The sequence below is a fragment of the Hemicordylus capensis genome, chromosome 3, assembly GCF_027244095.1.
Source record: "Hemicordylus capensis ecotype Gifberg chromosome 3, rHemCap1.1.pri, whole genome shotgun sequence".
Taxonomy (NCBI): domain Eukaryota; kingdom Metazoa; phylum Chordata; class Lepidosauria; order Squamata; family Cordylidae; genus Hemicordylus; species Hemicordylus capensis.
Window position 1 is genome coordinate 40,385,802 of NC_069659.1, and position 71,287 is coordinate 40,457,088.

At 42.9% G+C, this 71,287-nt stretch overlaps 2 protein-coding genes and 2 non-coding genes across 10 annotated transcripts; 2 read left to right on the forward strand and 2 right to left on the reverse strand.

The window, feature by feature from the left end:
• The first annotated feature begins 1,149 nt into the window (after positions 1 to 1,149).
• USPL1 (ubiquitin specific peptidase like 1) lies at positions 1,150 to 29,126 on the forward strand. Of its 7 annotated transcripts, XM_053309627.1 has the most exons (11): positions 1,150 to 1,872; positions 4,025 to 4,155; positions 10,805 to 10,982; positions 11,662 to 11,820; positions 12,312 to 12,440; positions 15,439 to 16,054; positions 17,903 to 18,016; positions 21,171 to 21,300; positions 23,921 to 24,046; positions 24,673 to 24,833; positions 27,044 to 29,126. In XM_053309627.1, the coding sequence occupies exons 4-11, from the start codon at positions 11,734 to 11,736 to the stop codon at positions 28,960 to 28,962; spliced, it is 3,282 nt and encodes a 1,093-aa protein (XP_053165602.1). In that variant the 5' UTR covers positions 1,150 to 1,872; positions 4,025 to 4,155; positions 10,805 to 10,982; positions 11,662 to 11,733; the 3' UTR covers positions 28,963 to 29,126. The 7 variants fall into 7 exon arrangements, with proteins under 7 accessions (XP_053165602.1, XP_053165601.1, XP_053165606.1 ...); XM_053309626.1 differs by lacking the exon at positions 4,025 to 4,155; XM_053309631.1 differs by lacking the exon at positions 4,025 to 4,155 and having other exon boundaries at positions 11,662 to 11,802.
• Positions 29,127 to 34,814: 5,688 nt separating this feature from the next.
• On the reverse strand, positions 34,815 to 34,887 carry TRNAV-AAC (transfer RNA valine (anticodon AAC)). The gene has a single exon. It is a non-coding gene; the product is annotated as a tRNA-Val (tRNA).
• A 491-nt stretch (positions 34,888 to 35,378) lies between these two features.
• TRNAN-GUU (transfer RNA asparagine (anticodon GUU)) lies at positions 35,379 to 35,452 on the reverse strand. Its single transcript has one exon. It is a non-coding gene; the product is annotated as a tRNA-Asn (tRNA).
• Positions 35,453 to 45,760: 10,308 nt separating this feature from the next.
• On the forward strand, positions 45,761 to 69,639 carry ALOX5AP (arachidonate 5-lipoxygenase activating protein). Its single transcript, XM_053309784.1, has 5 exons — positions 45,761 to 45,934; positions 57,359 to 57,458; positions 61,770 to 61,840; positions 65,329 to 65,410; positions 68,870 to 69,639. Exons 1-5 carry the CDS (start codon positions 45,865 to 45,867, stop codon positions 69,030 to 69,032), a joined length of 486 nt encoding a protein of 161 aa, XP_053165759.1. The 5' UTR covers positions 45,761 to 45,864; the 3' UTR covers positions 69,033 to 69,639.
• Positions 69,640 to 71,287: the final 1,648 nt, after the last annotated feature.

Sequence of the window (71,287 nt, forward strand, 5' to 3'; positions counted from 1 at the left end):
TTACATTTTCTTAAGCAAGACTTTAAAATTGTATCATTTTGGAGTACGTCAGAGTTTTCATTCTTTCAAATAAGGAAAATACCTAGTAATTCTCACACAGGCGCTCTTACCTCTAGACTTTGGGGCTGAAGTCCAGGGCCTCCACAGCACCTGGGGACCCCCAAATCCTCTTTAGTCTGCCCAGGGTGGTATGATCACCTGGGCGAGCATGATTATGCTTAATTTGCAGCGGAGGGGGGCCTCCACAGGCCTTTAGGTCCAGGCTCCAAAGTTACCCATGTGTACCTCTGATTCTGTATTCTCAAGAAACTATCCCTAGAATGCAAAATTCCCTTGTTCTAAAGAGAAGCAAACTTCTGTCTTTGCAAATCTCATCTTGCCACAGAAATGCCAGGGCTCAAGACAAGCCTAAAAGTAATTCTCAAATAGATCTTTCAGAAGCAACTGGCATGAAGCACATTCCTGTGAATATTTGCTTAGAAACCCCACTGTGTTCAATGGGATTTACTTTCATGTAAGTGTACACAGGATTCATTCCCTGACTAGATAGCCTGAGAGTGCAATCCTATGAATCTCTACTCAAAGGTAAGTTCCACCATGTTCTATAGGGCTTACTCCGCAGGTAACTGTATAGGATTGCAGCCTAAATTACTTTACAGGCAGCTAGTTTAAACCCTACCTTTTTAGAATCTAATACAGAGAATCGAGGTACACAGCAACAACGTTCAGATTCTGCTCGTTATTTTTAAGACAAAACATTGGAAAATCTAGCGTTATGACGCTCCCCAGCAATGGAACACAAATTAATCAAGCATCAACAGAAGCAGGAAAAAAAGGAGAAAACACAGGATGTGGTTGAACGTTCTTTACTAGCGTTTTCAAGACAGGCTACAAAGGTCTTTTATCACATTGTACACCTCCAATTCCCATTGAAGAATTCATGTTTAACTAGTGTAGTGATCCCCCAGCTAGTTCAATGAGGAGGAAGGATATCCGGGGCGAAGTTTTGAATGGTTTGCGCCTACTTAAAAGACAGTCCAGTTCTAGGAATTTCGTCCTAGAGAACAAAGCCAGGTGGAGTCCTGTGAAGGGAGCGAAGTGGTTTACTTAATGTATATCAAGATATCTACACAGTTGCACGGACAAGACTGTACAACGCTGAGCCTACTTAAAAGGTGTATAAATTAACAATAGAGGGATAAAGTTGCCACCCGCTGTAAAGTTTCAGAACGGAACAGGTCTGAACAAGAACGAAGGACCAACGATTTGAGAGAGAGAGAGGAGAGAGAGAGTTGGAGGAGGGAAGGAGAAATGCCTCGAGAGTTGAGCAAGCGAACTTTGCCCGATTCTTCTCCCCTGCAAATCTACTCAGCGAGTCACACACCTTCACCAAGCAGGGAAGGGAGCATTTGTGCGAAGGGATCGGTGCTATCCCCTAAGAAAATGTTTCGACTTTTTGCGTAGCCGAAAAGCTCCTCCTTTTCTGTTCTCTCCAGCTCAGTGTCTCGGGAGATGCTCGCCCTAGTTCCTCACACCCCTCTTCTTCCACCCTGCCTTGAGGGAAGGGAAAAGGAAAGTTCAGCGGTGCAGAGGGCGAGGGCGAGCTCTCGCTCTCTCAGGCTCAGCTCAGCAGCCATTTTCCCTATCAGAGCACCGCCTCCACCCGAGGGAGGAGCAGCAAGCCAAAACATAGGCCGCTTCTTCAGCCGGGAAGCGGGAACAGCATGACTAGCACACGCCGGAAGCTGCGCAGGACCTCGGCCGGCGGCCTAGACGTGCAGCCAACGCAGCTGGAGATTAGAAGCCGGCGGAGGCTGCGGGCGGCCTAACCTGGCCCCAACTTCGCCCTCCTCCTCCCGCACTGGTCGTCGGGTGAGTAGCGACCCTCACTGTCCTGAGTGCAAGACTCTGTGGGGGGAATGAGGCGGTGGAGGGTGTGATGGCCAGCCGCGTCCTCCTAGCCATGCTGTCCCCGCGCCGGGCCGCTGGTGTGTGCCTGGGGCTACTCCCCCCTACCTCAAGGCCCTTGATTGGACCCACAAATGGCCATGCATTTTGGTCTGTGTTGAGTCTTTCGTGTGTACGTAGTCCTGTGTGTGACACGGTTCCTGCTGCCTTTGTGCTAGTCGCTGCACGTGGGGTAGACTCGCTGCACGTGGGGCTCGCCTCTAGCCGCCTTGGTTTTGCGGGGCTTCTCGCCATGATAATACTCCAGAGTATATATCGATCTGTAAAAGGCCACGTGTCGCTATTTGCTGTGGAGTCCATGCGGGTAATTTTTCCACGCGGAGCATCCCTGAGAGTATAAGAGGTCTGCTGCATCTGCATGTTGGGTGTGCACCGAGGATGTGTGAACTTCTTCACGTCGAAGCTGACGACTGGAATTCTCTCGGCTGCGGGATGGGGATGTTTGCAGCATGTTCGTCACGCAGTTCATCGGTCGTAATTGCGAGATCAGGGGAGCAGTCCTGTGCACCTGGGAATAAGCTCCATTGGCCAGAGTGGGACTTACTGTTGATTAAACTTGCATTCTCATAAGTTCTCAGATTGGTGGTGGTAGGAGCCCCTGAAAGGTCTCTCTTTCCTATTAAGGTTACTATCCTGTGTATGCTTCCTCGGGAATAACCTTATTTATTTTGATTCCACCAAATATTTATTTATTTATTTCAATTTCTATACCGCCCTTCCAAAAATGGCTCATTAGGATTTACTTCTGAGGTATATGTATTATATCTGTCTGCATGAATTATATGGAAGGTAGAATTTCACCGGACATGCTTCTCTTGTCATTGCAGTGTGTTGTGATAAAAGAATCTACACCTGGTGAAATTCTTTCTGTATAACTCTTAAAGGGACAGGTACCATTTCAAGGTCTGGGTGTAACAAACTATTAAATTCTTCTAGGCTTCCTTTTCTAGGGTAAAACCCCTCTTGTATTCTACCAAAGACAACCACAGGGTTCTGTAGACGCAAGGAGTCAACACCAACTCGATGGCACACTTTACCTTTGAGAGGAGAGCTGGTCTTGTGGTAGCAAACATGTCCCCTTTGCTAAGCAGGATCCACCCTAGTTTGTATTTGAATGGGAGACTACATGTGAGCACTGCAAGATATTCCCCTTAGGGGATGAAGCTGCTCTGGGAAGAGCACCTGTATGCTTGCATGCAGAAGTCTCCAAGTTCCCTCCCAAGATAGGGCTGAGAGAGACACCTGCTTACGGCCTTGGAGAAGCTGCTGCTAGTCTGTGGAGATGATACAGAGCTAGCTGGACCGATGGTCTGACTCAGTATATGGTAGCATCCTATGTTTTGATATAGTAGCTTGAACTTGAGACTGGACTGAACAAGTATATGGTGTAGGAATTTATTTTAGATAATTTAACACAGATTAATTATCCACTAATTTCCCTTCATTATGAACCATGTATTTGCAGTCAGGGTTGTTAAATAACAAAAAGCAGTTACGATTACCCATTGAATCCCCTTTACCATTCCATTGTATTTGCAGCCAGGATTATTAAAGAATGAAGATCAGGTGGATTTATACATCTCTGTACAAATTATCATACAAGTGTGAAGTGGGTATTTTATTCCATTAATGTATGAGTAGGGAACCAGGTGATGGTAGTTATGCAGGATTAATGAACAAGTTTAAATGTGTAATAATGCATTTATGTCATTGATCATTACCCTGGTACTGTCATTTTCATATTTTTCTTGTAATATCTGTTAGAGTTATGAATTCATAGAAATGCTAACGTTTACTAAATGCATCATTAATGCTCTCAGAGCTATGTAGAGTACCTGTCTCATGAGTTTAGTAATCCCTAGACACAATGGGTAGCATCCTCTGTTGATCTTGATCTAGAACAGGAAACCAACTGGGCAAGCATTCCTGTTCTTGAGAAAGGACAGTTTTATGAGTGCTACCAATAGTCCTCTCACACCACCTTGTTGGGTCATCTCTTCTGCTACATACACATAAATAACCACTGTTAAAATGGTGGCTGTCTTATATTTTGTAGGGGGATAGCAACAGTCCCTACACAACTTGCAAAGCATCTTTCCAGTGGGTGCTGTTGGTGTTTCCCTGGTGGTGGTGGTGTCAAGACTGTTAGCCCTTTTGGGACAGGAAACCATTTTCTTATTTCTTTTGGTATGTAGACTACTTATAAACTTTGTAGAAAAGCAGTATATAACAATAATGATGATGTGTGCAGACTAACCCTGTGCCAATGCTACAGGGGAGGGGCAAGTTTTGCTTAGCTCCCCTTCCTTCCAGAACGAGACCCTGAAAAGAGACTCAACAGAACCAGTGTGGTATAGAGGGTTGGATTAAGGCTGAGGAGCAGTCCCTCTAACAGGGATCCCCAGATATTGTTGACTATAACTCCCAGCATCCCCAGCTGCAATGGCCTTTGGCTGGGGATTTTAGGAGCTGTAGTCAACAACATCTGGGAATTCTTGTTAGTGGGAACACTGCTGAGGAGACATGAATTCAATCTCCATTCAGCCATGCAATTCATTGAGTGACTCAGGGCCAGTCACTTATCTCTCAACCAAATCTACTTCACAGAGTTGTTGTGAAGATAAACATAACCATGTATACTGCACTGGGCTCTGTGGAGGAAAAACGGGATAGAAAAGGGGGGGAAATCAAATTTTTATATAATTCTTTTCATATTGGCCAGCGATGCATCTGTCTCGAGTAGCAGTCCTAGAGCATGGTCTAAGGCAGGACTGCTCAACTTTGGCCCTCCTGTAGATGTTGGCCTACAATTCCCATTACCCCTGGCTGTTAGCCACTGGGGCTAGGGATTATGGGAGTTGTAGTATAAAAACAGCTGGATGGCCTATGCTGAGCAGGCCTGGTCTAAGGGCACACAATATAGCCCCCTTGCTGAAGCTAAGCAAATCTTGGTGTGGCCAGTGTCTGGAGGAGAGACCCATGTATGCCACCTTTTGGGAAAGGGACTATAGCTCAGTGGTAGAACATCTGCTCTGCATGCAGAAGGTCCCAGTTGCTCCTTTGCCTAGCTTGTTGATCTCACTCTAAGTCTCTTGAGCATGATAATCTTGTGCAGTTTAATAATATTTTCATCCATCAATACAGGGCTAGACAAATCATAGGTGCCAGGGAGCCATGCTGCCTAGAGATTTAACCATGTCACCAGTGTTCCCTCTAAGGCGTGCACTTGTGTGCGTGCTCACACATTTTTTTAATGCCTGCTCAGTTAATTTTAGTTCCCGCTCAGATTTAATCAAGAAGGTCCCACTTTGAACACACGTGTGTACACACTGCCTTAATACTGCTGCCCAGAACAAAACTCATTCTGCACACAGATGAGAAAAATTAGAGAGAACACTGCATGTCACCAGGGCTAGAATATTTGCAGGTAGAATTATTAAATAAAACCTCTATTTGCCCCAGGCAGCCCTATTTCTGTTAAGTATGTTACTTGTAAAAGGGATAATGAGAAGCCCCTTTATCCCCTCTCCACACTATTAATCCCGAAGTCCAGTAATGTCAAGTGTCCATTGGTTGGCTCCTAGATCCAAAGAAAACTTGTTAAGGCTTGTGCCAATATATAACATAATTTTTGCCCAGTTTGTGCCTCTTTTCAGGTTTGTCCTGAAGCAGGTACCTCACTTTTATTACACTATTTGTCATATCTTCTTTGATAAGCAAATTGAAGAACACCAATGCATCACAAACTGTTTCTTATTGTAATTATTTCTATGCCCTAAGTAAGGAATGTCAGTGACACAAAGCACAAAACAATCAAGTTATTTAACAAAAGAAAAGAAACAACCTCCCCAGACCTTTCCCTATCAAAACTTAAAAATACATGTCAAGATACAGTGTAAAAAATAAAAATTAGAATCGCACCAAAGTGGTTGAAGCACCTCAATATTTGTAAACTGAAGAATATTTACTGGCATAGGATTGGTCATATCGGAAACATTAGCATATCCCAGAAAAAGTGACCAAACCATTAAGAAATCGGTTGGGCTGCCTGGCCACTATTCACTTTGAGGGATAAGTTTTTCCAACACAAAAATAAGCCTATTGATTCTTAAAAGCAAGAGCCTCTGTTTATCCAGTGTCTTGCCCCCATTATAACACTGCCTATAATGCTGTGTTCACCAAGAGAGTGAGCCCCATTGCAGTAGTAGCATGAACATTTGACTTGCTTGTGGCAGTCCTGTTGTGCATATTAATTACACCATCCAGGAGTGTTGCAGTGCTGGAAGGTTTTATGTACTTGTTCAGCTTGTAAAATATTACTTATTTGCAGCACCTACTACTACTTCTTGTATATGCCACTTTTCAACAAAAGTGTTCAAAGCAGTTTAGATTGAATGAACGATAAAATGATTCCTGTCTCAAAAAGGCTCACAATCTAAAAATAAATAAGGTCGACACCAGCAACAACCACTGGAGGGATGTTGTGCTAGACTTGAATAGGGGCAGTTGCCCCCTCCCTGCTAAATAGAAGATAATCACCACTTTAAAAGGTGCCTCTTTGCTCAGTTAGTGCACTTTCCATCCTTGTGTTTCATCTGCATCTTTGCCATTTCATTCTATTTTAGCAAGTCTCATATCCAAGAATTAACAAATTTAGACTTAGTTCACTAGCCAGCCAAGATTTATGATCATCATCAGCCCTCTCCCTTCCCTCAAATTCTCCTCTGGCTGGCACATAGGCAGAGGGCTTTGGAGAGAAGCAGATTTGCATTGGAGCCAGCGTGGTATAGTGGTTAGAGTGCTGGACTAGGACTGGGGAGACTCGAGTTCAAATCCCCATTCAGCCATGAAACTAGCTGGGTGACTCTGGGCCAGTCACTTCTCTCTCAGTCTAACCTACTTCACAGGGTTGTTGTGAAAGAGAAACTCAAGTATGTAGTACACCGCTCTGGGCTCCTTGGAGGAAGAGCGGGATATAAATGTAAAAATAATAATAATAATAGGGCTATGGAGATGGTCAGAAACAGGTGGAGCCCTCTCCTACTGCTCAGAAAGGATGCCGGTGGTTTCTTGCCTTCTCAAAAATGGTAGTGGAAATGAGATCTGTGAGGTGCTAGGTGTCCTGCTCGCCTGCTCATATCTTCCCCTGTTGGCCAAGATGTATGAAATGACAACACTCATCTCTTTACTGGTGATGGATGGATATTTCTGCCTGTACCACTTCCAAGGCTTCCCCCCAAACTCCCAAGTGGCTTCTGCCAGCATAGTTGTTCCGATTTCCTAATTTCCTGCATTCTGATGGGCCACATGTTTGTCTGTCTTAGACCTTTCATAAACATCCCATTCTAGATACTCCAGTGGTCTGAACATAATACCAGGAATAAAGTGCATAGTTCTTGTGTCCTAGTGCAAAGAAGTCAGGCAGCGCTGTGCTCATTTTTCACAAATGTATTGACTAGTCAGCTTTCTGAATATACAAACATGAGCATAATGAGGGCTAGCCATGATAAAGCAGCCTGTTCCTAGGCACACTGTTTTGTTAGGCTAAGCCAACCTGTCTCCATAGGAAAGCAAGTAGCCTAAGTCACTAAGCCTGCCTCTTCCTTCCTTACCCAGTCCTCCTCCTTGTTGCGTCTATCACTTAGTTCAGGCTCCATGCATAAATTTCCAGGCACCACAGTGAGCTGGCGTCTGAGAATTGCCAGCCTACCTAAAACTATTTTATTCAACCCACCTAAAGATTGATATCAACATTAAAAAAGAAATCTTACTTGCACCTGTTTCCCAGGTACTTCTCTCTCACACTGACTTGAACCCTGCTTGTTCCTCCCTTTTGTTATAAGTTGGAGGGGGTGGGATGGGGGGGGACACTGATAGTAGTACTCCTAAACCACTAACAGGCTCTGGAATAATCCAGAGTTTCTCAAGTCAAGGTCCTGGGCTGCAAGATGTATCGGTTGACTGTGAAAAGGAGCTCCTGGTTTTATACAAACTAAAAGGTTAAGAAATTACCTGAAATGAACAAGTCTGGATTTATAAGGCTGGAAAAGGCAGGATGAAAGTAGAAAAATAATGCTCGTGTGTATACAGTATACAAATAATTTTTTCCATGAAAGAATGGCTGCTTTTATTGCCTTTGGCAATAAGTAATGAAAGTGGTGATTAAAATCCTTCAGAGGAGTTGATCAGCAATTTGAGTCCATAATTGCACTTAAATTTCCCCCTCTAAAAAGTACACGTGCTTATTTGGTACTGCAGGAATAAGTCCTGTGACTGCCCATTCTTCCTTTTTTCTCTTCTACCACACTCTGCTTAGTTAGTTGGTGGTTTTTGGCAAACTCTAGTTTACTATTACATCCCAAGTGATAAACCATGGCTTATACTTGCCCTGCTAACTTGGATTGTAACTATGGTTTGGTCCTGGTTTGCAGGGCAACTATAGCTTGCTGGTTTGGATGTAATGGAAAACTGTGGTTTACCACTAAACCAGGACATAGCTTAACCATGTTTTGCAAATACTTGTTAGTCTTTAAGGTGCCAAAAGCGCCATGTTATTTTTTACACCAAAGATAATTCTGTATTGTCTTGCCATTGAAATTGACATTTGAAAATGCTGCCCCATGCTCCTTTAAGATTTTTAATACTATTTCATCAGTGTTATTCAGCTTGTTCATGGGGTCCTGCTTACAAGGCATTAGTACAGTTTTGCTCAGTGGCATGTAAAGGATGGAATTGTTCTCTCATATTTTAAAAATTACTTCTGTCCTTGAAGTTCAGCCAAGAATCACTTACGTTAGAAATCAGTTTCACAGGAACAGCATCTAAGCTCTAGTGCTAAGTAAAAATGTATGTGTGGTGTTAGACTGTTTTATAACATAGTTGTGCTATTGACTCTCACCTTTGCTAATAGTGATAATGCTTCAGTGAAGTTACTACCATAGATGAGATCATCTTCACAAGTGTTTCAGTACATTTGTTGAAAGCAAGTCTTCTGTCATGATTGTGAGCCTTGCCTCATACTGCCGTAATTTGGGGTGTAAACACCGCAGTAAGGAAACTGCAGAAACGACACATTGGCATAAACGCCACATTTAGAGGGGCACATCATGCATTATTTTTTCGGTTGTATTGAATGCTTAAAATATTACTACAGCTTGATCCTTCATTCTAGCGTAAACGCTGCATCGGCATAAATGCCACAGGTGGCAATAAACAACTTCTAATAATGTACCCGCTGCAGCCTTTCTACCCAAAGTTATGGTAGTATTAAAACTTCTCTATTGACTTTAATAATAGGAGATATTAAAAATAGCCCTATTATATAAAAATGGGGAACCTTTTGCAGTCTCACGCCTTGTCTGTTTGTGAATGTGGTTGTAAGCACACAAGCTGATGGGAGACAAATTCAAAGAGGCTTGATGTGATCTCTGGAGGAGACCAGATGGAAAGTGTGGTTTTGACCTCCCCATATCACTTAAATGTACAGCGTAGGGCTGCTCCCGGAGCTATCATTTAAGTTCCTAGAAAGGAATCTCAGAGTGTGTGTGTGGGGGGGGGGGATTACAGGTCACTTAGTCTAAAGTCTGTCCCAGATAAATTACTGGAAAGCATTATTATATAGAGAATTATTAAGCATATTGAAGAACAAGTCTTGCAGAGAATCAGCATGGCTTCTGCAAAGGGACTCTCCTGCCTTGCTAAACTTCTAGAGGCCTCTAGGAGTGTCAGCAAACATCTGGACAGGAGTGATCCATTAGAAACTATATATGCTGGATTTTCAAAAAGGCTTTTGACAATGTTCCTCTTCAAGAATGTCCAAATAAGCTTAACAGACATGGGATAAAAGGATAGATCCTCTCATAGATTAGTAACTGCTTAATAGAAATCAGTGTGTAGGAGTCAACTGGACAATTCTCACAACGGAAAGAAACAAATAGTGGACCTCCCCGGGAATCTTTGTTGAGATTGGGAACTTATTCATAAATGAACTGGTGTCAGGGGTGAGCAGTGATGTGGTCAAGTTTTCAGATAACACCAGATGGTGCAAATCCAAGCAGACTACGAAGAGCACAAAAGGATTTCTCTAAACTAGGGCAACAAGATGTCAAATGAGATTCCCCACCCCCTCAAAAAGAAGTAAGTGTAAAGTGATATACATTGGGGTTAAAAAAAATCCTGATTTTATTTATACATAGATAGGGTCTGAACTGGCAATGACTAACCAGGAAAAAGATCTTGGTGCCATGCTGGGAAATGTCAGTTCAGTGTGAGGTGGCAGCAAAAAAAAAAGGCAAATCCTGTGCTAGGTATTAAACTGCTGGTGTATCTGAACTGATTCTGAACTGATACAGTGAAGTGCCACTGTATTTAGCTTCTTAAAAGTTTGTTTATGTATTCCCTGGATTGCAAGAAATGTGCTCACCTGCATAAGCATTTCATGTGCCTCCCAGCTACATTTAAATGCACTTACCATGAGTGCCAGCTCATATGTGCACTGTTAGCTATACATCCACACATACTGTTGATGGTTGGTATACTCATAATGTGGGCTGACACACATGGCAAACATGGAGAATCCATGAAATGCACAGGAAAGTCAGCACTTTCCCCAAGGCCTGGGTCACACACATCAATTGGGCTTTTGTGGTGATCAGTTACATGGGAAGGCATAATTAGCTCTGTATTTCCTGGGCCTGTTTCAGACACTTCTAGCACTTGCCTAGAAGCAGGTGCCAGTGAGATCTCCAGGACTAGGTATAGTATTGAATCTAAGTGTAAACTCATTGCACTGTAACTTCAGCCATTTGCTTTATTTAAAAATAGCATTTTTCCTCAGCCTCGTTCCAGCAACAACTTTCCACAGCACAGGTCTATGTAATTCTGGCCAATCTCCTAACCATGGTTGAGAGATGAGTGCGCCCACAGACTCATGCGCTGCTGGCCCTCTTCCTATCAGGTCTCTGCTCTCCTTCCTTCCCTGATTGGTATCAGCTATGTTGCAGCATTTAATTTGCGTAAGTATAACCATAATTAACCATAATTGACTTTTAAACCAAAGATTGGAACCAAGTGTTTCACCAATGCAGACACAATGCTGCACCATGGTTTATAGTAACCATGCTACGAGGGAATGAGTGCACATTCGTGCCCATGGGGGCTTCCGGTCTAACCATAATTAAGAGACCAAGTGTCATTGCATCTGTATTGGGCTCCTGTGTGTGACGTGGTTTGAGTCATGCACCATCAGCAGGGTTCTCTGACTTAACCTGAGTGGTATTAGATCAGGCGATGTGACTGTACCTTAGAATGGAATCTGACCATCATGTTGTGTTATGTATTTCCATGATAGCTAGTGCTACAGTATTTGCCACCCTCTTTTGGTGGCTTCTGCCACTTTGCAAGTAGAGTAGCAGCAATATTTTCAATAAGTGTTTGGGCTATGCATAGATCTGCTATACGACACATTAACTACCAGTGTAGTTAGCTGCTTTACATCATTGAAGTTATTCTGTTATCTGACTGCCTCTTGCATGCATGTGTGCATACACACGCACACTTTTGCTCATCTTGGCTCAAATACATGCCATTCTCTTCCACCCCACAAAAACAAACATATATTTCTTAGTGTGCTTTTTGAGAATTGCTTTTGACAAAATGCTTATTAACTCTTTCTGTTCACTTCTTATTTTTCAGGGTATATGAAAAAAATCCTTAAGACTGTTGAAAGTGTTACAAGTGACATGATAATTTAGCCAGTGCCTCAGAATGATGGATTACCAGAAGATTGGAAATGGTTTACAAGTGGCTGGTATAGGGGCATCTGCACTCCACATGGTGGGGTATTTGGGAAAAGTCAGTTCAGTTTTCTTTCACATTGTGCAAAGTTCATATTTTTTCCTCCTCAATGTTGAGAGATTTAAAAAAAAAAAAAAACCCTTGATCTGATCTTACTATATGACCTTTATAAAATTTTGTAAAAACATTTTTCCACGGAAATCTTATTGAAATGGCGAAAGATTTACAATTTTCAAACAAATTTACTTGTTGACATATTTTTTAAAGCTGTTTTTATCCAATACTGAATATATTTTAAACTATAAAATGACACTAAAGGCTGTTTGGTTCATTGTAAATAAAATGAATGCTTTGTCAGTCTAAAGGCTATGTTGTGTATAATATTCTTTGCTCTAATGCTTTTCTCACATTTTCATTTATATTTTAAGTTCCTGTGGTATCAGATTTAACTCTTGAGGTGCATAAATGACTTATGAAAGTCATTTTGCTGTGTTCATGTTTGGCCTCTCGGGAATAACACATCTAATGTATATCTTACATCATTTTAGGACAGCAATTCTGCTGAAGTGACTCCAGATGGATGCTGCCCAGCCTGCGAAAAGAAGGGTCTGAAACAAGCTTTAAGAACATATTGCATCAGTTTTGAAGAGTGTGTTTTTCTTTGTGAAAATCCACAGGTACTTCAGTAGTTTTCAGTTGCTGAGTTAGGATTGGTCTAATATTGCTCTGTCCTATAATTCTTAATCTAGCCATTTATGGTGGCTTTCCAAATGATTGTCGTCACATTTTACAACGGAGTAGTTTTCTCTTATTATGTATGCCATTCTTCAGGTTTCATTACATACAAAAAATGCATCTGTGTCTGAATGCATAAAAAGTATAAATTATTTTATTTTATTTTTATGTACTTACTTTATTTATTTATTCATTCATTCATGCATGCATGCATGCAGTGGAATTTTATACCACCCCAAACCAAAGTCCCGGGGCGGTTCACAATAATAAAACAGTACAAATAAATAAAACATTAAAATCAATTAAACTCCAAAAAGCTGCCTAAAATGAGAACAACTTACAAAATTTAAAATTTTGGTTAAAAAATGAGTCTTCAAGGATCTTTTAAAAACCGCTAGAGATTGGGAGATTCTTTAGTGTACACTATTACACTATTATTTAGTGTAATATAATATAAAGGACATGACTGTAGAGAGGGAGAGACCCCCTCCTGTGGTCCTTACATGATTGCTAGCCTGATCCCTGGCATGATCCTGATCCCTTCATGATGTTTATGGCTTAGTAATCCATGGCCCATCACTTTAATAGGTAGCAGTAACATTGCCATGTTCGAATGCCAACAGTTTAAAAACACTTAATTTGTTCATTATTTTGTTCTGACCATGATGATAGGCTCTTATCTTACTAAGGTTTAAGTTGACACCAACAGTATATTGGTGGAGGGAGATGTGCTTGTGTCCCCTATACTGCCCATTTTTGTTTTTGCAACACAGAAGCAACTGAAGACCTTGTACACATGTGCTACTTTTACAGAGCCTCATGTTGTGAATTGTAATAGTTGCTGTGATAAAAACTAATTAGTTGATTATTTGTTTCCCTATTGAAGTACATCGTCTATTCCTATTATTATCTGTGGCTGTTATTATAATCAACCAGTCATCTAAGACCTATCTGCAGCTATCATGTCTCTATGGAATATTTTTTAATGTAAAAATATTAAGGCCAAATCCAAGAATGTGGGTCCTTATCCTGAATCATATGATAATTCCCTTCTGCCCACTTTCATACCTGCTGTTTGTCCCAATGTCTGTCTATAGAGGTAGAAAGTCTATTCAGAGACTTTCATTTATGCAAATTTGTTCACACATATACATTGGCTTGTCCCATCCTCTACTCAGATACCTCATTTATTCCTGTATGCATGAAATCTGCCACTGCTCCTATCTGTTCCTCATGTCTTGTGGGTGGCCTGTGTGGGTGAATAGAGGCCAGTATAGTCTCAAAGGAGGAGGGGGAAGATGCCATTTTATGGGATATTTCACAATTTCCTGGAGTATGAGTGCTTCAGAGGCCTGTTTGCACAACATTCTGGGGGAATGAGGAAGTCTAGGAATAAGAAAGTATGTGTAGGTTTTCCTTATCCTGAATAATTTCTTGCCATCATCTCTGAGGAGAATAAATAAGAATGCATGGGTTCCAACTTGTAAGAGAGAATCTGTAGCTCCTAGTCACAGCAGGTGACTAGGCAGTAGAGGTGAAAATGTGGGAAAAGCTAGCAGCTGAAGGAGAGGTTAATCTATAAGAGAGCTTAACTGTAAGTACTAATAGGCAGTTATATGAAGCCAACTACAAAGTGTGGAAGCGAATAATCAGAGGACAGTGGGGAGTTCGCTTTCCTGATGGGCATCTCAACCTTCCCAACTCTTGTTCCTGCTGCTACATATCAGTTTCCTCTCTAGATACTACTCACTTCCTTCTCTCAACTTCAAATTTTGATGACAAAAGGGTGGAGGTAGCAGGTAGAATCTAGGGAGGAACCTCGCTAAGCAGCCGTGGGAACTAGAGGTGGGCAGGTTCATATGGCACATCCATCGGGAGTGTGCACTCTATTTGGTCTTCCGGTTACCCTCTTTTGTACTTTGTAAGTTCATTCAGGCAGTTGTGTGAAGCTGCCCTGTATGTATTGGGAGTGGAGTTCTAAGGCAATTGGGCACCAGATAATATAGCCCTATTCATTGCTTAATCCAGCCTTGGTTCAGTGAAGCTAGAAATGTCCTTCCTCTGTTTGGAACACTAAATGAAAAAGGCCAGGAAAGAAATACTGGAGGACCTCTTTATTTGCTGGGGTTCTGTTTCCTCCTATTTCCACAGATAAAGAGAACTTGACCCTATGGAGATTGGGTGGTTATGTTCCTAAGCACACTAAAGTGTGCTCAAAATCACAAGGAAAAGCAGGGTGGAGCAGAAATAAGTACAGTATCTTGCTCTCCCGCAATACCGCCAAACTTTCCGAATCCTCTTATTTTTGTTTTTTTGAGGGTGGGGTTTTGGGGGAGTTTTTTTGGTTGCGGAAAAGAGCTACAAAATGGCTCAGCACTATAAAATGGCAGCAGGAAACGGTGTTACCAGTCATTTCTGGCCACTCAAGAACTGCGGATAGGCGGGAATAACCTTGTTTTCGCCCTGTGACTAAAGAAACCAGGTCCCTATGACCCAACTGCAGATATGTGAAACAGCAGGTGCTGAGACTATGGGTAACTAGGGCCACCTGTACACCTATCTGTCTAGAAAAGGAACATTGAAAAGATGGTTCAAAAACGAAGGCAAGAGGAAAAACTGAAAAGTACCCTTCTCAGAAGGAATAGTTTCTTTTTTAAAAAAGGCTTCAGATTTTAGCAAGCCAATTTATAGCAGTACTGCATGATGTTGCTGGGATCCAAAATCTTTTTAAAAAGAGCATCTTCATATTATCACAGAGAAGGGCCCTTTTAAAATGTTGCAATTTCATTTGTTTTTAACATGGGTCCAGAGGGATGCTTTATAGCTGTGGTTTCTGTGAACAGTCCTCCATCATTCCTGAAATTTGCCTCTATTTTTTATTTACTCTAAATATTATATGGAATGCTAACATCCTGTTTGTGTTTTTTCTCTCTCTTTCAGTGTACCTACCCTCTGGGATTTGAACCACTAAACAATGTTATAATTCCTGTTGATCTAAAAGGCTGTCCATATCAAGGCATCTTTAAGAAAAGAAAAGTCCTTAACTCAAGCTTGGTAACCTCTCCCATTGAACCATGCTTAAAACTGTCTAGGACTGATAACTTGATGCACTGTGAGCAGACATTAAAACCTGCGCCTGTTTCCAAGTGCAATGGAGACGATCTGCACAGGACTCAGTCAGGACAACCTGCTTCGTCACCAGTCAGCCAGCCAAACTTTAGTAGTGAAACTGAATCTATGGAACAGAAAGTGGACTTGGAAATGGGAGTTCGGGAAAGCTCCCCAGAAGCACTAGGTGTGCAAACACAACTTTTGCCAGAACTTTGTTCATCAGTGTCTAAAATTCAGCATCAAAACAGCAAAACTCTTCCAGAGCCATTGTGTCTTCAGTGGAAGAATATATATTCTCTCTGTTGGTTAGATTGTATACTGTCAGCCCTAGTGCATTTAGGAACACTACAAATGATTCAGACTGGATCCGAAAACCTATCACTTATCCAGAGGCTGCTTGTAAAATATAAGCTAGCGACTGCACTTGTGAATACTTGCGAAAGGGGTAAGTCCAATGTTTGCTTGTGTTCATTCTCTTTCTCTAAATAAGTTACATTTACAAAAATTCCAAGGAATATCTATAAATCTGAGCCTTTTAAAGTGTACATGATTACATTTCAGAGTGTATATAATATAGGGTTGCCACATTCATCAGAGAATTCCTGGATGCAACCCTCAAGGGGTGTGTGCACAAACTTTAAAACTCTGCGTCTTTACTGGAATTCGAGAGTGCCCAACTGTGGGGCTTAGCAGCTGTTTTGTGCATTTCCCCCTAGAGGGTTGTTTGCACAGGAAAGGGTTAGGAACATTTCACCTCAGTAAACACAATCAAATATGCAGAAATAATATGATGGTAACAGAAATGTAGGTGAGAAAGCAAAGAAACTTGTATTATGTATGTTCTTTGTTTCATAACAGTTTATAAAATAACTTGTTTGAATACATTTGGACTCTGATTTTTCCTCTCCTTCTATACTTATGGTCTCCTATTGTTGCCTTTAGCAAATCTTTTGATTCATGGCCGCCGCTTGAATCAAAGGCCTGGAGAGAAGCACCAGAAAAATTGATAAAATTAGTTAAAGCAATCTTTCCACTCAAACTCCTGGACATCTCATATCCAGGATGACCCTTTCCCTAAATCCCAGGCAAGATGTCCAATGCCAATCCTGGATATGTGGCAACCCTGATGTAATGGGTAGTGTAAAAAATTGATGCAGGCCTTTAATTCTTTTTCCTTTTCTTTCCAAAATCAGGTTTGTGTTTTGGCACACATAACATCCTTTCAAAATTGAAACACTGATTGTTTGGGGGTGTGTGTGTGTGTGTGTGTGTGTGTGTGTGTGTGTGTGTGTGTTTAAATGCTTAAGGAGGCATACACCAAATCCTGGAATTATCAAACAGCCTTTGACAAAGCATGGGTGGTTTTGCACAAAAGTGCCAGTACTTTGAGGAGCTCTGGAAGCACACATAGCAGTATAGGAAGCTGCCTTCTACTGAGTCAGATCATTGGTCCCTCTAGCTCAGTCTTCACTGACTAGCAACGGCTTCTCCAAAGTTGCAGCCCGGAGTTTCTCTTAGCCCTACATTGGAGATGCCAGGGAGGGAACTTGAAACCTATGCTCTTCCCAGAGCGGCCCTATCCCCTAGGGCAGGGCTGCTTAACTTTGGCCCTCCTGCAGAAGTTGGCCTTCAGTTCCCATAATCCCTGGCAATTGGCCACTGTGGCTGGGGATTATGGGAGTTGTAGTTCAAAAACAGCTGGTGGGAGCTAAGTTGAGCAGGCCTGCCCTAAGGGGGAAATCTTACAGCACTCACACATGTAGTCTCCCATTCAAATGCAAACCAGGCTGGACCCTGCTTAGCAAAGGGGACAATTCATGCATGTTAACACAAAACCAGCTCTCCTCACTCTTTAACCAGAAACAGGCTCATCAGCAGCAACAGGGTGTTTCTGTTCTAAGGAGCACTCACAGAACGCTAGTAAGCTCCTCAAAGTATTTGTGCTCTTGTACAAGAACCTGAGGCTGCCTGTGCTTTGCTGCTCAAAATATCAGCCACTGTTTGTGGACCACTTCACAAGGGCCCCAGATTTGACCTAGAGCTACTAGCTGACTGATAAGTTCATGCAAGTTGCAGATAACTATCAGTAGACGTCTTGAAAATATTTCCTGTAGTATGATGAAGCAGCAAACTCTTCCTTCTAAATATCTACAATTGGTTACTTATACTGCTGTAACGTACTGCAAAGCAAGTAACAGAATGCTCAGTACTGTCCCGCTATTGTTGATAAAGGTTAGAAAATGGTAATTCTTGGAGAGCCATGTATTAATAATAGATCAATATTTTTATGCAGGTGAACATGTTTCAGAGGTTCCTTTGGATGTTTTGTCAAGAGCTGAGTCGCACCTGAATGAAATCAGGAATATGATTTTTGAACAAATTCAGCCTCTGCTTAGGTGTAAATTGGGTAAGTGATTGCTAAGGCATTCAGTCTTTCTGGGTTTTTTTTTCACTTTATGAAAAGTTGCTTTTTGCATATAATTGAACTACATTTGCAAACATATGGCAAGTGCACTGCCAAGTCAGCTTCCTTTTTTCCCTCCTGCATATTTCCTTTCTCTCTCGTTTCTTTCTTTATGGGTCCAGAGGGAGTCATTCCTCAGAGTTATGTGCTAATATATTACAAAGCTCTCTTGCTTGGCCTGACCATCAGCTGGAAACCACTCTTTGTTGTTGTTAGCTTCAGTTAAGATTCTGGTTATGATCTAATGCCTTTGTGCATTCTAGATTTTTGTGTGTGTAATAGTTTGTTCAAAGCTAAGAAGAACCCTACTAGGTCAGAGCAAAAGTCCATTTCATCCAGCTTCCTGTTAGTCAGTCAGATGCCTCTGGGAAGCCCCAAATAAGGACATGCTCTTCCCCACTGCTGCTACCAGCAACTGTTATTGAGTGGCATACTGCCTCTGAGCATGGAGGTTTCCTTTCTGCACACCTCTGTTCACAAAATGTGCTCACCCTGTGTCATGAACATGAACATGACACTGGGGGGAAAAATCCCAGCCTCGATTCACCATTAGTAAAATAAGGGCCTATTTGTTGTAATCATAATAAATTTGCAACATAGCTGTAATAAATATGTTGAATTGAAGCTGAGTTGACAGTGAGGTAGTTATACAAGCAAGTAGAGTTATATTGGGAGAGGTGGTTGATCACATGAAACAATAGGAAAGGGCAGGAAGGTCTTTAAAGTAGGTGGTAGCATAGGGGCGGAGAAGCCACTTTTTAAAAAGCTAGCTAACAAATGACAGCAGACAGTCCTAATGCAGAGGCCGGTACAGAAGTAATGCCAAACCTGGGTTTGCCAATATGGCCGTGTTCTTCATTGCAAACCCTGGGAGCCAGTGGTGGCGCCCATGAACCTCAAGCGCCGCTCCCTAATTAATTAGGCCTGTGTGTGATGCTTTGGCTAAAGCTGAATACTCTGCACAGCCCCCTTGGCACTGTGCAGAAGTGCCCATTTCCATCCTGCAATGCTGCAGTTTGCCCAGTTTTAGTGGGGCTCCCTCTAAAGCCCCATCATCATATTGGAAGGCACATGTGTGGAGCATTTCCCCCATAGAGTTCTACAGGAAAAGTTCTGGGAGGGATGACACCTCCCGGTCCTCCATGCCCTCCAAATGGGTGCAGGGGCTCAGAGCTCTGTTTCTCTTAAAGGGCCCCTCTCTGGCGCTGAAAAGAGTGCTGCTCTTCATAGAGGTTAACGTGGTAGGAAACGGCTCTTGCTGCTGATTGAAAAATAATGAAGATCATTGTGCTATGGGAAGGGTCTTTCAAGGAGCCTCCTGTGCATCTCCCTTCCTCCACTCACCTTCTCCTTTCCTCTTCTGGTTTGAGGCACACTTTAGTTTGCCATTTTGTCTGAACTTGCAAGCTGTGGCTTATATTTGTCCTATAAAGTAGTATTGCATCAAAACCTTAACTTCCAGTCGCGGCTTGCAAGGTAAGCAGATGCTGCAGTCTGCCTAGTCATAGTGGCAAGCTGGTTTGTCTTAATTCAAGAAAGGAGGGGAGAATTTGCTAGCACAAGACCCCTTGAAGGCTTGTTGTTGTGCCAGATCTAGCTTGGGTTAAGATGAAATAGTTTACTACAGAAGAGAAAAATAGCTTATTTTTGAGTTTGTTGTTGTCATAAACTTGCATTGAGTAGCCAGAATGATACTCTTGACAGCTTTGCTTCCCTTCTTGTTAGTTCTCTGCACCAGATTTTCTTGTATATTTCTTGTAAATCTTGAATATTTCTTATAGATTTTCTTTCTCTATATAAAAAGTAGTTACACTATCTTATATGTAGCTGAATCCTGTGCATGCCTACTTGGAAGGAAGTCTCACTGGGTTCAGTGCGGCTTGTTCCCAGATAAATGTGCACAGGATTTCAGTCTTTATTACTAAAAATTGTCATAAAACATATGCTTAGTTAGCATTTATTTAATGCAAGAAACAAAATGTGTAATTTTAACAGTAAATCTTCCATTATTTATGTAAATTCTGTATTTTTTAAATGAATAAATTACTGAAAGAACCTAAAATACAGGTGAAACTCGGAAAATTAGAATATCGTGCAAAAGACCATTAATTTCAGTAATGCAAATTAAAAGGTGAAACTGATATATGAGACAGATGCATTACATGCAAAGCAAGATAAGTCAAGCCTTAGTTTGTTATAATTGTGATGATCATGGCGTACAGCTCATGAAAACCCCAAATCCACAATCTCAGAAAATTAGAATATTACATGGAACCAAGAAGACAAGGATTAAAGAATAGAACAATATCGGACATCTGAAAAGTATAAGCATGCATATGTATTCAGTACTTGGTTTGGGCCCCTTTTGCAGCAATTACTGCCTCAATGCGGCGTGGCATATATGCTATCAGCCTGTGGCACTGATGAGGTATTATGGAAGACCAGGATGCTTCATTAGCGGCCTTCAGCTCTTCTGCATTGTTTGGTCTCATGTCTCTCATCCTTCTCTTGGCAATGCCCCATAGATTCTCTATGGGGTCAGGTCAGGCGAGTTTGCTGGCCAATCAAGCACAGTACACTGTATACTTTTCAGAGGTCCAATATTGTTCTATTCTTCAATCCTTGTCTTCTTGGTTCCATGTAATATTCTAATTTTCTGAGATTGTGGATTTGGGGTTTTCATGAGCTGTACGCCATGATCATCACAATTATAACAAATTAAGGCTTGACTTATCTCGCTTTGCATGTAATGCGTCTGTCTCATATATCAGTTTCACCTTTAATTTGCATTACTGAAATTAATGGACTTTTGCACGATATTCTAATTTTCCGAGTTTCACCTGTATATCTCTTGGCCTTGATATTTTCATTATACATACTAGGGCTTCTACACTAATATGAGCCTGTGTTAAAAAATGTGTAAGAATTGGTCCTTGTGATTTCATTTTAGAATTTGGAATACATATTTTGAAGAACCATTTGACTGCACAAGAGTGCATAGACTGGTAAAGCTCAATACAGTTTGTTTTCTCTGTAGTTAACATAACACTGTATAATGTTCATTTCCCTGTATGGGGTGTTTTGTTTTCCCCGAAAGGTGAGGAGGAAAGCCCAGTCTTTGCAATCCCTCTACTTTTAAAGAAAGACCCTCAAGCAGAGAAGCTCTTTCTTCATTCTTTTTCATGGAAGTTTGAATGTTTACAGTGTGGCTATCAAGTCACTGACAGGTTGGTTTCTGTAGAAATTTTGTTTTCCTCTTCCTCCCTTGATACTGCTAGTGAAATGTTAGCTTTCAAATCAATGAAGACTTTTCTCCTTTCCTTTAGCAAACTGAGTACATGCAGAGTTGATGAGGATCTGAAGTGCCTTCAGTTATCTTGCTGTGCATATTGTTTTCTGGCTTGGAACATAAGAACCCCCCCCTGCTGGTCAGGCCCAAGACCTATCTAATCCAGCATTCTTGTTTCCCATAATGGCCCACAAGCAGGAGATGAAAGCATGCCCCTTCTTCTGCTGTTGCTCCCCTTCAAGTGGTATTCACAAGCATTTTGCTGCTGAACCTGGAGGTAGCTTATAGCTATCAAGCCTAGTCGCCATTGATAGACCTGTCCTCCATGAATTTGTCTAAACCCTTTTTAAAGCCGCCCAAGCTAGTTGTAATCGCCCTGTGGCAGAGAGTTCCATAGGATGCGCTGTGTGGAAAAGTACTTCCTTTTGTCAGTTCTGAGTTTCCTGGCAGTAAGTTTCATGGGATCTCTGGTTCAAATGTTGTGTGAGAAGGCGAAAGGTTTCTCTCCACACCATGCATAATTTTATACGCCTTTATCATGTCACCTTTTAGGCACAATTTTTCTAAGCTAAAAAAATCCCAAATGTTTTAGCCTTGCTTCATAAGGAAGCTGCTCTAGATCCCTGAGCATTTTAGTTGCCCTCTTCTGCACTTTTTCCAGTTCTAGAATACCCTTTTTGAGATAGGGTGACCAGAACTGTACATAATATTCCAAATGTGACCACACCGTAGATTTCTTATAAAGGCATTGTAATATTACCATACGATGGCTTACCATATAGTGTTGTGCTTGCTGTGAGAAAGTCAGCTCTGTGACGTCTTGAGAAATGGTGGCTAATATCCAGACTAGATGCACCAGCACAACAAGAGAAGCTGTGCACACTTAAGAAGTTTGCAGGGCTCCATGAAGTTGTGCAGCTGTTTATAGAAGACCTTCTCCAGGACACATATGTGGTTGTGCAAAGCATTGCACAGTGTGCCAACATCTTCCACTAGTGCAAGAAATCATCTGGACATTTCTTTTTTGGCATAGTGTCACTGTGCTAGTGCTACAGCATTATGCTTGTGCAACACTAGTCTGAAAGCATGCCATTAATTAATCTTTTAATTAAGTTTATCCTCTACCCTTCCTCAGTTGTGGGTAACAGCATGCATTCAAGAGTAAACACTGTGAAATCTAATACCTAAATATCATGTTGAAATAAGTGCTCTGCTGCACCCTGTTGTACATCCCATTCTGCTTGATTCTTGTCCCTGCCTTAAAGGGAATAGCCCAGGGAATATACAATCTCATCCCACAGACTAACAAAAGTCCTGCGGACACTCATGAGTGCTGCGTATCTTTGAGGCAACTGCCCTCAGGATGCCAAGTCCTCGCAAAGCCTCAGGGTTGGGTGGAATTAGCTATGACAAGCTGTTGGCCAAGTTAATGATGGAATGGAGTTGCTCTCTCTCCCTCTTTCCTCCTTTTCCCACAGGCTGCCTGATCCTTATGGACCCCAAAAGTTTCAGTGCAGCTGCAGTTTGTTAGCTTGGGGCTTGACAGACAGGACCTTCTTTTCCCCCTTAGAATTGCTCATACTCAGTGGCTGACACACTGCGCAGCATTCCATCTGCCTTGTAATGGAATATGTGCGTGGTTGTGCAAGAGTGCCTTTGTACAACTGTGCACACTTTCTGTTACAAGTTGGATGGAATGTTGTGCAAGAGCGCTTCTGCACAAGCACAGTTGCACAATTGGCCATTACTTCCAATGGCCTTCCATCACACAACTGTGTTTTTGCAAGAGCGCTCTTGTACAACTGTGTACACGTTCTGTTACAAGTTGGATGGGATGTTGCACAGTACATCAGCCCCTGTATAGTTTCCTGTGAACTATGCCACAGTTTCTGACTTCATATTTATAAAATGTTTGAAGCATTCCACATATTCTATCTTAGAACATAGGAAGCTGCCTTTACATAGAGTCAGACCATTAGTCCATCTAGCTCAGTATTGTCTACACAGACTGGCAGCAGCTTCTCCAAGGTTGCAGGTTGGAGTCTCTCTCAGCCCTTTCTTGGAGATGCCAAGGAGGAAACTTGAAACTTCACATGCTCTTCCTAGGTCGGCCCCATCTCCTAAGAGGAATATCTTGCAGAGCTCACACATGTAACCTCCCATTCAAATGCAAATCAGGGCAGACCCTGCTTAGCAAAGGGGACAATTCATGCTTGCTACTACAAGACTAGCTCTCCTCTCTAAACACAATATTGTGATTGTGTGTAATTTATATGCTGCTTCTCATGTCCGGATGGGCACGACAAAGTGACTAAAACTAAACTAAATAGTGGAGGTTTATTTTCCTTCATGACAGCCCCCAAGAGAATTGTTGAAGGTAGCTTCAGCTTGAATTCACAACTGACTTCAGCCTTTTGGATTGCACCAGATATGAATCAGTTCTGAATTTTTGACTATATAGTAGAGTGGCTCTTCTACCAGTCCTTAGTTTAGTGTTTCTGTTGAACTTTGCAATACTTTTGCCACAGTATATTTAACTTTTCTTTTCTTTATTTCAGATGTCAGAAGATATTGACAACATTTACAAATATAATCCCAGAATGGCACCCACTGAATGCTGTTCATATTGCTCCCTGTAATAAATGTAGTTGCACATCTCAAAGAAGAAAAATGGTTTTGGAAAAGTAAGTCTGAACCATATTAGTTTGGTTGGGTCTTCATGAAAAGATGAAGTTGCCAGTTGGGAAGCTGCATCTCCCACAGGCTGTCTGCTGTTTTGGAAACATTGTTTTCTGAGATAACTTTCTGTGAGGCATCATGTGTGGGTTACTATTACATAAAAATAGTCCTTAGGTGGTCACATGAACATTATTCTTCAAAAGTGTTCACAGGAAGAATAGCATATAATGAACAGTCTTAGGAACATAGGAAGCAGCCATATACTGAGTCAGACCATTGGTCTCTCTAGCTTAGTATTGTCTTCACAGACTGGCAGCGGCTTCTCCAAGGTTGCAGGCAGGAATCTCTCTCAGCCCTATCTTGGAGAAGCCAGGGAGGGAACTTGAAACCTTCTGCTCTTTCCAGAGGGGCTCCATCCCCTGAGGGGAATATCTTGCAGTGCTCACACATCAAGGTCTCCCATTCATATGCAACCAGGGCAGACCCTGCTTAGCTATGGGGACAAGTCATGCTTGCTACCACAAGACCAGCTCTCCTCTCCTTGCTGTGTGTCTTGCTGTGTGTTGATTGTTTCATTGGCATTCATGTGAGTTATTTAATTCTAAAACTATACATTGTGTCTTTGTGGTAGGGTCTCCTCAATACTTATGATGCATTTCATCGAAGGCTTGCCTCATAATGACTTAACCTCCTACTCATTTCACTTTCAAGAAGATTCCTACCAAATAACAGCTGTTGTTCAATATCAGGAGGTGGCAAGGCACTTTGTAACATGGATCTTGAATCCAGATGGTAAGTAACAGTGTATTCCATTAAACATTGGCCCTTTCTAAAAAATGCATCTGTTTATACTGGCGAGTAGCTTCCAACTTTTCCCTTCCCAGTGTCAAGGCAATGGGAGTTCATCAGAATGTGCCAAATAGCAGTGCTCATGTATTATGGGAAATATGCAGCCTTTATCCCCCAGTATACTTGAGATATCACTTGTCTACTAGAGAAAGAATCCCACCATATCTTTGCTTATAGGGATGTCCTGAGAATCGGCGGGAGGAGGTTCGAAGGGCAGGAGAGGGTGCCCTTACCCCTCCCGCCACGTTTCCCCCACTGGTGCTCCGTTTAAAAAGTGTCCGTCAGGGCAGCAGCATACCTTCCTGCCACTCCAGTGTCATCCTCAGCCAGAAGTACCCTGCGTGCATGTGCCCGTCAGGCATGGGCATGTTGCGTTCATTCGCATGTTGGGCGGGTGTGCAAGCGGACGCGACATGCATGTACGCTCCGGGTACTTTTGGCTGAGGAGAACACTGGGACAGCAGGGAGGTACGCTCCTGCCCCAACAGAGCAGGAGAACCGGCTTGGGAAGTGTTGCGGGAGGGGTGATTCCCTGCCCTTAAAGGTATGCGCCCCCCCCCCCCGGCCTTGGAGCCTGCGGAACGGTTTGGTTCTGTGCACGTCCCTACTTGCTTATCCCTTTGCCTGTCCCCCATCCCCAAAGGCATCTGGGAGTTTGCTACATTAATGGGGTCCTCTACCCTTTTCAGAGGGGAGCAACTATTGTACGTTACATAGGAAGCTGCCTTATACTGAGTCAGACCATTGGTCCATCTAGCTCGGTATTGTCCACACAGACTGGCAGCAGCTCTCCAAGATTTCAGGCAGGAGTTTCTCACATTCCTACCTGGATATACCATAGAGTGGACCTGGAGTTTCTGCATGCAAACATGTAAGTGCTCTTCCACTGAGCTACGGTCCCATCCCTTAAGGGGAATATCGTACAGTGCCCATGTGTAGTCACCCATCCAAATGCAAACTGAGGTGGACCCTGATTAGCAAAGGGTCATGCTCCCTACCACAGGACCAGCTCTCTTCCCCTTACCATTCTGTGTGCTGCTTCCTGGCGGGTGCAAGTGAGAGCTCCCAAACTATTCCTGCATCTGCACATAGTTGCACTGCTCCCAGCGGTCTGGCAGAGTCCCCACTATGGACATGGGTTGCAGTATGGTTAAGTCCCAGTTGACTCAAAAAGGCCATGCATGTTTTTGTGGGCAATTGCTCCTTTGGGTACACAGTCACCTAGATAATTGCTTTAGTGTGAACTTGCTTACTTGCACAAAGAGAGCCATAGCTATTTCTGATTGCTGTTGCACTTTCCAGGCTCTTTCTTTCACCAACATGTCTGCCTACATTTCATATAATTGTCATGTTCACGCTATTAAACTTTCTCCAGGCAGCTGTGTACCTGAACACACAGTCACTTGGATAATGTAAACGCCACTGATTCATGTGAACCAATCCTAAGAAAAACAAGTTGTGCTTCTGACATCCATTGTCAGGTAGAAACAAAATCAGCAATGTGGACGACTGGGGGGTGGGGGACACTCCTGGTATCTTGTGGTGAGTAAAAGCTGCCTCCAAGCAACCAGGCAGGGAAGCTCTAGTATGCTAGCAGGTAGTTCAATCGGTCATCTTTATTACGATCCAAGACCAGCATATGAAAGAGCATGATTAAAACAAACTAGGAAACAAAAAACTGTTACTTTAAAATTACTACTCTAGTATTATAAAACTATAGTATAATACTAAAAGGCTGCTACCCTTAAAAAAGAGGGTAGCTATGAGATTATTAAAACTATAAGCATATAAAATGTGGAATACATAAAATGCAGAAAGGAGTGGCTAAAACGGAATATATAAAATAAAACCTCTAAATAGGAACACTAAAAATAATAGTATAGCCAACAGTTTAAAAAACTATGCAAAGCTGATGCAAGGAAATGGCCTAGCAGTCACGGCCCAGTGGATCCTACATGCTAGCAGATAGTTGGCTCTTTTTCTGTTTTCTTGGGACTGTCACTTTCCTATGTATATGTGAGGGCAGGAAAGCCAGTAACGATTTTTAAGCTTATAATTCTTGGTCATATATTTGCAAACCTGGCTTTTACCATACGAGCTAAGATGGAGGGCCATGTACCTTAAGATTCTGAACCATTCATCTTATTTTTCAGGAACCTGGTTTGAGTGTGATGACTTAAAGGGTTCATACTGCAGTCGGCATAAGAACTTTGGAGTTCCTCCTTCTGAGATTCACATTGTCATCTGGGAAAGAAAAACACCACAAGTGAAAAATGATCTGAATTTGCAGTTAAACTGTGAAGGAACTAGCAGTGTTCCTCTTCCAAAAGCACAGCCAGGTTCTCCAGTGAAATGTGTTGATGACAAAGCTGTGAACATGACACCTTTAACTTGTCATAAAGAGGATACATTGAATGTCAATACAAATGAGACACACAACATAGTTAGCAATAACAAAAGCGCTTTGCTTTGGGGTTTTGAAAACCTGGCAGATGATGACGTTGTAACTTTGACTCTTGTAAGTGTTCCACTTGATTCAGACAGTAAACCATTAGAAGACAGTCATGTAATGGAAAATAACCTGATAACTGAAACAGGAACATTGCAACAAGATCCAGGTGAGTTTGATGTGCTTCCAGCTATTTCTGGGAGAGAGAGTGCCAAAAATGAGTGCCCATTGCTAAAAAATGCTAATGCTCTCTTACATCAAGGACAACCAAGTGGTACAAATACCACATGTATTATGCCAGCAATTTCTCTAAGCAATAGCCATCATTCACCAGAAACCCTACCAGCTCAAAGGGCAGAATATAAAGATAACTTAGTTCCTGTTAAATATAGCAGCAGCTTACAGCCAGAAAACCCAGGGAAGAAAATTGGAACAAAATCAGAGAGTAATGTGCAGAAAGCTCCTAAGATGAAATGTGCAAAAGAAATGGCAAATAGAAATCCCCAGTTTTCTGCTGCATCTACCTCAAATACTTCCTCCCAGTCGCCCCATAGTAATGGGGAAAAAGTATTTGTAGGCAATTGGGTAAAGGGCTTACTTGGCAAATGTCATCCTTTCATGCCTAAAGGTGCCTCAACTTTGAATAAAAGGGAGAATTCTAAAAAGCCTATTACAAAAGAAATTCACTCAAATGTACTCAGTAAGAGTGCAAACGACTTCTATGGCTTCCAGGTTAAGCATTCAAAGCAAATGAAGACAGTAGCAGAGAGAACAGTTGATTCTTTGCGTGCCAAGCTACCTGCATCTTCAACTTTGCCTCATTTTACAAACCTGTCTACAGAAAAGTATCCCATTGGTAAGAGTGGAGTCACTGTGACTCAGAATGCGGATTCATTGATATCTTTGGGTAAACAGTTTCAGCCTTACCAGAGCCACACTGAAAATAAAAACTTCACATTGGTTGGAAATGTTAAGAAGTCAAGTGCTGATCAAGCACACCAACTGCGCCTAAAGCTTCTTCAACAGCTTAAAATGAAGAAAGAGAAACTTGCTTCATTAGATAAGCTGGCAAAGACTCAGGTGAGAAATGGAAGTTCTCCCAAGAAAAGCAAGAAGGACCAGTCACAGCTTGGATCCCAGAAGGAAAATGAATCCCTGCAGAGCTTGTTAAAGGAACTTCAACACCAGATTGATGTTGAAGATGGTAAATCTGTGAATTCTCCAAGCACCAATATGTCTCAGTGCAGCAGTGAAAGTTATGATGATATTTTATCTGAGTTACTGTCTCCTGCTACAACTGTTGCTTCTTTGGAATTTCCACCAGAAGAAGAATGTAGATATCTGGAAATGGGGGATTGCAGTCCAAAATCTCCAGTGTCTAGTGAGAAACCCAATCGTGTACAGGACACAAATGACCATGACTATTGCAGTCCTGTAAAGGAAAATGCATATGATGGTCATACAGACTTGTTAGCAAACAAATCCCCAGTGAAGAAACTTGACTTTCAGAGTCCTTCAAAACAAGATATTTTTGAAGATCTCTTATCTAATTCAGTTTTGAATTCAATAATGGTTGACATTGAAGATTTACATCATTTTAATGAAAATCTGTTATCTTGGTGAATTGTGTTTTAACAATTTCTGATTTTTCTGTTAGTTGGCTTTAACTGAAAGCATAACTTATTTCAAGCTAATTTGCACATGGTTCTACTTGAATATTTAAAATGTGAAAAATGTTGAGGCTGTTTCTATTGATTAATAAATTGAGTTTGTGTTTCTCCTTTAAAGAGGAAAAGTTTTTGTTTTAAAGAAAATTGAGTTTATTTTCTCCTCTTCCAGTCATCTCTTGACTGGACGAGATGAGAATATAAATTTATGTCAAATAGAGGTGCCAAGGGTGATGTTTTAGAACTGATTGACCAATGACAAAGTAAAAGTCACAGACCAGATGGCATTCATCCAAGACTTTCTAAATAACTCAAATATGTTGAACCACAAAATACATATACTATCACTGAAATCAGCTGCTTTATGTTGGCCTCGTTCTAGTTTCCTGGTAACACAATTTATTTATTTTTTAAGATTGTAGATGGGGGAAATTACAGATTTGCAGCCTAACTTCTGCCTAGATAAATTGTTAGATAGCATAAAGATTTGAACAGCTGAACACTCAAAAGAACAAGCTTTCGATGGGGGTAGGGATCGAAGTGTCAAAAACAGCAAAATGAGCATTTTCTGTGTTCTTTGTGCACAAAGTCTATACTTTTTGTTCCTGCACTGAAATGCCTTGTGGGAGGTGGCCTTGAGAGTTTACAAAACTATGGCCCAAGTGCACAATGACTGAGCCCTTTCTCACAATCGTGTAAGAGGACTGACTGGTGGGTTGCGAAAGCCCACCTTCCCTGCAGACTATTTCCGAGGGGCTTTCTGGGCATGCAGATTGTGCTCCCAAATGGTCTGCTGCTGCCCCAGGTAGCGCGGGGGCCCGGACACATCATCCTGGCCCCCAGGAATCCCACAGTGTACTGTGCGAGTATGTGTTGCATTGTGGGGATCTCCACAGCAATGGGCGGGAGCCCATCAGTGCTGAAAGCAGCTGCCACAGACACATAGGGTAAATGGGTTAAGGAAGCACTCACACACACACACACACCCGCAACCTCATTTAAAAGCCCAGCTTCTTAGGCGGGGTTGCTGCCGAGGCATTGCAGGGAGCAAGTCTGCTCTCGCTGGTTCTCACAGGCAGTCAACCCCGGTCTTGGCTGTTCTCATGAGCAGCTTCACTGACCTCTCAAAATCAAAGTATTTGGGATCCTTCCATGAAATTTAATAGGAGCGGGCTTATGACAAACCAAGTATTTGGTACTACCTATAATTTAATTTATGGACTCCATTACAATGGCATTTTGTGATAACCACTGCATAGATGGCGCATCATGGATGAAATCTATTTCAAAGAGAAAAGGTCTACAGTGGCTGTTTAGCCATAATACTGTAAAACTGGACCGCTGTGTTCAAAGGCAGGCTCACCTCAACTCCAGAGGGAACAAACAAGGGCTGGCTTATCTCCATTATGTCTCATGAGTTTCCAGTGTGCAGCTGACTCACGGGTTGGATTTTTTAAAATTGTAACTGATTGAAATTTCTCATAGGTCTTCAGTTTTCCCAATTCTCTAGCTTTAATAATCTTTTGAAATGTACTAAAAAGCAACACTAAATTACATTGCAGTGCTTTTAAACTTTGAGTACTAGTCAATAGAAACTAATACAAGAAAATTCTAATTAACAGATGGATCTCAGGTCAAGCACTCGTGTTCAATCAGAATTTTAGCTTGCTCCATCCCAGTTCTGAACAGCTGTGATGCTGTATCTCTCTGTATGTCCTTCTGTGGTAGTATAACACTGTGTCATGATAACTTTGTGGCACAGTTGCTTACAACCCCCCCCCCTCCCAAACATTTGCATGTTAGCATAGCCAAGATTTAAAATTGGAGCTGTTTAAATTTCTATTTTATTCTCCCATTCTGTGGGTTAAATTCATCTCTGTGCTAGAGGGGAAAATAGATTCCAAAGGATATCTGAGTTGGAAGTAAACGCCTTCTAAAACAGTAACTATGAAAAAGTGTTTTCTGATGAAAGAATAGCCCTTCTTTGACATGTTCTAGGTGTATGAAGAGGGCTATGAAGTTAAGATTAATCTATGAAGTAGGGGAGAGCCACTGCCATGCTTGAGTTCTGCTCTATCGGGAATCTGTAACCCTGCTAAATTTTGATCCTAGCATGTTAAGTAATTTCTGCGCACAGTTTCAATAGTGAGGAAAATAAAATTTGTTTTCAAAAGCTCTCCCCATACAACATCATGCTGTGTTTCTCTTTGAGTTCTGTGTTTTAAATACCCTAGCTGCTTGGAGAAGCAACGAGGCACCTTATGTACTTCACAGTTTTCATTTAAGACAAAGGACCTGCTGCCAAATAGCCTCTTGGGGCACTTCTTTTGGGATGCACAGTTGTATCTCACACTGGCTGACATGGAGAGAAATTATTCAAAGTAGACCCACTGAAATTTACCCTTTTAATTTCAGTGAGATTACGCTGAATAATTTTCCTCATGTCCCACTTGCCCTTGATCTTCTAAGTGTATGTGCACCATCACTGTGAGATCTTTCTTGTTAAGTGATCATCATTTTAGAGACTGGCTGTCGGATGTTTGGGTTCAGTGGTGAAATTTTTATTTTGGATCTACAAATCACTATGTGGAGAATAAAGTGGCCCCAAAGAGTGCTGGTATTGGCAGTCACTCTTTAATGGTGCGGTAGTAAAAATTTCACAGGGTTTTTTGGTGGAGTGGGGTAGGTGAAGAGGAAGCTACGTTCTGTCACTCAGAACAGCCTCATGCGAAAATGAGGTAAGTCACCACACAAGGACTTTAGCTTTACTACTTCCAAAACAAATTTGTGATCTAAAGGTTTTGATGCAAGAACAGCTACATGTGAGATGCAGTTAGATTATGTAGAGGCAGGCAGTCCAGAAGATTTTTATTTTTTAAAGTATATTAAGAGGTATAACATTCTGTAAAAATTTCCAGTTGTATTTTATTCTTATAATTCAGTTGTATCTCATTTATCAGGCAGGAGACTCCTCTTCCTCCTTGCGTATGGTGAGGGTGGTTGTTTTTCTGAGGGATTAGCACAGTTGTGCCCTGTACTGGTACATAGCCAAGATACTTATTTTCCTTGAGCTCATTATGATGACCCTTTTTATGTTCCCATATTCTTTGCTGCTTGCTTCCCACAGCCCTTCAGAAACCACCTTTCAAAAGTTGCCATTTTAAGGAAAATCACCTCAGACAAAATTATCATGCTCAGGGGTGCAGACAGAGAAAAAGCTTCTCTCTTGATCATGGGGGGGGGGAGTGCAGTGGGAGATAAAGATACTTTTGGAAGGAGAAAAATATGTTTTGGGGATTGAAGATATGGGCTACTGGGTTTGGTGGGCAAGAATTCAGGAAAATGAGGGGGTAACTCCTCAATGCCTTGGGGGAAGAGCTGTACCCGTTCCTATGCTCCCTAAAATCCTGCTCCAAAAGTTGGAGATACATTCACTTCAAACTCATGTCTTATAATGAAAAATAAACAGCTGCTATGAGAGCCAGTGTGGTGTAGTGATTAGAGTGCTGGACTAGAACCAGGGAGACCTGAGTTCAAATCCCCGTTCAGCTATGTATTTGCTGGGTGACTCTGGGCCTGTCACCTCTCACTCAGCCTAACCTACTTCACAGGGTTGTTGTGAGGAGAAACCTAACCTTGGAGAAAAGAGAGGGATATAAAATGTAGGAAATAAATAACTTTTTAAAATGAAATAAACTAGGAGACACCTTAAGTGGGGAAATGCTTAACTAACAAGCAGAAGGTTGCTGGTTTGAATCCCCACTGCTACTATATTGGGCAGCAGCGATATAGGAAGATGCTGAAAGGCGTCATCTCAAACTGGGCGGGAGGAAGTAATGGTAAACCCCTCTTGTAAAACCAGGGTCATCCTATGAAACTTAATGCCAGGAAATTTAGGACCAACAAAAGGAAGTACTTTTTCACACCACACATAATTAATATACAGAATTCTCTGTCATGGGATTTGGTGATGGCCACTAGCTTGGATGGCTTTAAAAGGGGCTTAGACAAATTCATGGAGGACAGGTCTATCAATGGCTACTAGTCTGGTGGCTATAGGCTAACTCCAGCTTCAAAGGCAAGATGCCTCTAAATACCAGTTGCAGGGGAGCGATGGCAAGAGAGAGGGTGTGCCCTCACCTATTGCCTGTGGGCTTCTCGGAGGCATCTGGTGGGCCACTGTGTGACACAGGAGGCCTTGGGCCTGATCCAGCAGGGCTGTTCTTGTGTAATTCAAAACAAGTTGAGCAAGACTGGCAATCAAGTTTCTGGACCTGTGTGATTCCCTTAATAGCACTATGCATTGATGTACAAATAATTAGTAACAGAGTGATCACAACTCAGGCCACAGATGATAGTCATAGCTTTTCAGCTACAGATGCTACTAACTACAACATTTTAAGATTGCTTAGGTGGCAAGTCCTCAACAAGAACCAATCATACCAATTCAGGAGTAAATTATTGCAGGCATATGCCCAGGCAGCTCTGACTTTCCCATTATGGTCTGTCACTCCAAATAAAGATCCTATTTCCGTGCGCTGGAGCTGTTCACTTTCTCAGAGAGGCAGGGGGTAAAAATCCTGTTGCGGCCTGTGCTTATCTAACGGATGGATTTACACGCAGCTGTATCTAAACATCTTGTGAGAGTTTTTTATGTGGATGCAAAGTGTGAATTCTGGTGACTCGTTGCAAAATTACAGTTCAAGAAGCGTGCACTATGCTCATAAGTATTTTATACCTGCTTCCCTCAAAGACCCAAAGAAATCTTATGTAGATTTAACTAAAGGTTTATTCAGAAACAACTCAATTTCCTCCTTCTCCTTTCCCTCCCTTCTCTTTTCTGACTCCACAGGATCGCCACTGGGACAAACTTCTCAACAACAAAACATAAAAGATTACTCGCTGGAATACAATAACCATCCTAAAACAGCCGCTTAAGCCCAACTTGCTTTCCCAGCTAGTGGCGCATCCAGGTGTTTTACGAGCCTGGACCTAAAGGGCTTTGGAGGCCCCCTTCTCCCTGCTCCCCACTTTAGGGAAAGCTGGAAACTTTTTTAAAAAAACAAAAAACTTGAAGGCAGCGCTACCCACTGACCTGCATGTTGTGTGTGGCATGCCCAGCACTCTCCTATCCCTGGGGGCCTCCAAATATCCGGGGGGGGCTCCCTGCAGTCCTCCACAGTGTCCACCCTGCTGCACCAATTTCCTTTTTTATGGGCCATGTACATGGGTGGGTGCTGAGAGCCGCAGCTGAACAGGTCTCCGTGGTGGCAGCTATGCCAATGGTCCCGGCCTGGGCCTAGCCAGAGGCCTGAGCAGGTGAGCCACTTCCACTTGGTATGAGTTGCGAGTGTCTGAAGCCCGTTTCGCAGAAGTGGCTCGCTTGCTCAAACCTTGGCCATTGGCCTAGCTGCCACCCCACCCCTGGCCGTGCTGGGTGCACATGGCACACAAAAAAGAGATTGGCACTGGTGTGGCAGGAGGCTGCAGAGAAGCCCCAGGGCACTTGGAGGCCCCCTCCCCTTGCTGAAGACCAGACTTTGTCCCAGAAGACTGGTTCAAAGAGCACCGCTGTTCCCAGCTCCTTAGCTAATTTAAAATCTGTATAAATTAAAATCAGGGTGGTTTAGTTTGCAGAGCCGACTGAACTGTGCCAAGGGATGGGGCTCTAGAACAGAAATTCAAAGGATGTCCCAATCTGTTTACACTGTAGCAAATGAGTTTGACTTGTAGTGTACAAAGCAGAAGCCTGACTCATGTTTGTCCTAAAAATGAGTCTTAACAGCACGTTTAAAAAGAAAGCATTTGTGTTTCCGCCCGGTTTCGAACCGGGGACCTTTCGCGTGTTAGGCGAACGTGATAACCACTACACTACGGAAACGTGATGTGTAAAGAAGCTTTTAAATAATCTCCTTATAAAACAGCTTCATGCTCCGGTACGTTTCCTCTTTGAAGTTTGGAGCTCTGCAGAATAAAATCCACCTCTTTGCACTATAAACAGAAACTTCTCAGTTAACGTCTGCATACTAAGATAATAATAGGGAAAACTAGCAGCAGCACAAGTGTACTGGGAATAAAATTTAGTTTTGCCAATCTACCTGACAGTACATAAATTTCGCTTACGACCTGCAAGTTCCGTTCCCATATTTCACAACACGTTAAAAAAAACCGCAGGAGCTCTTCCTGTACACTCGTTTTGTCACATGCAACTTGATAGAAATGGAGACCAGAATGTATTTCCTTAACTAAAAGGAAAGCACCTTCTTTTACAGACCCTGCAATTACATCAGAAGGTTAGATCAGGCTTTTAAAACAATTTTATCAAGGATTTGTAATGACTGAAAAAATTAAAGTAATTTTAAAAATCAATATCGTCCCTGGGTGGGCTCGAACCACCAACCTTTCGGTTAACAGCCGAACGCGCTAACCGATTGCGCCACAGAGACTCCGCTGGTAGAAACTTTCTGCCAGGAAGGTACTAATGGTTTCTAGGCTGCGGTTTTTGGTGTTTTTACTTTTATTTTTAAATGTGCTCGTGAATTTTCGTGGAATCCGTTTCTAAAATAAGTGTTACGGAGGACAGAAAAGAGATTCGTTGATTGAGGCGTGGGAGAGAAAAACTGAGTAATAACTCAACGAAAGCTGCTTCCGTAACAATAAGAGACAGTAAACTGAAGAGCCGCCAAGAGCCTTTACTAGGTCATTCAAACGTACAGGCGCACGTAGGCTTCCCGGATGCCCGACGGCCCCACCCCAATTTGCTACCTTCTTTCAGGAAATAAGACGAGTCGATCGTTCGATAGTGTGGAGATTCCAAACTCTTATTTCAGCCTAGGACTTTCCGCTTTGACGCACGAATTCAGCACTAGCACGAGCCAGGGAGCTGCAGGTTGAACAACTTCATTCATTCTCTTGTACGATCTTTGTAGACAGTCACGTATCTTCTATCATACCCAGCCCCAGAGAGGTCAGAAGCAGTATATACTGAAGAAATTGAGTGACACTTGATTTAATTAGTGAGGAGGGATTACTACTGCCTTTTGATTCTGTTCTGGCAGCAGTCACTAACAAAAAATATCTTCATCACACCTCACACTTCAGTGCATGTTGAAGGAAATGCACATTTGTAAACTGCCCAGAGACGCAACTTTTGGGCGGTATAAAAATATGTTTAAAAAACAAACAAACCCCTTTCCAGCCTTTGAAACCTGTGTTGAGAATCCCGAAAAGCAGCATGGACCTCAGCGGAATAGGGGCCCCTGCTAAGATTGGCCAGGGGCAGCAGCCCCACGCCCCCGACCAGGAACAATCAGGCAACAATGACTGCAGCAGTTGTAGCCCCCCTAGCGCCCGCCCTCCGCCCTCCAAGCTGATTCATAAAGAAGAGGAAGACCTCCGTCCAGATCATTTCCGAAGACGCAGCAGAGCCTCAGCCTAGCTGTGGAGGCAGGAGCTGAGCTGGGCTTATTTAAGACTCGTTTGCAGCCTGTCTATCTTCACTTTTTGAAATGGAGCACCTTTATCCTCTAACTGCCCAATGACTGTATGCATGTTTACCTAGAAGTAAGCCTGACTGAGTTCGGGGGGGGCTTACTCCCAGGTTAGTGTGCACAGAGTTGCAACACATTGAAAATAAAGGCTCTGCTGGTCTGGCTCCAACCATGCGGGGCAAAATATGCTGTCTGGCATATTGGAGTTTAGTAGGATCACACACACACACACACACACACAGCCCTATTAAATGTGTCAGTGTGACAGTGCGTGTGGCTTTATATTCTATAATTCTAATCCGCAATATCTTCAACATCATGTAATGCATCAGATTAGTTATCTTCTAGCACTGCATATGTAATCTTAAGCACTCATGTTTATACTCCCACCTACCTCTCTACTGTTGTGTAATATTAACTTAGATAAATGATGTGTTAGATGACCCACGCAGCCTTCCAGCTAAGAGTGGCTTCCCCTTTTAGGCAGCAATTACATTTGCCACAGGTACACCAATTTTTTTAATTGCAGCCAGAATGTGTAGTATGAAAAATAAAGAAGTCAGTTTGGAGGGCAGTCCCCTTAGCTGCCATCTTATAAAGATTAAATGAAGGACCAGTTTGGTAGGGCCAGGGGATGGGCCCAGAAGATTTCACAAAGGGTCCCCTACCTTTCCCCATAGGGAGCACAGGGAGGGGGGTGGCAAGAAGAGCAAGTGGCCCCCAACTTAGCTCACACACACCCTTTCTGTTGCTAGAGATTTTACTTGAAGGAAAGTCACTTTTCAGATACTCAGAGTGTTTTTTAAAAATTGTCATCAGTTGATATATATTTATTCTCTCTCTCTCTCTCTCTCTCTCTCTCTCTCACACACACACACACACACACACACACACACAGGCGTATCTAGGGAAAATAGCACCTAGGGCAAACACTGAAATTGCGCCCCTTGTCCAAGCATCTGACACCCATCTTTCAGATAACTTTACCATAATATTAGCTGAAAAATACAAGTAAAGCTCGTTAATCTTTTAATATTTCAAAAACTATTTTAGCAGTGGACTTAGACCAAAAAATGCTGGAAAACTACAAATTTCAGTATGCTGGGGCTCATGAAATACCCAAATACTATGTGGAGGTGTACTTGGAAAACTAAACAGAAATGCCTGTCTAATTCTCTACTATGTATTGTAGCATCACCATTACATAAGTTTTAAAAATAAATGGAGAATTTGACTTTTCCCAGATACTCTGTAAATAATTAAAGGATATGCAGAGTAAACTGTGTCACTGCTTGGAATATATTCTAGTATTTCAGAAAGACAGTTAAAATGAGAGAAAGAGAGCAAGAAACTTCCAGTGGGCCTTAATATTAAGGATTTCACACTGATTCAAAGACAAATTCACCATTAATAGCCATATTAGCAAGACATCACATTTAACTCACTTATCACAAGAAGCAAAGTAAGAGCAAATGAATACAATCCTAGCTCATAAGCATCAGCTCAGTATTCACAAGCCCTGATTCTCTGTACATAGTGCCAATCTGAATATGTGTACAGTGACTTATATTATATATTATTTTTTTTTTACCTGTAGCCCCTTCGGGGGGCTTCCTAAAGGCTGGGGGGTTTGCAAAGGTTCCTCCTCCCCCCACTGGCCTCTAGGGCCTCACAGGGACCATTTGAGCATGTGCAGTGGCCATTTTTTAAAATCTTTTTTTTTAAATGGCCACTGAAAACAAAATGGCCACTGTGCATGCTCAAATGGCCTCTGCAAGGCCTGGCATGACCTAGGGCCTCACAGAGGCCATTTGAGCATGCACGGTGGCCATTTTGTTTTTGGCAGACATTTTTTTATTAAAAAAATAATTTTACAAAATGGTGCCCCCTTCAAGTGGTGCCCAGGGCACGTGCCCTGCCTGCCCTACCCCTAGATATGCCCCTGCACACACACACACACACACACACACACACACACACACACACACACACACATACCACTAGCAATAGAGAGAGAATGCAGTTCCCATAGGCTCGCTACATTTGTGGTTGGGTTAGTATGAAGGGCCAGACTGGGGGCACTGAGAGGGCGGTGGAATGTATGTGGGGAGGACGCTGGGTTTTGAGCAAAATGGGTAATTAAAGATGGGAGTATTCACTGCTGCCGAGTGCGGCGGGGCGTAGGGGCACCCCTTGGGTGGGGTGCACCAGGAATATGCCCAGTGGGCCGGTCGGAGCCTGTTAATATGACAAAAATACTCTTCTTCCTCTTTCAGAACACATAGGGGAAAGTTCACCCCCTCTGAACAACACTTTGTCCCTTCTTTGCCTCTCCCCCACATCCTCCCCTACCCCCACCCCCAGTACCAGCACTGCTGCCTTTCTCCATATAACTGAAGCACCAGGCAAAGCACTGGAGAAGGTGAATGTGCAACCTACAAGGGAAAATAAATGGGAAGAAGCATTTTTAAACAACGGGTCATTGAAAATGGCATGTTTATATAGGAAGCTGCCTTGTACCAAGTAAGACTATTGGTCCATCTAACTGAGTATTGTCTACACCGGGGTTCCCAAGCTTGAGTCCCCAAACATTGTAGTCCAATGACATCTAGAGACCCAAGGTTGGGAACCCTGGTCTACTGGTAGCAGCCCTCCATGGTTTCAGATTTCCCAGCCCTCTCTGGAGATGATAGGAACTGAAACAGCCCTTCCTGACTGGTGATCTGGATTCTTTGAATCCTACTGATCAGTGGTGGCTCCGCCTCTGATGCCAAGGACATCAGTGTGAGACACCAACTACATACACATGCGGGAAGGACTCAGTGGTTCAGCATCTGTGTTGCATGCAAAAGGCCCCAGTTTCACTACATATACTTTGGGACATTTTTATATTTCTATACTATTTTTTCAGTACATGCATGAGGATGTTTTATATTTTATTTTTTATGATTTTAATTGTATTTTAAGTTGTTCTATGTAGAACTTTTAATACTTATTATTAAAATACCCATTTTTATCTATATCCACAGTTTTTAGTAGCCTAGCATTATATTAGCTTCCCTCCCCTGATCTTTTATAATATAACCTCTTCTGCAATAGTGCTGTCAAATTCCCAACTCTGAGGATTTCCTCCTCCCACTCCGTGAAGGCTTCTAAATGTCATTGAATGTGACTGTAGGCAACAAAGGGCATGTGCAAGACAAACAAACAAACAAAAGCACAGGTGTGTGTTGTAGTGGTGCATGGTACATTTGTGCATTACACTCACATGCCATTTTGCAGTTCTGAATTTTCCTGCTCCAGTCTGCAAATGGGAGTATCCCCCAAGGCACATTGTGAGGTCTCTAGGTATCAATAGATGTTTGAGTCTGTTGTCTCTGGTTTGAATAAGGATCAACCAACTGGTTTGAATATGGACCATGTGTACTACCACATTTCAGAGTTCACTAACTCTGCTAGGAATTAAGTACCACTGTTAGGAGGAAATGGTTATCACCAACTACTGCTTATCTTTTGTACTTTTAAGCTTGTGACAACAAGATTAGGCCCCATTTCTCCCTCCTGCTTTCCTTTTTTTTTTTAATCTGTGCACACATGTGCATATATACCTGCCTACATTGCGTGTGGACTGTTAAGTGGACTTCAGCTCACGAAAGCATCTGCTACAATAAACCCATTAGTCTTGAAAGTGCCGTTGTCATTTTTGCTGCTACAGACAAATACAGCTATGTCAATGCAAGTGTGCACAAAACATGTGCATGTCAGAAATTTCATTAGGCAATTTTATAATAAATATTTCCCCCTTACAGCCTTAGTGTATTTCCTCCGTGTGTGTGTGTGTGTGTGTGTGTGTGTGTAATGCTTGTGCTAACTGAATGTTTTAAGACAGCCACTTCCTTTGTGGGAACATGAGTAAACATGGTTTTCTGGTGGGTTTTTTTGTTTTTTTTTAATGATCTGAAGGAGACTAAGCCAAATGAAGCAAGAGAAAAGCTGGACTGCAACTAAGGGGAAGCATAAAGATATCAATATGAGAAGGCTGTGCTTTGTTTGGGATAGGTATGTCCTTGAAAAGATCTTCACCTCTGCATGTGGCACTCTTCTGATCATAACCGCCTTGGGATTGTTTTAATGAAAGGTGGTATATAAATTTAACAATCAATCAATCAATCAGTGCTCGAGCCAGTCCGGGCCCTAGGATAAATAACATCCTGAGCAAAATGTGCCCTCCCGCCCCACCGTTAGCTTATCACTGTTGCCAAATTGTGCTGTTTGTGCAAAAACCTAATAGTGTATCAGGCTCCACTACTGTTTCCAGGCTTAATCCCAGCAATGCCCATGAAAAGGGCCTAGAGCTACGTCTCAATAATTTGCTGCTTTGCTACTACTAAAGTTGTTCCGTTGAGTCGGTGTCAACTCCTGGCGGCCACAGAGCCCTGTGGTTGTCTTTGGTAGAATCCAGGTGGGGCTTACCATCGCCATCTCCTGTGGAGTATGAGATGATGATGCCTTTCAGCATCTTCCTATATCGCTGCTGCCTGATATAGGCGTTTCCCATAGACTGGGAAACATACCAGCGAGAATTCAAACCAGCAACCTCTTGCTCCCTATGAATATATACCGATCTTCAACCAAAGTTCACAAAGCGGTTTACAAAGAAAAATACACAAATAAAATGTTCCCCTGTCCCCAAAGGGCTCACAATCTAAAAAGAAACATAAGGCAGATACCAGCGGCAACCGCTGGAGGGATGCTATGCTGGGGCTGGATAGGGCCAGTTGCTCTCCCCCTGCTAAATATAAGAGAATCACCACTTTAAAAGGTGTCTCTTTGCACAGTTAGCAGGGGTTGCTGTCAGTGTTCTCCTGCTCCACTTCTTCTGGGATCCCACGGAAGTCTTCTAGGCCTTCTGCATGTTCGCAGTAGGTTAGTATTCTTATTTGTAAGGCCCAGGACGGAGTCAGTGGTGCTTCTCATCAATCCTAAATGCAGCTCCCTGACTAATTGTTCATTGGACTTGTGTGAAGCTTCAGCCAAAGCTTAGTTGAATGCTCTGCAGAGTTCTGGCACTATGTGTGTGTGTGGTGGGGGGGCTGACTGTGCAGACTGTGCAGTGCTGTTCTCGAAGGGAAACAGAGTCCTCTTGAGCCCCTGCATCATATCTCTATGGCTGCTCCTCTTCTTGGGAACACTCTTCCCCGCCAGATTCATTCATCCCCCTCACTGGCTGCTTTTAAGGCCCTTCTTAAGACCCACCTCTTTCGCCAGGCATTTGCCTATTATTTCTTGTTTACACAGTCGGACTGCTGTTATTGACTGGTTTGTTTTATCCAGACATCGAGTCCTTCCCAAGGACCTGGAATGGCTGAATTTTATTATCAATATCATTGTTGTTGTTGTTATTATAGATATCGTCACAGAATATAGCCATGTAACTGGTGAAGCAATCTCTTGAAGATCTGAACCATAGGATGCAGGCAAGACTCTTGAGGTGAGATATATGAAATGTAGAACAAACAACAAAACAAAACAACCCAGAAAGCATCCACTAAGATATCAGCAAAAAGGAGGCCACTTCTGAAAATGTTATGGAATGTATGTAAAGTCCTTTTATTGCTTGTAGATATTATATGCCCAATGCACTTCAGTCAAAAAGACTACCTCAGGGGCAACTATATGCTTGACCCTTACAAGAGATCTCTGATAAAAGCTACTGCTTATTAGCTTCATTTCACTGGAATGAAGCTAATAAGCACCATCTTTTATCAGAATCTAATTGTCAAGATTAAATTAAAAGAATCTAATTAATAGAATCTAATTGTCATGATTCTAATTGCCCCTGAGGAAGGCCTTTTGGCTGAAATGAAAGGCCTTTTGAAATGGAAGGCCTTTTATTTATTTATTTATTTATTTATTTCATTTATAAACTGCCCCATCCAAAGGCTCTGGGAGGTGTACAACAACTTTAAAAAGACATTAAAACACACCATTCAAAACATAGTGCTAAAAACAATATAAAAACAATTCAAAAACAATTAAAACCATTTAAAACCAATACTTTAAAAAACAATTTAGAAACCTTGGAAGGCCAGGCCAAACAAATATGTTTTTAGGGCTCTCTTAAAGGCCAACAGGGAGCCTAAACTGTGGATATCTGCTGGGAGTGCATTCCATAGGCCAGGAGCAGCTACAGAAAAGGCCCGGTTCCAGGTCGCCACCAGATGTACCGGTGGTAACTGGAGATGGACCTCTCCAGATGACCTCAACGAGCGATGGGGAGCATACTGAAGAAGGTAGAGAGCATTTTGGCTGAAATGCATTGGGCATATAATATCTACAAGCAATAAAAGGACTTTACATACATTCCATAATATTTTGAGAAGTGGCCTCCTTTTTGCTGATATCTTAGTGGATGCTTTCTGGGTTTTTTGTTTTGTTTTGTTTTGTTGTTTGTTCTATATTTCATATATCTCACCTCAGGTGTCTTGCCTGCATTCTATGGTTCAGATCTACAAGAAATTGCTTCATCAGTTACATGGCTCTAACAAATGCAACTCTGGGAGTGAGTAACTTCCCTTTCACAGCTCCAAGAAGTAGTACAAATGTAGCATACGATCAGACAGGCTTCTCTGTAAATGAATGCCCTATCTAATATCTAGTATCTTGGTGTCTAGTAAATGCAAGATAAATATGTTGCAACTTTGATGCTTTTCGGGAAGCACCATCAGCCACTTCTTATATGAGTGATATTTTCCTCTTTGACAGTTATCACAGCATGCTTCTTCTCTACTACGGGAACTTAATTTCAATAGCTTTTTTTTTTTTAGGCAATCTGCAGGTTACATCACCAGTGGCCTGAGATGAATTCATATTCCCAGTTCCTCCTTTGCAATCTGTAATGTTCTCAGAATAACTGATGCTAATTTCATTCCACAACACTTACCTTCACTGAAAATGATCATTTTCAAGAGCTTCCATTGCAGCTATTGTAGTGATTTAAGAGCATTTTGCAAGCAACAATAATCTGCTTTGAATCCACATGGTGGAAATTTAGCAGCATGAAAATCTTTTGAATGAATAAATAAAATAACTGTTCAGCTCCTCATGGCATGTTTGTGAACACATGCGAATAGTTTTAAGTGCACAGGAATTTGTCTTTTAAACCAAGGGCAGGGCTACATGGAGTGAGGAAAACATGCATTTCTCAACCCCATATTTTCCTTGTAAGGACAGAGGTGTATCTAGGGAAAACAGCGCCCAGGGCAAACACTGAAATTGCGCCCCCTGTCCAAACATCTGACACCATCTTTCAGATTACTTTACCATAATATCAACTGAAAAATACAAGTCAAGCTCGTTAATCTTTTAATATTTCAAAAACTATTTAGCAGCGGACATAGCCAGACCAAAAAATGCTGGAAAACTACAAATTTCAGTATGCTGGGGCTCATGAAATACCCAAATACTATGTGGAGGTGTACTTGGAAAACTAAACAGAAATGCCTGTCTAATTCCCTACTATGCATTGTAGCATCACTATTACATAAGTTTTAAAAATAAATGGAGAATTTGACTTTTCCCAGATACTCTGAAAATAATTAAAGGATATGCAGAGTAAACTGTATCACTGCTTGGAATATATTCTAGAATTTCAGAAAGACAGTTAAAATGAGAGAAAGAGAGCAAGAAACTCCCAGGGGGCCTTAATACTAAGGATTTCACACTGATTCAAAGACAAACTCACCATTAATAGTCATATTATTAAGACATCACATTTAGCTCACTTATCACAGGAAGCAAATTCAGAGCAAATGAATACAATCCTAAGCCTCAGCTCAGTATTCACAAGCTCTGATTCTCTGTACATAGTGCCAAACTGAATATGTGTACAGTAACTTATATTAAATTAAATTAATAATTTTTTTTACCTGTAGCCCCTTCGGGGGGCTTCCTAAAGGCCATGAGGGTCAGCAAAGGTTTCCCCCTCCCCCCGCCGCCCTCTTAATTCTCCGCTACAGCCCAGGCTGAGGGCCTTGCAGGGACCATTTGAGCATGCACGGTGGCCATTTTATTTTCAGCAGCCATTTTTTAATTTTAATTTTAATTTTAATTTTTAAAAGCGTCACCCCCCCTTCAAGTGGCACCCGGGGCACATGCCCTGCCTGCCTTACCCTAGGTACGCCCCTGTGTAAGGAAAGTGTGATGGAAGGGGGCACTTACATGAGAGTATCAGGGGTGCAAGGAGTTCCTTACGTCTTCCTCTACTCTTCCCTGCAAATCAGTACATGAGCCCACTGGGGTGGGCAATATTGTCAGGCAATATGAAGGACCAAAGTACTAAATAATTGATTTGGGGCATGTGCCCCAATGGCCCAATTCTACAAATGCCCCAAACCCCTGCTGTATCTGAACTGGTAAGCTAGAGATACCAGGGACTGAAGCTGGGACCTTCTGCATGCAAAATATGCACTCTGCCCCTGAGCTATGAGAATCCTGTCTTTTAAAATGACCTTCACGATCAGTGATTTACCAATAGGAATGTTCTTGACTTGATTTGTAGAACTGGATGCAGCCTGGGCAGCCCTTTCAGGAGGCAAGGTGAGATCGTCACCCCAGGCAGATGATTATTGAAGAATCAGGGGCAAGATGCCCTCCTGTGCCCCCTTTTAAAGAAAAGGGAAAGCGGGAGGGTGCACACAAGGGGTGCAGCATTTGGCACCCTGCCTCCTGTGCACAGAGGTTTTGAGCTTCCACTGGATGCAGTACTCACATGACTTTGTAACTCCAAACTGCTCTGTTAACTAACTGGTACTCTGAAGGTTGTATTATGTACTGTATTAGAGAGGACAGCCACTTTTACTAACATCTACAACTGATACCATGGCCGTATACATATGGCTCTGTAATTTCATGGCTCTAAATGCAATAACCAATGCCATCATTTAAGCTGTTTATTTACCTGGCTTACCATATCATTCTAATTTCCCATTTCCCATTAGTCTCTGCAGGATCTTGTTCTGAAGATGAAAAGAGACCCATACAGATTTTAGAAGAATGTATCATAAATCTCATTCAAATTAATGGCAGCTGTTTGGGGGTTGTCTGTCCTAAGTAGCTGACACCCTTCTTTTTTTAAAAAAATATGCAGATTAAAAAAGCAATCCAGCAATCAATTAAGAGATGTGGCTTACAGCTGATAAGTTCGATGTATTAATAACACATCAGAAGATGATATGCCTCTATCATGCAGTCGAGCTGTGAAGCCATAAGAAATGTTCCATGATGCAAGGGAGATTATCACTTCCTCCCTCTGTGGTTTGAGCTGCTAAAAAGGGCTGAGCAGAATATCCTCACAAGCCTCCTGTAAAATGGATCATGAAGTGGTGGGCTGCTTTGTCCTTCTGGTCATCATCACTCTTTTAAGTGTGGTCCAAAATGGTAAGGAAGAACAATATGTTTGGAAATGGAGAGTTTAGAGGAGGATGAAGAGCAAACCTGTGTATGATGCACTGCTGAGAGTAAATTGAAGCAACTTTGCTTGCATGCATCATGTCTTTTTGTATTTGTGCTTGTGTGTGTTGGTGTCATTTCTGAGTTTCCCTTGGAATGCCTTCCCTCTTTATTGGCTTGTCTAGATGGGTTTGAATTCAGTCCTTGGGGATTATACTCAGATTGATTCAATCTGGACTAGACATTCACTTTCATGTGGCTACTCTAAAAGTAAAGAAAAAGTAAGGGTTGCAATGTGGGAAGCTTTGTTGTGGCAAGTTATAGAATGTGGAATAAATGTTTCTTTCTCTGCTACAGTAGGTAGGTTGCTCAAGAGAGTTTGTTGCTGTAATAATTTGCAGCAGTTGACCTAGCTGCTAATGCCTTAGCTTAGAGAGATCAAGAGTGCAAAAAATATACATACATTCTAGGAAACATTGAGTAGGTAGGGAAGGAAAGGTGGTCTTGTGGTGGTGAACATGAATTGTCCCCTTTGCTAAGCAGAGGTTTGCATTTGGGTTTGCATCTGGGTGACTACTTGTGAGATCATCCCCTTAGGGAATGGGGCCATGACTCAGTGGAAGAAGGTCCCAGGTTCACTCCCTGGCCACTTCAGGTAGGGCTGGGAAAGACTCCTGCCTGAAATCTCGGAGAGCTGCTGCCAGTCAGTGCAGACAATATTGAGCTAAATGGACAATGGCCTGACTTGTTTTAAGGCAGCTCCCTATGTTCCTGCGCTCCAGGGCTCACACGCTGTGTCAGTGCCGGCAACAGGCAGTTTCATTTTTTCACCCTCTCCCAGGATGGACATGGGAGGTGATGGGGCCCAGGGTGGGGACTAGAGTGATGAGAGAGAGGTTAAGGGAAGGGTGCTCCAAATTTCAACTTCTCAGGGGTGGTTGAAGTGGTCACTTCAGCTGCCAGGCGACTGGGGTGGCAGTAGGTAGCAAGATGCCTCCCACCAATGACATTGGAGCAGCTCTCCATCTGACCCTTATTTTATTTATTTATTTATTATATTACATTTATTTTAATTTTATTTCTCAAAACTGACCCTTGCAAGCTTTTCAAGGAGCACCCTTTCCCTTGTACTCCTTGAAAAGCTTGCAAAAAAGCACAAGGAGAGAAGAAGAGGCTGCTGGCAATCTTCCCTCCTCCCTGTGCCACTTTCAGAGCTTGCGAGGGGTCAGTTTTGAAGGGGGCTGGCCCCGGCAGGGATGTGGGACAAGGCAGCATTTGGTGCCTCACCTCAAGTGCTGCAATGGCTTCAGCCGCCCCAACCATTCGCCACAGTTCCTCTCGCACAGCTGCACGTACACGACTGGGAAGGGAGGGTAAATCTGGAAGTGGAGCTCACCAACTGAGAGAGATTCCTAGCTTGCAGACTCGTTTTTAAAAGTATTCGTAGCCATTTGTTTTTAGTCACCAGGAGAGTAACTTGGCTGGCAGTTGTGTGCTCCCTGGAGCCCCAGCCTTTGAATTAGCAGTGTGAGATCAGTGTGGGATGTCATTGGGAACAGGCAATCTTGCTATAGGGAAAAGGCTTTTGCTCAGCTTTTGGGGGGTAAAAAAATGAAACAGAGAAAGAGGTGTTCCTACAATACGAATATAATGGATATTTATATACCACTTTTCAATAAAAGGTTCCCACAGTGGTTTACATAGATATAAATAAAATAAATTAAAATGTTTCCCTGTCCCCAAAGGGTTTACAGTCTAAAAATAGAGCCCTCAAAGGGCTCACAATACTTCCCACTGCTAAAGAGGAGTTAGACGTATCCTTCAAAGAAAAAAGTAGTAACCCACATTTCCCATAAACATAGGCTTTAGGAGTGGGGTCTGCCACTCTTAGGGGCTAAAAATGCATTTTGGAGTCTCTTTGTCACTTACTTACTTATTCGTAAAGAAAAGCAGCTTCAGAGGAGAGGCTCAGCAAAGCACGTCCCCCGCCCCAGCCCTGATTTTAACCATCCCCTGGCAGCTGTTTTCTGCTCCAAATGCCACCCCCCCAGCTTCAAAATGCATGCGTAAACCACATTCTGGACTCCATGGGGGGAAACAATGTGGAGATTATGTGCAATAGAAAATGGGTGGGTGGGGATGGGGGTGTACGACTATGATTACAAATGTTTATATACTACTTTTCAACAACAGTTCTCAGAGCTGTTTAGATTATTATTATTATTATTTTACACAGTCAGATAGGTGTTATTGACTGGTTTGTTTTATCCAGACATCGAGTCCTTCCCAAGGACCTGGGATGCCAGAGTTTTATCATCAATACTGTTGGTTATTATAGATATCGTCGCAAAATATAGGCTGTTCCCAGTAAAGCTGCTTTTTGTAATTGGCTGATGGTGATTTCTGTGGCCCCTATGGTGTTGAGGTGCTCTTCAAGGTCTTTTGGAATTGCACCTAGAATGCCAATTACCACTGGGATTATTTTGGTCTTTTTCTGCCACAGCCTTTCAATTTCAATTTGTAGATCTTTGTATTTGGTTATTTTTTTCTATTTCTTTTTCTTCTATTCTGCTATTCCCTGGTATTGCTATGTCGATTATTTTGACTTGTTTTTCTTTCTTCTCGACTACAGTTATATCTGGTGTATTGTGTGGCAGATGTTTGTCTGTTTGTAGTCGGAAGTCCTATAATATTTTTACATCTTCATTTTCTTCAACTTTTTCAATTGTATGGTCCCACCAATGTTTGGCTACAGGTAGCTTGTATTTTTTGCAGATGTTCCAGTGTATCATCCCTACTACTTTGTCATGCCTTTGTTTGTAGTCAGTCTGTGCGATCTTTTTACAACAGCTGATTAGGTGGTCCACGGTTTCATCTGCTTCTTTACAAAGGCAGCACTTGCTGTTTGTGGTTGATTTTTCGACTTTTGCTCTTATTGCATTTGTTCTTAGTGCCTGTTCTTGTGCAGCCAGTATTAAACCCTCTGTTTCCTTCTTCAAGTTGCCATTCTTAAGCCATTGCCAGGTCTTGGTGATGTCTGATTTTCCACTTATATTGTGCAAATATTGACCATGCAGTGGCTTATTTTTCCATTTTTCTGCTCGGTTCTTGACTTGTTCCTTCTTGTAGGTCTGCTTTGTTTCTTTGGTGTTGAATAGTTTCGCATTATTGACCATTTGAAGTGCATCTTCTTCACTGTCCTTGATATATTCTTCAAGGCCTCTTTTCTCCTCCTCTGCTGTTTGATGGACTTGCAGCATTCCTCTTCCACCTGAGCTGCGAGGGAGGTATAGCCTATCGACATCACTGCGGGGCTGCAGAGCATGACTGATGGTCATGATTTTCCTGGTCTTACGATCTAGCGTCTCTAGCTCTGCCTGGGTCCAGTCTATTATTCCTGCAGTGTATCTGATAACAGGTATAGCCCAGGTGTTTATGGCTTGTATGGTGTTCCCACCATTGAGTTTGGACTTGAGGATTTTTCTAACTCTCCTGATGTATTCACTTCCCATTTTTCTTTTAACTTCAGTGTGTGCGATGTTATCAGCCTGGAGAATGCCCAGGTATTTGTAATGTTCTTTCTCTTCCAGGTTCTTGATCTTGCTTCCATTGGGCAGTTCTATTCCTTCTGTTTTTGTTATTTTCCCACTGTTCATTATTAATGCAGCACACTTGTCTAGTCCAAACTCCATTGCTATATCGCTACTGAATATACGGACAGTGTTTAGCAGTGATTCGATTTCTGACTGGGACTTGCCATACAACTTCAGATTGTCCATGTACAGCAGATGGTTGATTTTACTGGATGTTTTAGATGTTTGGTATCCGAGGCCTGTTTTGTTTAGTATTTGTGAAAGTGGGGTCATGGCGATTACAAACAACAGAGGGGATAGTGAGTCCCCTTGGAAAATGCCTCTTCTAATGCTAACCTGTCCAAGTGTCTCGCCATTGATTGTTAACTGTGTACTGCACATGCTCATTGCTTTTTTGATAAATATCTGAATGTTTTTGATGACACCAGTTGTTTCTAAACATTTTAGTATCCATGTGTGAGGCAATGAATCGAAGGCTTTCTTGTAGTCAATCCATGCAACACTTAGATTGGTTTTTCTTCTCTTGCAATTTTCTAAAATCATTTTGTCAATCAGCAGCTGGTCTTTTGTGCCTCTGGTGTTCAGGCAATTTCCTTTCTGTTCAACTGGAAGCTGTTTGTTAGTTAATAAGTGTTGCATCACTTCATCTGCTATTATTCCAGTTAATAATTTGAACATGGTTGGCAGGCAGGTTATCGGTCTATAATTACTTGGAACTGCACCTTTTGCTGGGTCTTTCATGATGAGATGAGTTTTCCCAGTTGTTAGCCATTGTTCAATATCACCTCCTTGCAAAATGTGATTGAACTGTTTTGATAGTTGTTTATGAAGGCTTGTTAGGTGTTTAAGCCAAAAGCAATGCAGTTCATGGTCGCCTGGTGCAGTCCAATTTTTAATTTTCTTTGCTCTTTCACTTATTAATTCTGGTGTTATTATTAGATCTTGCATTTGTTGGTTACATTTTTTTACCTCTTTCATCCAGCCTGCTTTTTTATTATAATCTATTGGATTGTCCCATAATTTCCCCCAGAATTGCACTGTTTCTTCTTTATTTGGTGTTTCTAGGTTTCTTGCAGTTTCTCCTTCTATGCTTTGGTAGAAACGTCTCTGATTCGACTGGAATTTAAGATTCTGCCTGTGTTGTGTAGTTCTGGCTTCATATCTGCTAATCTTCTTTGACACTGCTGTTATTTGCTGCTTTATTATTTCCAGGACTTCTTTAATTTTCCTTGAATCTAGGTGGTATTTTTGGATCAGATACTGTTTGGTGTTTTCATTCTTCAGCTTCTTGTCTTTCATATCTTTCAATTTACTAGCATCTGATCTAAGCCTGGAGATTTTATTTTCTAATCTAATCTTCCATTTAGGTGATGTACTACTTTCTTTTTTGACAGGTCCATTGATCTTATATCCGAGCTCTTGTGTTGTTGTTGTTGCTGCACTGTACATTAGTTGGTTTGTTTCTTGCAAATTCTTGGTTGTTATTTCTGCAAGTGCAGCATTGACATCTTTTAATGCCTGAGCAAGTTGTTTTTTGGCAACTGTTTTTAGAGCTGGAAGTCGAACCCTGGTGGTTGTTTGGTTCATGTGCTCAGTTATTTTTTGCTTTAGTTATTATTATTATTATTATTATTATTATTATTATTAAATTAAGTTGTTTCCCTGTCCCCAAGGGGCTCACAGTCTAAAAAGAAACACAAAGTAGATACCAGGAACAACCACTGTTGGTGGGATCTCTCTATAGCTGAGGTAGGGTCCTCCCTTCCTTGTGTGCACCCTCTTCCCTTTCCCCACTTTGAAAGCAAGGAACAGAAGGGCATCTTACCACCTTATTGGTGCCCCAGTACACTCCTGCCTGAGGTGATTGCCTCACCTTGCCTCATAGAAGGTCCTCCACTGTTCAACTCTTCCTGCTTCTCATTCAGTTATCCGGAAAGGAAAGGGGGGAAAGCAAAGAAAAGGGAGTGCTGGAGCTCCATCAGACACATCTGCATACAACATGTAACAATAGTTACATGCAATAAATCCCTTAGGAGCATTTGCACTGGAGTACTGATCTAAGAACTGATCCAGGGTGAGCTCAGGTGTTCAGCAGAAGCAGTTGGGTTTCACGAAACCTTTGGAGCCAGTGACTACACAGAGGAAGTCAGCCCTGGCTGCTATGGTTATGCAAATGATTCCCTAATGCCTTATCTGCATATGTGTGTGTGCAAGCAGGTTTGAAGGAAAGCACAAAAGCTGGAGAAGAGTGCCGAAAGCTGCAACCAAACTGTTGCAATACAATTGTGTGTGGACTTGTGGACTATCACAGCTGCTTAGTGGGGAAGAAGCAGAATGAGCAAGCAGAATTCTTAGTAATCATTTTTGTCAGACAGGCAGACTGGTGGTTTTTCTCCCTTCCTCTGTTCAACATGTTCCCTTCCTTCTTGCTTCTACTGTGAGTTCATAGCTTCTAAGACAGAAATGGTTTATCAGACTTCCTATTCTGAGAGAACTCTCTCCACATTGATTTATCTGCTGATGGAACTGTCCCTCAGTGCTGATATGATATGATATGACAAATATTTATATACCACTTTTCAACAAAAAGTTCCAATGCGGTTTAATAGCTATAAGTAAATAAATAAATAAAATGGCTTCCTGTCCCCAAAGGGCTCACATTCTAAAAAAGAAACAAGATAGACACCAGCAACAGCCACTTAAGGGATGCTGTGTTGGGGTTGGTTAGGGCCAGTTGCTCTCCACCTGCTAAATAAAGAAAATCACCACTTTAAAAGGTGCCTCTTTCCTCAATTAGTAGGGAATCTGATGACTGAAGACTCTGGGCCACAGTCTTAGTTTATAGAGGTTACACAGGAAGCTGCTATATCAGTGAGACCACTGGTTCTCTAGCTCAGATCACATAGTCAGGCCATTGGTTCAGATCATTGATGGGCTGGATGAGAGGTAACAAACTGAGGCTGAATCCAGATAAGATGGTGGTACTCATGTCGGAACTTGGGAGATGATTTTGATCTGCCTATTCTGGATTGGGTCACACTTCCCCCAGAAGGAACAGGTAGGCAGTCTGGGGGTGCTTCTGGATCCAAGTCTCTCCCTGGTGTCCCAGGTTGAGGCAGTGGCCAGAGCTGCCTTTTATCAGCTTCGTCTGATATGCCAGCTGTGTCCATTTCTTGAGATAAGTGACCTCAGAACAGTAGTACATCTGCTAGTCACCTCCAGACTTGACTACTGCAAAGCACTCTATGTGGGGTTGCCTTTGTACATAGTCCAGAAACTTCAGTTGGTCCAGAATGCGGCAGCTAGGTTGGTCTCTGGGTCATCTTGGAGAGGCCATATCGCTCCTATCTTAAAAGATCTACACTGCTTACTGATAAGTTTCTGGGCAAAATATAAGGTTTGGGTTATAACCTATAAAGCACTAAACAGCTTGGGCCCTGGGTATTTAAAAGAACATTTTCTTTGCTATGAACCACACCGCCCATTGAGACAATCTGGAGAGGCTCATCTGCAGTTGCCACCGGCTCATCTGGTGGCTAGTCAGGGACGGGTCTTCTCCATTGCTGCCCCGAGGCTTTGAAACACACTTCCCACTGAAATAAGAGCCTCCCCATCTCTAACAACTTTTTTTAAGGCAGTCAAGACGCATTTATGCAACTAGGCTTTTAATTAGATATTGTTTTAATTGTGTTTTTAATGGTTTTAACATTTTAAATTTTAATTGTTGTAATGATTTAATCTTTTTATCTGTTGTTTTTATTGTTTAGTTGTAAACTGCCCAGAGACGTGTGGTATACAAATATGTAAAATAAAATAAAATAAAATAAATACAGTCTACATCAGGGGTGGGCATTAGGTCTGGAGTTACTGGTAGCTCTTGGGATTTTCTGAAATAGCTGTCCAGGGGTTTGTAATGACCTGCTGGCCAGGTGGCCAGCTGACCAGCAACTGGGAGCCACTTTCTTCAGAGGGGATGGGGGAGCCACCAGACGCAGTCTGACAGGAACAGAGACAGAGCGTAGTCCAAAAAGTTGCCAAAAGTCAGCACCAGGAATTCCACAGATGCCAGGATCAGGGGTGAACACAATCATAGTCAGTCCAAACAAACAGGCTCAGTTCCAAGGTCAAGGTTGCTCACAGTCAGGGTTTGTCACCACAGACATTGTTTTCAGCCAGATCCAGCTCTCAGGCCGCTCTAAGTAGGCTGTGTGCTGAGAGTCCTGCCCATCATCTGCTAACTGGGCAAAGAGGCACCTTTTACCGTGGTGATTCTCTTTATTTAGCAGGGGGAGAGTAACTGGCCCTATCCACCCCCAGCACAGTACCTCCAGTGACTGTTGCTGGTGTCTATCTTGTGTTTCTTTTTAGAATGTGAGCCCTTTGGGGACAAGGAGCCATCTTATTTATTTATTATTTCTCTGTATAAACCACCCTGAGCCATTTTTGGAAGGGCGGTACAGAAATCAAATTAATAATAAATTAATAATAATAATAATTACTGCAGCTGAGCCTTGTCAGGGAGATGCAGCCAGGTCAGAGCTGGAGCATCTGTTCCTTCTGGCAGCCTTCCTGACCTGTGGCGTTTCTCCCTTTGAGCCTGTACTCTGGCCAAACGTTGCTGCCATGGATCTGGGACAGGCACCTCAACTTCAGGTGCCTCAGAAGCTTTATCAGGAGGAGGAAGGGAAGGAGGCAGAGAGGCCTGCAAGGCTGTCAGCTCTGGCTCTGCTAAGTCCACCAGAGTCTCAACCTGCTCCCCCTGCTCTGAGTCTTCATCTGAGGAATCCTCCTCCACAACCCTCATGGGGATCATCACAGAGTTTGGGGTTGCTTCTCCCCCATTTCCTTCTGGACAACATTGAAAATCACTGGTTGGCTGATAGAGGCAGAGAAGGGGAAAGTGATGTGGCAGTGCCATTTCTTTATCTGTCTCTTCGGAGCTGCTTTTACTTTCTGACCCATTCATTTCTCTCCATTTTCTTTCCCCAAAAGCAGACTATCATGCTCCCCTCCTGTCCTGTAGTACAGTATCCTGGCATTCGGGGGTGGGGGTTGATCTTAAAAGCTCTTATTCCGTAGATGTAATTTTTTGTACAATCCAGGTGACTGGGTCGACCTCCCCAAGCCACAATTTTGTGTTGACAGCTCCCACAACTCTGGCAAAAGAAAAGAAGCTCTGGGAAGCCTTCAGTCTTCTCACCCTAGGTCTACACACTGACTGCCAACAGCTCTCCAGAATTTCAGATGGGCATTTCCCAACCTGATAGATATGCATGTTTTAGCTTGCTGCGTATGTCTACTTTTTATTTTTATATGTGGGTTTTGTTGTCTTTAGATTTTAGTTTCTGTAAGCCACTTTTTGGGAAACAAATATTTCTAGCAAATGCAATATGCTAGAAAAGTTTTACATCTTTCTAAAAAAATATTATAGAAACTAGTGTTTTCAGGCCCGTTGTAATAACGGGCGCTAGTAGGGGAGAGTTTCCCCCCCCCGCCCCACTCCCTCTGGCCTTTGCCCCCCCCCACCCTCCCAGCTGCCCGAGACCTCCTTACCCAAAGCAGCCCGCGACAGTCGGGCGAACTAAAAGCAGTTTTTGCGAAGAAGAGAGGAGCTCCCGAACAGAGCTCCTCTCTGTGCTAAGCCAATGCCCAAACTGCTGCTATGGACGCAAAGGACGCAATAGGCGTCCTTTGCGCCCAAAGCACCAGTTCGGGAAGAGGCTTAGCACAGAGAGGAGCTCTGTTCGGGAGCTCCTCTCTTCTTCGCAAAAACTGCTGTTAGTTCGCCCAACTGTTGCGGGCTGCTTCGGGTAAGGAGGTCTCGGGCAGCTGGGAGGGCGGTTGGCGGCTGTGGCGGCGGCCGCGGAGGCATTCTCCTGGGCCATTTTGGCCCTTAATCATTTGGGGGGGGAGCGGGGAAGGAGAATTTGGGCAGCTGGGAGGGTGGGAGAGCGGGCAACGGCGGCGGCCGAGGCGGGAAGCATTTGGGCAAGGGCAAGGTCAATTTTGGGGCCGGGCTAGGGCTCCATAGTGTTCAAGCCGCCCGTCCTTGGTGGCTCCGCCGCCACCTCGGCCGGCTTCCCCGTCCCCGGTCTCCCCGTCCCAGTCTCCGTCTCCTCCGGCCGAGGCGGCGGCTCTGCCGCCGCCTCGGCCAATCTCTCCCGCCACCTCTTCCCTGGCTTTTTTGCAGCGGCCGCTTCTGGCCACTGATGATGGCTGTCGGGTGCTGGCGGTCGTGTCTCCCTCAGACTGTTCTGAGCATGCGCTCCACGCATGCTCAGAACAGCCGAGGGAGGCACGGACACACGCTTGGTGTCCGTCCATGGACGGACACCAAGCCTTTTATTAGAGAGGATGTTTTAGATATAATTTTAAAAATCAAAGAACCCCCTTCTGTGTTTCCAAGGAACCTCAGGGTATTAAGAATTTATGTATGTATGTATGTATGTATGTATGCATGTATGTATGTATTTATTTATTTATTTAGTTGAAAATTCTTGTATGCTGCTTCCTCCAAAGACTCTAGGTGGTGAACAATGGCAATAACAATAGCAATATATATATATTTAAAAATCAAAGGGCAAAAGCCTGGCAAAAAAGGTAAGTCTTAAGAAGGGCCTTAAAAGCAGCTAGGGAGGGGGCTGAACGAATCTGGTGGGGAAAGAGTGTTCCAAAGCTGAGTATCATCAGCATATTGATGAAAACTTACCCCAAACTGATGGATGACCAGGCCCAGCAGCTTCATGTAGAGGTTAAAGAGAATGGGAGCCAGGACTCAGCCCTGTGGAACCCCACAAGAAAGGGGCCAGGGCGCAGAACACTCGCCCCCAATTGACACCGACTGGAATCATCCAGTGAGATAGGGCTGGAACCACTGAAGAACAGTGCCCCCAAGGCCCAGCCCACTTAGGCGTTCCAGAAGGATAGCACAGTTGATGGTATCGAAAGCCGCTGAGAGATCAAGAAGAACCAAGAGAGGTGTGCTTCCCACATCAAGGTTACAATAAAGGTCATCCAACAGGGCAACCAATGCCATTTCAGTGCTGTGCTGCGGCCTGAAACCTGATTGGCAAGAGTCCAGAAAATCAGTTTCTTATTTGAAAAGTACTGGTGGCTGTACATGTCTGTATGGGTAGCGCTCAACTTCAGGCTCAGAGGAGCAATGGAGCCCCAGGAACACGTGTGAGCCCTATATTGGGTCTTAGGAAGGATATGCCAATCAAGGTTGTACAAACCCACCAACCTCAGCATATTCTGCCCTACTTGCAGTACCAATCCCAAATCTTGGTCTCACTTCAAATCTTAGTTACAGATGTCAGGTTCCATACTGCAAGTAGGGTAGAATATGCTGAGATTGGTGGGTTTGTATGACATGCCCAAAGCTGGCATATTCTCCCCAAGCCTGAACGTAGGGCACGTGCACTCATTCCCAGGGTCTGGCCATTCCACTGAACTTCAGGTTTGGTGTTAGGTGTAAACCCATCCTATGTCAGGTAGAGCTGGTTTGGATTTTTATTAGTCAGACCTTTTAACCTCTTTGACAGAATAATCAACCAAATTAATAAAGTAATTAGGAAGACGAAATTTGGGGACGAAAATAAATATGTTTCAATACAGGTGACATTTTGAGATTCTGAAATAAAATTTCACAGCCCTGTTTGGTCCTCTTCCAACCCTAAAATAAAAGTCCATCTGTGTTTTCAGGCATCAATAACAGATATGCAAAGGCTAAAGCCAACATTAGAATTTGGCCCTTTGTCCTGCTTATATCCAATGTCTTCACTTCCCTATTAGTATACATGATTCTTTTATTTAACAGCCTTTTTTGCAAGCAAAGTAGAACTGGAAAGCAAGAGCTACACGAGCAAAACATTTCAACGGGCTGGGCCATCTGCGTTTGAGCGCGTCTTTACTGCCAAGTGAGTATTCTTGTATGTTGTAAAAAGAAAGGAGCAAAATTGCCATAATGTGACTATAACTGTTGCAGATGCACAAACCGCTTTATTATGCAAGCTAACCTAGACACTACACCTCCTTCCCATCCCAGAAAACTGACCCTCTGACACCCAGAGGTATAGCTAGGTGATTTTGAACCCTGGACCTAATAAGTTTATACACACACACACACACACACACACACAATAAGCATCATCTCCATATATATACATTTCACCACAAACCACAAGGCTGGGCCAGAGTGCATTTGTGGGAGAAAAAGGCAACACAACCACCAAAGGATCTATACATCTTCTTGATCATTCACCACAAACCCATAGATTAGGGCAAGAGTGCATTTGCCAGAAAAAAAGACAATGCAAACCCCAATTGATTCACATAGTTTCTTGACTATTCACAAACTAACTGGGATGTGACATGTGTCTCTTGCTCCACAGTTCAAATACAAAACCAACTTGAACATATAGTGCATTTATAAGGAAAATAAATTAAAACCACAATACATGACTCTTGCTTCACAGTTCTCATGCAAACCTTTCAGATCACAAACCAACTTATACATAGTGAATTTGTAAAAAGAAATGTTTGTTTATTCAGGTGTAACAGTTCATTCCACTTTCACTAGGAGTGAAGTACTCTATGGATAGAGATCTCTTTCTGGCAGTTTTACTGCAGTAGGGGGAAATGCATTTTAAAAAATCATAGGATTGACCAATTTTCTTGAAATAAAAATAAACAGAGTCTTGCCATCTTGGGCTACATGTGTGCCCAGTTTCAGAACTCTAAGCCCAGCCACTCTGGAAATGTAAAGGGTTGGACAAAAAAGTGGGAGATGTTGAACTTTTTTATGATGGCAAAGGGCAGAATCCTTCACGTGGGGGTGGAATAATGCTCCAAGGTAGGGGAATGATGATGGGGACTTTTCTGGTACGTTTTTGGTACTTTTCTGCCATAAAACAAGCCACTTATAGGACATTTTGAAAATTCAAACCTGGGCTCCCAGGTCCACGCCTAATAGCGCCCCTGCTTACACCTCACAAGAGAGAAAACTAGCTAAGATTGACTTAGTGATGGGGAAAGATCACTCTGCATGTGCTCAGCAGTGGCAGCACCAGAAGGAAAAAAAACTGAGGGGGGCAGCAGAGAAGGGCAGACTGTATTTATGGGTGGGAGAACTGTATCCCACATATTAGATTTCTGAAACAGAAATGGGGCAGTGGACGGTGGCGGCGGGGAACAACCTACATGTTACATTTAGCCTATTAGGCTGAACACTAACATTGAACAGATTTTTTTTAAAAAAAAATCTGCTGTGAGGAGGGGTGAGCTTTGATTTAGGACTGCTGTGTAGGGGCTTTCCCCGCTGCATTGTTTTCTTGCACCAAATACCATCCAGCAGTTATTTGCCTCCAAAGCTGAAGGGTGGATTCTTCGGAAGAAAATAGTACAGGGAGAAAGTATTAAGCTGACCTTTCCCCATGTGCCATGGTCCCAAGTCAGAGCTCTCTCTCTCTCTCTCTCTCTCTCTCTCTCTCTCTCTCTCTCTCTCTCTCTCTCTCACACACACACACACACACACACACACACACACACACACACACACACACACACACACACCCTACCTACCTCTCTGCTATATATGGGGGGAGGGATCCTGCTCACTTCTTGGCTGGCCAAATCTAAGCCCCCACCCAAGTGCCTGAGATGGCAGATGAGCTTCTGTCCCCATCTCTGCAGTACGTAAGGCACATCTATCTCCCCACCACCATTTCCTCACCCCTACATGATCTCCCCAGCATCTCCTCTGTACCTCTACATACACAGAGCACCAGTTCCTCCCCACCAAATCCAATTCCCTCCCCACCAGCCCTGTGGATTCCATTTCCTTTCCCTCAAGCTATGCCAGTCCCATTTCCCTCCCCGAACCCCACAAATTCTACTGCCCTCCCCTGAAGTTATGCATATTCCATTTCCTTCCCCACAAGCCTTAACAATTCCATATTCTTCCCTACATGTCTGGTTGATTCCATCCCCCCCCACCTCCTACCAATTCAATTTCCCTCCCCTTAACCTTCATGGCCCAATTGCTCCCCTCAAAGCCAGGCTAATTCTCCCCACAGCCATTCCCCATACTTGGTTGCGGCGGCAGGCAGCTACTGCTGCTGCCACTCCTGCTCTTTATCATCCCACCTTGGTTTTTCAAAAGGCAGAGGGTGATGCAGAACAGCAGGAAGTGATTCCTGCCTTTCTCTTTCCTCCCACCATCTTCCTTTAGAAAATGCAGAATGGGTTGAGAAGGAGGAAGGGAAGAAGAGAGCGTGAGTGGTTGGGGTTGCTGCATGTGCAATGCTGCCAGGAGACGGTAACCTGCTAGTTGAGGTAACCAGAGCGAGTGGATTGGTGGCTAATTGGTGGCTAATTGCCACCTCCACCAGACTGCCACCTAATTCAACAGCCTCACTTGCCCTCTTTACTGGGCCAGTCCTTTTTCCTGAGTTATGCATATCTCTTAACAATGGGCTTAACATATGGTATAGTTTGGCTCCAAGGCACAGCCAAAGTTCAGTTTTGCACAGAGGAATCTTGACATCGTTACTTACGACAGAGAACCCAGCCTCCTTTCCAGTTCCATCCTGAGTTAATGATCATGCTGTGCTGATTGATTCAAGTGATTATGGGTGTCATGCAGCTGGCAGAGAAAGCTGGCAGAGAAAGTCTCAAAAGAGTCGTACTTAGATGCCTCCTGTGCTCTCTGACTTGAGGGGGTTTTGATGGTGTCCTCCCAGGAGGGTCATGCAGAAAATGCTTCTGGGCATCAAGCCAATCAAAGAAGATGACTCATAGAAGCACATTGTTTCTGCACTTCAGGATGGAGCTTGGGATTCATAACAGAACCTGAGTGACTTGGGTCCAATGTGTCTAGTAACTAGCAGGTTCCCACCACAGACCAATACTAATCCCCTGGTGCATTTATGCATCTTAGGAAACTTCTGTAAAGGTAAATTTGTGCCATCAGGTTGGTGTTAACTCCTGGCGACCACAGAGCCATGTGGTTTTCTTTGATATAATACAAGAGGGGTTTAGCATTGCCCTCTCCCATGCAGTATGAGATTATGCCTTTCAGCACCTTCTTACATGGCTGCTGCCTGATATAGGTGTTTAACATAGTCTGGGAAACATACCAGTGGGGATTCGAACCGGCAACCTCTTGCTTCTTAGGCAAGTTACTTCCCCATTGCGCCATTAGGTGGCTTGCCCGGAAACATCTATAGGGATGTGCAAATCGATTTGCATTTGAATAGATTTGACTTGAATCTGGGTGATTTGAATTATTCAAATTCAAATTGAATAATCCCTTAAAAGGGCAATTAGATTCGAATCAAAATTTGATTAAAATTCAATTCGAGAGCCATTTGGCACTTTTAAAAAACCATTCAGGGCTCCTGATTGGTTTTTAGAAAGTGCCAAAACAAGGTCAAATTGATTTGAATTTGATTTGAATTTTTGGACCAGATTTATATTTGATTCAAATTCAAAACAAAGTTTCAGAATTATATTTGAATTTGAAACAAATTGAAAAATTAGAGGACACTGAAAAATATTACCCCACCACTACCATTGCAGTCAGAAGCAATAAAGTCCAGAATTCCACCATGTCATTTAGCATAATAAAGCCATGTAAAATGGATCTTGCACATAGGTGTGCCTGTCTGAAAGTTCCAAATCCTGAGCACGGCTGCTGAAAATACCCTCTCATATGTCCCAAACACTGAATCCTGAACAACAGTGTGAGAAGGGTCTCGCCAACCAATTAAATGCTGGGATGGGATTTGGAAAAGGATTGATTTTAATGCCAAGTATCCCTTGAATGAAGCCACCTCATGGTGCAGTGGGGAAGTAACCTGCCTAGAGAGCAGGAGGCTGTTGGTTCAAATCCCCGCTGGTGTGTTTCCCAGAATATAGCAGCGATATAGGAAGGTGCTGAAAGGCACAATCTCATACTGTGCGGGAGATGGCAATGGCAAATAGTAGTAGTAATAGTAAGCCCCTCCTGTATTCTACCAAAGAAAACCACATGGCTCTGTGGTTGCCAGAGGCTGACACCAACTCGCCGGCACAACTTTACTTTCACTCTATCCCTTGGAGAGCTCTGCGTTCTGATTCTGCCCTCAACTTTTCCATAAGCAATTTGTTCATTATGTTGTTCAAATCATCTGGATTCATTTTCTTGCTCTCAATATGATGTTATCCTTTTCTGAATCCTTTTCCCCTAGCCAAAACTGCAGAGATGCCTATCCTACGTTTCTTGCCGTGCTTTGGTGTGCGGGCTTACTGTGCAGCCAAGGTAATCTGTTCAGCTCACTCTCCACATCCTTTCCCTCCTGGGTTCAGGGCAAATGGCAATCTTTTGTTTTCTTTTTGAAAGACTCTCGCCTTGATCTCAAGCAAAGGACCTTGGAAGGTTTCGCTTCCAAGCTGCTCATGTGAAAGGGCTGCAGCATCAACATGGGTATCATTCACATGAATGGTTTCTTTACAAAGTGGAATGAATTTAGAGTGACCAACTTTGTTTCTGCCAGTGTTACTATGTCTTTATTAGCTATATGACAAGCAAAATGTCAGCAGATAAAGTTTTTTTGCATCAGTTCATCTGCATGTTGGAGAAATCATAACAAGCTGAATTTCTGCTATTGATAAGGGCACAGGAGCCTGGCCAGGGGAGAAAAGTAATGTCATCTCTTAATGAATTACAGTGAAAGAGTCTAGGCTGATGAGAAGCTGTATGGTGGGGTAAATAGTTTTGATGTAGAAGTTATTGATTTTTATGACACCTAGTATTATCATATTTATATAGCGCTTTTTAAGTCTGCAAAGTGCATCACGTGTATATTTGTGTCATCCTTACAACAACCCTGTAAGGTAATATGATTAGCCACCTATTGCAGCTGGGGAATGAACCTGAAAAGGAGTGGCTTGCTTACTGCTGTCTAGGGAGTTCATGACAGAAGCAAGATTTTAACCAGGGAAGTTCTGGTTTGCAGCTCAGTTGCTTAGCCACTACAGTATGCTTTCCCTCTCACTATTAATAATCCCACCCTATGCCTAAGGGTGTGTCCTGACAGCAGCAAAAAGCACTTTGTCAAGACTGGCTGCAGGATCCTAGTGGAATTAACAGCGCCACTTACTGGCCAGCCTTTGAAAAATGATATCCCCCATAAAAGTAGTAATCACTAATCAGGTCCTCATGGAATGCAAGAGCTGGCCAGCAGGTGGCGCTGAGAAAATCGCACTAGGACCCCACTACTGTCAATCTGGATGAAGCGTCAAATAGCACAGGCCAGACAATGGAAGTCTGCTGGTGTGTGTGGGGAATGAGTAAAATTACGCTTGCAAAAATACTATTCCAGTCAGTGACTTAACAACAAAGGTGGCCTTGGGACAAGATTTGGGGTAACCCCCGTTGCTGCCACTGCCTCCACCCACCACTCACCTGCTGCTTGCCACTCATCTGCCACTCACGCTCCACATGCTGCTTGCCTGCCACTCTCACAGTGCCCAGCTGCCCATCCTGCTTTCTTTTGCTAGGCTGTGTCACAGTCTGACATCACTGCGCTAGTGTGAGCGGGCACATTGAGGCTGGCCAAAGGAGACAGGCTGGCAGCAACAGCGGCAGCAGGTGGTCAGGTGACCAGATGGTAGGCGTGGCCTCAGAGGTAGGGAGGCCCTATGACAGTCGGCAGCAATGCAGCTCCGTGACATTAAGTGCCTGGTGTCTGGATGCCCCAAGAGGCAGAGCACCGGAATTGTGGGGAGAGGGCAAGGGAGGGGGCAAGCCTCCAGTGGCCCCCAGAAGTCCTATGTTAATGGGCACCAACAGCCCAGGGATTTTTGTCCCCCTCTGCTCCATTATAGCAACATGTCTGGTTCCAGTGTTCCTTTGCTGGTATCTGGGAACGCCCGACAGGTAGATTCAGTGGCTGCATATAGTCTGTTCTATTTAAATACGATTAAAAGGCCTCCTCTTAGGAACAGCCAATCTATTTGAGCATGTTTCAGGGCATGCCCAGGTCCCTGTACTCTTGGCATGGTACAAACTTGCAGAAGTTTGCAGCTGCATGGTTAAAATTGCTGAGAATGATTGCCAAGGCAGCATGCTATATGGAGCAATTCCCACATCGTTTGTGTTCCAAGTGCCAAACACTAAATACAGACTTGTGGTGTCTGGTATTGGCAGCTATAAGAAGGTAAAGTTGCCCTGGGTTTTTTTATTTTATTTCAAAATTAGGCAATAGACAAGTATATGCCCAGCTTCCCTTTGCTGTAGTTTTGGTCTCAGCATGCCTCCAAGGGTGCAGAAATACTTTATTTGATAACCACCACCCCCTTTTACTGAACTCCTCCCAAAATTACCTTCTCCACAAAGTTTTTTTCCCCTCCACAAAGTTTTTTTCCTCTCCTCAACTATTAAACAGTGTTTTTCTTCCTCCCTGTGTTAAAAAGTGTTACTCTGTCCCCACAAAACGTATTTCCACTGTCCCAAAAGTTTCTTTCCTCTCCCACCAAAAAAGTCCGCCTTTTCCATGGTTGCACCCCATTTATGGAACAGCCTCCCCAGTGAGGTTCACTTGGCTTCATCACTTTGTTCTTTTAGATGCCAAGTAAATACATTTTTATTCACCCAGGCCTTTTAAATTCTGATTTTCAGATTTGATCTGATTTTTAACTAATTTTAGAATGAGTTTTTAAGCTGCTTCATGTTGTATTTTCTTTTCACATTTTTTGTCTGTTATGTGTTTTTATTATATGTTTTTATCCTTTCTTGTAGCTGCTCAGAACTCACAACAATTTGTTATGGGGTGGCTAACAAAGTTGTTTATTATTATTAATTATTATTATTTAAGGGAAAGTTTCTCCTCAAGCTTTACCTCTCTTCATGCCTCCCCTGAGAGTAAATTCAATGTAATTTACATGAAGAAGCTTTTCTCCAAATAATTTACTTATGCTTTATTTACATTTATATTATGCTGACATCAGGGCAGCATACATGAGATACCCCTCTGTTGCCTCACAACAACCCTGTGAGGTAGGTTAGGCTAAGAGAGAGTGACTAGCCCAAGGTTATCCAGGGAGCTTCATGACTTAGTGGGGATTAATCCAGGGAATTAATCCAGGTTTCCCTGCTCCTAGTCCAATGTTTTAATCACTCGTTTGTTTTTGTTTGTTTGTTGCTTTTATATCCTGCTCTTCCTTCAAGGAGCCCAGAATGGTGTACATAGTTATGGTTATCCCCACAACAACCCTGTGAGGTAGGTTAGGCTGAGAGATATGTGACTGGCCCAGAGTCAGCCAGTGAATTTCGTGGCTGAAAGAAGATTTGAACGTGGGACTCCCTGGTCCTAGTTCAACAATACTGCTTTTCAATTAAAAAGCTGTCAGAGCAGTTTACATTTTAAAAAGAATGAGAATTAGACAACAGCTCCCAGTCCTCAAAAGCCTCACAATCTAAAAAGAAACATAAGGTAGACACCAGTAACAACTATTGTTACTGATGATGTGTTGGATAGAGTCAGTTTTTCTCACCCTGATAAACATAACAAGAATAACAACTTTTAAAGGTTTTGCTTTACTTGGTTAACAGGGGTTAACTACAATTCTTAGGAGAATAATTCTTTTTTAACCACTTCCTCATTCACAGAACTATTATTTCAAGGGCTATTATTTCAAGGCTATGACAGTGAAGAGGGGTTTGAAAGCAGCTTAAGCTTATAGCATAGAGACTGAATGACAGTGTCTAAAATGCATTGGGGTTTTTTGTTTGTTTCTTTCCTTCAGCTCCTGCTGCCTTTGCTGGACTCATATACTTGTTTGTGAGGCAAAAGTACTTTGTTGGCTACATGGGGGAAAGGACACAGAGGTAACTCCCTGGTTACATCTTCTCAAAGAGTTAATTTAGATAATGATCCATCCAGCCCTCTTTAATTGTGTAGGGGAGAAGTGTGGACATGCACATCTCCCCCTCACCCGCCCCCTGCCCTCCAGCACCTAATTGCATAGGGTGTGATCTGTTCAAACCACCCTTTCTTAGCAGAGCTGGCCTTTGGAGAATTTCAGAAGGAGTCACGAGTGATAAACAGAGGTGAACCTAGGTAATTTTGGAACCTGGACCTAAAGGTTTTTGGAGGCCCCCTGCTGCAAGTTAAGCATCATGTTTGAACACATAGGTTCTTGAGGGCATAAACCACACCACCCAGGACAGACTAAAGAGGATTTGGGGCCCCGAGGAGGTGTGGAGGCCCTGGACTTCAGCCCCGAAGTCCAGGGGTAAGAGCGCCTCTGGTGATAAACCATAACTAAACTAACTTTAATCTTACATAAAATAAACTTTCAGCCTTCCCTCCTGGAGCTTTGCTACCTGCAAAGGTAATGGTTAGCCCTTTGCGTTCTAAGTAAGAATACTCTCCATCACCCTTTACACATGGTCCCAGTTCTAGCCTTTGTACTTGAACAAATACAACACAAGAGTATTTGAACTATACATAGAGGGGTGATTTGGATGAACTGCCTCCCATGTGATGAGGCATCAGCATTCCAGTTTGGGGGGCAACATGCCTGCCCATGGCTCCTCCCCATGTGATTAAAGGGAGCCAGTAGGTATATTGTCTGAATTGGCCCAAAATCATAAAAATTGTCAGATGAATACCCACTTCTACATTTCTTTGACTCCACCCTAAGAACAAGCCATATTTTAGATTCTCCACCTCAGCTTGTTGGGTTAATTTTGAAGTTTTTCTCACATAAAGAAAAAGCTGAAGATAAATGGGTTGGGGAAATGATGTTTTGGAATGTCAAATCCCTGCAGATTTTGCAGAAATGAAAGCATAAGAAAATAGCATTTCTTATGTATTTATCTGCATGCTTTCCCTTTTGAAATGAAAACCCCTTCTTCTGCTTGTGGGATGCCTCTGGGCCCAGAGATTTAAAGAGGGGGCAGTGAAGCTGTCATTGTTTATGACACTGGATTTCTGGTGGACCACCTGGTGTGTGCTGGTTGCAGGAATCCTTGGAAAGAAGGCTAAAACTAGGTGAATCTTTAGTGGATGAGGCCAGCTAGGTCCTCCTCATGCTTTAAGCAAGAGTGCAAACTCAGAACCACTTAACACAGAGTATTTATAGCCTATTTTCACACATTACATTCAACACTTGTACAAACTGTGTACAGTGGCTGACAACCTGACTAATGAAACACTGGTGCAATGGGAGAAGCACTGATGCTTCTGAAAGGTTCAACTAACTCAGGTCCACTGCTGGCTCAGCGGTGGTGGCAAATTTTGACAACCTCCCCTTTCCCAGGAAGTGCTCTGTGCTAAAAATAAGTCTCTGAGGGTTGCACAGGCCTCGGGGACATATTTGCAGGTGACACAGAGTGCTTCCAGGAGAAGGGGAGGTCACTGAAATTGCCTACACTAGTACCCTAGTGCAGCATTAGTCTGAACTCTTCAGAAGCACCTGTGCTACACTGGTAGTCAGGATGTCAGCTACTGTACCCAGATACAGATTTGTACACAGGCATAGTTATTTACATGCAGTATTGAATCCATTGGCAAAAGAAGCCAGCTGGTGGCCTGTTTTTCTCCTGCCAGCACCCCCCTCCCCACCATGCCCCCGGCATCTGACGTCAGGGGCGTGGCTTTGCAGCTCACTCCCAAACGGGGCCGCATGGCGTTCACAGCGTGGCTGGGAGTTGCTCTCCCTGCCTATAAAGGCAGTGGGAACATTCCTGGCCACGCTGTGAATGCAGAGCTGGCTCAAATATGTCCCAAAGGTGGATGTGCAGCCCCACTTGGGAGAACATTCCGGCCAGCGCCACATTCACAGCGCAGCCAGGAACACTCCTTCCTTTAAAGCAGGCCTGCTCAACTTCAGCCCTCCTGCAGATGTTGGCCTACAATTCCCATAATCCCTGGCTATTGGCTGCTGTGGCTGAGAATTATGGGAGTTGCAGTCCAAAAACAGCTGGGTGGCCTAAGTTGAGCAGGCCTGCTTTAAAGGCAGGGAGAGCAGCTCCCGGCCACACTGTGAATGTAGTGCTGGCCGGTATTTGCTCTCAAACAGGTCCACACAGCCTGACGTGGGGTCAGACGTAGGGTGTGTGGCTGAGGTGCCAGGCGCAGCCCCTGATTAGCAATAGCCCGTGTTCTTTGAACCTGTTTGCTCAATGGTGGCTCTGCCCCTAGTTGAATGCCAGAAAAGCAGTACACTTCCTATTTGTATCCTCCATTTTGTGGAGGCCTTTAAAATGAATGCAGGTATGGTCATTCACGAAAAAAACATGTACAGGTGTACAGACATCTGAATGCAGGGACAACATAATGTCTGAACAGGGCTTATGCCTTAACTGCTAAGAGATCCTGTGTATGAACTCTGGCTTTGTAAATTTAAAATATCACAGTGGATCAAAGGAATTCTAGTTTTAAAAAATAGATCATGCAGGATTGAAGTTAGCTAACCCCAAAGATAGATCACCCATCGTCCTTTTTCATCGTGATTGCATTTCCCAACTCAAGGATGTGACAACAAATGGTATTGCTGGATTATGCTGCTATATAAACTCTTAACTAACTGGCTCATTGCTGACATACCACACAATGTTAAGTGCATGTTGCCACATAATATTTGCACAGTTGTGCAAGTTTGCTTTTGCACAAGCACAAAAATTGCACAAATGAAGTTGCGAAACCATATAGCCATTGGAAATCATGGACATACTGTCAAGCCTCTGCATTTGTGCATTTTTTGCACAAGAATACAATTGTGCAATTGCAAGAATGTTATGCTGCAAGACACAAATAACGTTGCACAGCATGTCAACCAGTAAGAGCAGATGTTTCACCCAGCACCACAGTCTTTTGCTTCTCAGTGATGGAAACACCTTTACATTTTGAATGGAAGGTCTTCACTCATTTAATACTGTGTGACTTCAACAAACTCACCAGGTTTTTGCATTAAAAATGCAAGACTATTGAAATGTTTCAAATATAATCAGTGGCTCTTATTTTTAATAGCTAGGATAAGAAATATATGTCTCTTAAATGGAAAGCTCTTGATTATTAAGGTGTATAAATTTTCCACAGTACACCAAATTGCTCTGCTGATTTACACCTGTGCAGCATATATGAAATTAAATGTGCTGCAGAGACATACATCAATGTAGAATTTGACCCCATTAATCCGAACATGTGAGCTCTATTTAAGGTGACCTTGATGACAGATAGAGAGGTTTTGCTTTTTTCAAGTGAATCGATATTACTTATGTATTGCCTCTCTCTCTCTCTCTCTCTCTCTCTCTCTCTCTCTCTCTCTCTCTCTCTCTCAGCACTCCAGGCTACATTTTTGGAAAACGCATCATATTATTCCTGTTCCTAATGTCTGTTGCTGGAGTCCTCAACTATTACCTGGTCCTCTTTTTCGGAAGTGACTTCGAAATGTATATAAAAACCATAACAAGCACCATCTCCCCACTGCTGCTTATTCCTTAAACCTCTTCAGTAAGGGGGCGGAGATGGTGAGAGAGAATGGAGAAGGTCAGCGCGTGCTTAGCCAATCGATATCCAGAAGCAGATGTTTGAAATGAACCTACAAAACCTCTTTTAGATTGCCATAAATCTAAAGCTCTATGGGATTTTGTAGTTTTGATTTAACATTGCCTTTCTGACCAGAAAATGATTTATCATGCACATTTGGCACATCTTGGAGAGAAGAGTAATCTGTCCCAGTAAATTATAGTGGGCCCTTCTATAAATGGCAACTTACTTGTGTTTGGTCATTGAATTATTAAGTTTAAGGGTTTTTTTTAAACTTTGCTATCAACATTTTTTACAAGACACAATGACTTAATGCCTAATTTTGTAGTCTTCATGAATTTATAAGTTATCTGACAGCTCAGGCACCCATATGGGTAAGAGTAGATCCAGATACTTGGCAGTTTTCTTGTATAAGTATTTACACATGCACACAGCATGATTGTTGTTATCACATTAACTTAACATAGATAAAAATAAATTATATGGTGTATCTTTTTCTTTTTATGGCACACTGTCTCAGAGCATGCTGGTATTTTAAATAAAACCATTTACGATTGTGAAATTATTGTTTCATTGTTTGGTTGTTGCTAAAGTCTGCTACTTAAAACATAGACCAAGGGAGGCAATGGTTTATATTGAATCAAATAATGTCGAAACTGCTGGATGTGAGCTTTAGAGTTACAAAGAATAATTCTTCAGGCATAGGAGTTCGCAGCCTTAGAGGGCAGAGACTTGCTTTTTTAAAAAGAAAGAGAATCTTGGAAAACTGAGTTCTACACATCCTGTTCTATATTTGTATGTTCTCTGTGCTTCAGTAGGATTGGGCATAAACAGAGCCCTGAGTACAGGAACAAGGGCTGCTCTGCTTTTAATAGTCACATAGAAGGAAGGAAGAACTGAGAAGTGATGACATCTCTCACTGCTATAACACAGATGGAGAAGTTCTCCCTTCTATAAAACTCTTAAAGAGACATTAGCCCATCCCTACACTGAGCTGGGCAATTCTGGTCCTATCCCAAGGATACGCATCACCATGTTTTTATTAAGAGACACATCCTCAGTCCCAGTATTTATTCCTCTTGGCAACACCACTGAGCATGTTGTTCTTACATCAACAGCTTTGAGCCTGCATTAATCAGGACAACAGAAATGTCTGTGGTATGTGTGTAAGTGCATCCTGAAGAAGCCCTGTCCTTCCTGAATCTTGGTGGCCAAACCAGACATGATGAGGAATTTCCAAAAACTTCTGGAATCTTTTCTTCTTCAAAAAGCATTCATGGAGGGCCCTGTTTTGGAACAGAGCTGAGGTATGAGAGAAGAGGGGCTTACCCTTTCTCCCTGTACGGTGGCCAGAGGTGCACCTAGGTAATTTTGTAGCCTGGACCTAAAGACATTTGGAGGCCCCCCTCTGCAACTTAAGCATCATCCCCCTACACACACACACACACACACACACACACACACACACACACACAGAGAGAAGCTAGGACTGGCCCACAGGGCAACAGGGCATATTCCCGGTGCGCCCCACCCTCAAGGTGCCCCTGCACCCCGCCATACTCGGCAGCAGTGACTACTCACACCCTTAAGTAGCCATTCTGCTCAAAACCTGGCACCCTCCCCACATATATTCCACCGCCCTCTCAGTGCCCCCAGTCCGGCCCTGCACACACACAGTATTTTTAACACGTGGGTACTTGAGGTTACAAACAGCAACTTTACTCACAAGAATGTAAGAATATAAAGCGGGTGTATTTATGCAAATATGCATTAACGGAAACATTTCAACACTCAGCATATTCCCATTCCACATATTGCTTTCACCACTCCTTTTATGGGCCTCTGAACAGGTTCGAAAGACTGGCGGTTCGACCAGTTCAAAGGTGGGGGAGGGTACCTTTAAGGACTGATGTGCGCACGCGCAGCAGGTACTCCCGGGCACTTCCGGTCCAAGGAGGCAACGGGGCGGCAGGGAGGTACGCTGCCGCCCCGCCGGACCCTATTAAACTGCAGTGCCAGTGGGGGAAAGGTGGCGGCGTGGTGGTGAGTGCAACCTCCCAGGTGGCACTCATGTACCTTTTCTCCTGTTAACACTTGCTCTCTCTGGGCCTGTTCTGCACTGGCTCTGGGCATGTCTGAACATGCCTGGGCCTATTATGGGGAGTGGTTGCCATTTCCAAACAGGGGAGTATGGTGATATAAGCCCCCAA

Bases quoted from the DNA above. Each gene is read 5' to 3' on its own strand.
- ALOX5AP (XM_053309784.1), top strand. From the start codon at position 45,865: ATGGATCATGAAGTGGTGGGCTGCTTTGTCCTTCTGGTCATCATCACT. The intron at 45,935-57,358 runs GTAAGGAAGAAC...TTTATTTAACAG, and splicing joins TTTAAGTGTGGTCCAAAATG to CCTTTTTTGCAAGCAAAGTA. The intron at 61,841-65,328 runs GTAATCTGTTCA...TCTTTCCTTCAG, and splicing joins GGGCTTACTGTGCAGCCAAG to CTCCTGCTGCCTTTGCTGGA.
- USPL1 (XM_053309627.1), top strand. From the start codon at position 11,734: ATGATGGATTACCAGAAGATTGGAAATGGTTTACAAGTGGCTGGTATA. The intron at 11,821-12,311 runs GTCAGTTCAGTT...ACATCATTTTAG, and splicing joins TGGTGGGGTATTTGGGAAAA to GACAGCAATTCTGCTGAAGT. The intron at 24,047-24,672 runs GTAAGTCTGAAC...TCTTTGTGGTAG, and splicing joins AGAAAAATGGTTTTGGAAAA to GGTCTCCTCAATACTTATGA.